Source organism: Arachis hypogaea, chromosome 5, assembly GCF_003086295.3.
Source record: "Arachis hypogaea cultivar Tifrunner chromosome 5, arahy.Tifrunner.gnm2.J5K5, whole genome shotgun sequence".
Classification (NCBI taxonomy): domain Eukaryota; kingdom Viridiplantae; phylum Streptophyta; class Magnoliopsida; order Fabales; family Fabaceae; genus Arachis; species Arachis hypogaea.
Window position 1 is genome coordinate 12,266,047 of NC_092040.1, and position 72,089 is coordinate 12,338,135.

General features: G+C 31.0%; 7 protein-coding genes across 8 annotated transcripts; 2 read left to right on the forward strand and 5 right to left on the reverse strand.

Annotated features, from left to right (window-relative positions):
- Window positions 1–11,021: 11,021 nt before the first annotated feature.
- LOC112803276 (uncharacterized) lies at window positions 11,022–12,107 on the reverse strand. Its single transcript, XM_025846781.1, has one exon. The coding sequence runs from the start codon at window positions 12,105–12,107 to the stop codon at window positions 11,022–11,024; it is 1,086 nt and encodes a 361-aa protein (XP_025702566.1).
- A 10,263-nt stretch (window positions 12,108–22,370) lies between these two features.
- On the reverse strand, window positions 22,371–23,690 carry LOC140184823 (serine/threonine-protein phosphatase 7 long form homolog). The gene is made up of 3 exons (XM_072238003.1): window positions 23,092–23,690; window positions 22,927–23,017; window positions 22,371–22,808 (listed from the first exon to the last, which is right to left on the reverse strand). The coding sequence occupies exons 1-3, from the start codon at window positions 23,688–23,690 to the stop codon at window positions 22,371–22,373; spliced, it is 1,128 nt and encodes a 375-aa protein (XP_072094104.1).
- An 11,470-nt stretch (window positions 23,691–35,160) lies between these two features.
- On the forward strand, window positions 35,161–40,413 carry LOC112800799 (zinc finger CCCH domain-containing protein 6). 2 transcript variants are annotated; one of them, XM_025843197.3, is made up of 5 exons: window positions 35,161–35,619; window positions 38,073–38,279; window positions 38,456–38,580; window positions 38,670–39,466; window positions 39,560–40,413. In XM_025843197.3, the coding sequence occupies exons 1-5, from the start codon at window positions 35,554–35,556 to the stop codon at window positions 39,943–39,945; spliced, it is 1,581 nt and encodes a 526-aa protein (XP_025698982.1). In that variant the 5' UTR covers window positions 35,161–35,553; the 3' UTR covers window positions 39,946–40,413. The 2 variants fall into 2 exon arrangements, with proteins under 2 accessions (XP_025698982.1, XP_025698980.1); XM_025843195.3 differs by having other exon boundaries at window positions 35,167–35,619; window positions 38,670–40,413.
- A 7,714-nt stretch (window positions 40,414–48,127) lies between these two features.
- Window positions 48,128–51,066, reverse strand: LOC112800800 (peptidyl-prolyl cis-trans isomerase Pin1). The gene is made up of 2 exons (XM_025843198.2): window positions 50,530–51,066; window positions 48,128–48,601 (listed from the first exon to the last, which is right to left on the reverse strand). Exons 1-2 carry the CDS (start codon window positions 50,786–50,788, stop codon window positions 48,477–48,479), a joined length of 384 nt encoding a protein of 127 aa, XP_025698983.1. The 5' UTR covers window positions 50,789–51,066; the 3' UTR covers window positions 48,128–48,476.
- Window positions 51,067–54,111: 3,045 nt separating this feature from the next.
- On the reverse strand, window positions 54,112–55,639 carry LOC112800802 (large ribosomal subunit protein uL2x). Its single transcript, XM_025843201.3, has 2 exons — window positions 54,949–55,639; window positions 54,112–54,585 (listed from the first exon to the last, which is right to left on the reverse strand). The coding sequence occupies exons 1-2, from the start codon at window positions 55,386–55,388 to the stop codon at window positions 54,240–54,242; spliced, it is 786 nt and encodes a 261-aa protein (XP_025698986.1). The 5' UTR covers window positions 55,389–55,639; the 3' UTR covers window positions 54,112–54,239.
- A 355-nt stretch (window positions 55,640–55,994) lies between these two features.
- On the forward strand, window positions 55,995–59,936 carry LOC112800801 (filament-like plant protein 5). The gene is made up of 6 exons (XM_025843199.3): window positions 55,995–56,235; window positions 56,744–56,883; window positions 56,986–57,163; window positions 57,271–58,825; window positions 58,980–59,040; window positions 59,312–59,936. The coding sequence occupies exons 2-6, from the start codon at window positions 56,758–56,760 to the stop codon at window positions 59,771–59,773; spliced, it is 2,382 nt and encodes a 793-aa protein (XP_025698984.1). The 5' UTR covers window positions 55,995–56,235; window positions 56,744–56,757; the 3' UTR covers window positions 59,774–59,936.
- Window positions 59,937–70,867: 10,931 nt separating this feature from the next.
- Window positions 70,868–71,553, reverse strand: LOC112800803 (protein SMALL AUXIN UP-REGULATED RNA 12). The gene has a single exon (XM_025843202.3). It carries the CDS (start codon window positions 71,412–71,414, stop codon window positions 71,097–71,099), a length of 318 nt encoding a protein of 105 aa, XP_025698987.1. The 5' UTR covers window positions 71,415–71,553; the 3' UTR covers window positions 70,868–71,096.
- Window positions 71,554–72,089: the final 536 nt, after the last annotated feature.

Below are 72,089 nucleotides of genomic sequence, written 5' to 3' on the forward strand. Positions count from 1 at the left end.
AAAAACTCAAGAAAGTCCCTTGAACTCAAACAATACCTATATCTTGAAGAGATTCAAAGATGTTGCTAGTGGGATCCAGCCACTTTGAATACTCGATCGGATTTTAAGCGTCATTCTTTGCCAATAAAGGAGGAAGTATAGGGAGTAAATAGAATATTTGTACAATGTGTATAATGGAGGTTTATGGATGTCTGATTCAGTATTAGAGATATAACCATTAGTGTTACTTCTTTTTAATAGCTTAAGCTTTTGGGATGAGTGGTATCATGACATGGTATTAGAGTTCTAGATCCGAAAGGTCAAGAGTTTGATCCTTGGTGAACCCCAAAATCAACTTAAACTTTTGGGATGAGTCGTTTTATAACATGAGATGTTTATTATTCCTAGTACTCAATGGTTATTTTGGATAGTATGTGTGATGTTCATTTTGTAACCCATATAGTACACATTGTATAAATATTCTATTGGCTCCATAGCAGGACTCCAATGCCATTTCTTCTCGAAATATCAAGTTGAAATGGACCTCCTATTTTTTGTTAAGTATTTAATGAATATGCAGAAACAATCCTTATCCTCTATTATTCAATGCCAGACTCTCTTTGGTCAGTCATAAACGCATCCTTCGAATCAATTTCACATACTATTTTCTTGATACCATATTCCTAAATCCTAAGCTAAGATCATCTCTTTTCGAATAAAAAATTTCGGATTTTTTGATATTCCATTGCGGGAGGTTGTTTGAGCAACCCTTCACTCAATTACTCCTTTCATCCCTAATCACACAACTAAACCCAACTACTTGAACCTTTTGAAAAATGCTAGTATCACTGTTTACCTTTAAAACCAAGCGAAGGAGAACCCCATGAACTCACATTGGTGGAGCAAAGTTGTCGTGGCTCAGAGAAGGATTGCTTAAGCTTGTTTTTCTATCTTCTAACTAAGACAACAACCTTAATCGACGACTAAGCTTCGTTAGGGTTAAAGATTTTTTGATTGTGTTGTCTCCAGATCCACCAAAGATTAGAAAAGAAGAATTCACTACAAGAAAATTGCTGGATACTGTCAAATTTATTGGTGGATTTGCCAAAAAAATTTACCAGTAATATGTTTACCGTTAAATTTAGCGGTAGAATAAATTTGACAGTATAAACCTCGCTGGTAATTATTTACTAGTGGATATTAACTTTTAATTGACAAAATTTTAGAACTTGGTACCATCAAATTTATCCCCCGATTAATTCGACAATAAACTTAAACTTTATTTTTTCTAAAAAAATTGTTTAAAAATTCAATAATTTTTAAACCAGCGAAATTCAAAATTTTATATTTTACATAATAATTTGTCTATAATTTTTTGTTGAAAGTTCACAAACAAGTTCACGTATCAAAGTTTAAGACTAAAGAAGAAAAATAATAATTACTTGTGTAAGAAAAAAGATAGCACTATAAACATATACTCTAAATCCAGAAAAGATGAATTTACTTATTATTTGATATGAAAAACAAGATACCTCATAGTGTTAAGTAAATTGCATAAGTAAAACTTTCTAGATAATAAAATGTTGAAAGAAAAAATTAATTATGCAAATGAAAAAATTAATATTATAAACATAATCAATACACAAACTATAAATATAATCAACACACAAGTTATAATTAAACAAAAGGTTAAGTACTTTTTTCGTCCTTAACATCTTGGGTGAAAATCAAAATCGTCTCCGGCCTATTTTTGTTATTAAAACCATCCTTAACGTTACAAAACGTTATAAAATCATCCTTTTGTCCATAAACAATATTTTTTAGACAATTTTGCCCTTAAACAAAAATTAAAAAACCCTCCCTACCCTCACCACTAACCTCTGAATCATCATCACCATTGCTACGCATCTCTTTCTCCCTTTCCTTATGGCCACCACCACTGCCACCATAACCATCACCATTGACATCATAACCATCACACCTTTCTCTCTATTACCAGTTCATCATCTTAAATCACTATCACCCACCCACTACCCCCAACCCTTTTCTTTCCACCTAAACCCTTTTTTGTGTGCAACAATTCAGCAATTTAACAGCAATCATCAATCGCAATAATTCAGCAATTTAATAGAAATCATCAACTGCAATCATCAACAAAATAAATTTAATAGAAATTTTAAATTAAAAAATAATTCAGCAATCATCAACTGCAATTTCAGATCCAAAATCAGTAACAACAGAAATTAAAAAATTAGAAAGAAAGAAATGATGTTTATGTTCTTCAAAAATAAAAAATATAAAAAAAGGAAGAACGAAACCCTTGCCAGCGATAGTAGAGACAGAGCAGGTGTACAACAATGATGGGAGAGCAACGAAATCCTTACCCAGCGACAACAGAGCGGTTGAAACTCTAAAAATGGTGGCGCATCAGAACATAGTGTGACGGGAGAGGAACCAGAGTCCAAGCCCTGCGACGGCAAAGAGAAATCCCGCGGATGCATAGAGAAGATAAGGGGAGCAGCAGAGGGTTGGCCTAGCAGCGACGGAGCGGCTGAACCCCGACAACGGCGGCGATGGAGAACACCAGCGACGGCGGCGCTACAAGCCCTAGTAGAGAGAGAGAGAGAGAGAGAGAGAGAGAGAGAGAGAGAGAGAGAGAGAGAGAGAGAGATGAAGAACGACAAGCCCATCGCGACAAGTCTTACAGCCACAACGTGACGGCGGCGGCCACCCTCTTCCCTACCGTCACCTCCCTCTTCTTCCTTTCCTTTTCTTTCTTCTCCCTCTTTTGTTCCTTTTCTTCATTTTGGTTTTTCTGTTTTAAATAGAAATGGTGGGGGTAATGGGTAGGCTACTGTGGGTACTGGATAGTGATAATAAGAAAGGGTTTTTATGTCATTTCAAAAATTATTATGGACAAAAGGATGATTTTATAACGTTTTGCAAAGTTGGGGATGAATTTAATAACAAAAAAAAGTCTGGGACAATTTTGATTTTCACCCAAGACGTTAAGGACGAAAAAAGTACTTAACCCTTAAATAAACAAATCAAATTTCATATATTCAAATGAGTAAATTGCAACAAACTTAGTAAAACTAACAACAATTAATTCAACAAAATTAATTCAAAAAATAATTAAATCAGACAACAATGAACTCAAAAAATTAATAACTATCAATAATAAGTGAATAATTAACTTAAAAAATTAACAAATTAAGATTAACTCAGAGAATTAACAACAATCAACACTAATTAACTTAGAAAACAATAAACTCAGATAACAATAAACTCAAAAAATTAACGATCATCCAAAATACCATCAACTCAGATCGAATCCTAAATTACACCATATCTAACCAAACATGATTTAATTTCTAATTATATTAAATTAATATAACAAACCTTAGTCACACACTTAATTAAAAAATTTATTCAATAATTTAATAAAATACCTAAAAAATCCTAAATAAATAAAAAATATGAAAAAATACAAAAACTATAGAAAAATTATCAATGATGGTGGCTACAGGATGTTAAAAGCGTGGTGGTGACAAGTGGCAGTAAAACCTACAGTGGTAGAGTTAGGATTTAGTAGTATAACAAACAACCAAAAAAATATATAGACAACAACCTTTCCTTTGGCGTGTTGGACCTTAGACACAGTGACAACGGTAAGCTGCCGACCTCCGACGGCAAGGGACATCAACAACGGCGGCACGACAGAGGCTTTTCATGGAGAATCCAGCAGCAGTGACGACGACGTGCTGATCTACAACGATAATGTGGCCTACTGGCGGCGATGGCAGATCTAGGCGGGAGTGTGTGTGTGTGTGTGTGTGTGTGTGTGTGTGTGTGTGTGTGTGTGTGTGTGTGTGTGTGTGTGTGTGTGTGTGAGAGAGAGAGAGAGAGAGAGAGAGAGAGAGAGAGAGAGAGAGAGAGAGAGAGAGAGAGAGAAGAGAGAGAGAGAGAGAGAGAGAGAGAGAGAGAGAGAGAGAGAGAGAGAGAGTTTGCAGAAGTGAGGGGAGGGGTTTTTGCGTTTAAATTTTATCCAAATTTATCGTCGGATTTACCAATAAAAAAAATCGACAGTAAAATGTTCGTCGTTGTCTAAACGTTGCATTTTACTATATCCAGTTATCGTCGGAATTTTCTGACGCTGAATTATTCGATAATAAAATTAAATTTTGTTGGGAATAAGTAGTATGACCACAATCCAATCAATCACGTGTCAAATAATTTGTTATTGTTATTATATTAAAATATTAATATAATAAGGTCCTTGATTAAATTTAGAGATTTATCATTGTGATAGTGATCATAATATTGAGAAATAAATCTTTTATAATTTAATCTAAATTATTCTTGGTCATAGGATTATTAAAAAGGATATTAATAATCCGGAAAGATCAATATATATATAATGGCCTTCATTGGATGAAGATTAATAGATCTCATTTATTAAATTATATATATAGATGGTCCATATAGAGATATGACCATTGAACTGACTCACTTTGAGAATTCCTAATGGTTATAATTACCGTATATTTGTCAATAGGATATTCTCAAGATGAATATAGTAATAGAGTTTCCTTTGACCTGCGACTGTCATAGTAATTAACAATGTATTTATTATACTTTGATTCCGGACACCTAATACCTTAGGGTGCTAGTTGAATGGATATTGGGTATAATTTAAATACTTGTAGAATTAATGATTAGTCAATAGGGAATCTATCAACTCTCGGTAAAGAGTTTGAGCTCTATGATTATAATGACTGAGATGAATAAAACCTTGGTCAAGGGGATTGAATGAATGAAGAAATGAGTTTCTTAAGTCATTCAGAGTTCATTATAATAATGGTAACAAGTTAGAGTTTGACATTAAACTATACTCTAAGGGTTAACCAAGAGCTGAAAAGATGGAAGGAATTATACTTTGTTCTTCTAAGGTTCTTAGTAAAAATATATTACGTCATACTATCGGGTCGTTGAGGAGTGTTGCTAGACGCCAACCTTGATTAGTAAATTTAGTACGACTAATTTACTACCCGCTTAGTATTGAACCTATGGGGTCACACACTAACGAGTATTCTAACCTTTGCTATAGAATTATTTAATTATTATTTTGATTTGATCAAATAAATAATTATATTAATTCAAATGGAATATTATTATATTCTTTGCTAGCACCAAAAATATAATAATAGTATGATAATTGAGAATATTAAATGAGATTTGAGAATAACTAGTTATTCTATTTCTGAATTTGGATGAGATCCTAACTGATTCTGTTTTCAAATTAAATTATGATATGATTCATAAAATTTGAATGATTCAGATTTGGAATTTCAAGATATGATTTAAATTTGAATTGAGAATCAAATTTAAAATCAGTAACAAATCTCATGCTATATATATGTATGCCAAGAGTAGAGGAAGGTGATGTAGACGCGAATAACAAGAGTTTTATTCCTTTATCTCTACACATATAAATGTATGTGAGCCTAATCTTGGAGAAGAATTTTATGACATGCAAAGAGTTGCAAGAGGTTTCTCAATTTAGATCAGATGTCCATTGGTCAAGGAGTTGACAGCAAAGCTTGGTCTCGGTGTGGATACGCATAGCGCCTTCGTACCATCAAAGGAGAAAGTGATTTTTACTAGCGTACACAGATATTTAGATCTGATCTAAAATATATATTATTTATTGGAATAAATTTTAAGAACAAAATAGATCTTTAGGATTATTTTCTTTTCTTCCGCTGCGTGTTATGAACATGGTAATCCTTCAAATTTCGTACTAATTGAATTTAGTTACAAAATTTTAAATTTGACAGTAATTTATTCGAGAGACGAATTTTTATTTTTAATCGTAAAAAAATCACTGCTAAATTCATTAATAACGTCTGTCACTAAATCTGTTAATAACATTTATCATTAAATCCAACAATATTTAACGCATTTCATATAGTAATTATTCTTTTCCATCGCTACAGACTTCATCACCGAAAACAAATCACCACTATATTGCAAAATTGAAGGGTCATGTTAGTGGAATTGATTAATAATAGAGATTTTATATAGTTGATAAGTGATAACGTGATTGTAATAAGATAGAAATTTATATACAATTATTTTTATGTAAAATTTGTTCTCATGCAATTGTAATTTTAATTATTATTTAATAATTTTTAATTATTAATTTTATATAAAAATAATTATATATAAATATTTAAAATTATATATAATTATATAATTTTATATGTCAGATATTATTTTTTATTATAATTAAAATTAAATATTTTTTAAATTAAAAAATTATTTTTTTTAATTTTTTTTTTATTTTTCTCATTTTTTCACTCACTTTATTTTTTTTATATATCATTATTAATTACTAATTATAAATGTGATAATTAAAATATACAACATAATATTCTCTAATAATTGTAATTAAAATTAAAATTAAAATTGAAATATAGCTATATTATTTTATTAATTTAATAAACAAAATGTATCACATAACATGTATTCTGTCGTTAAAATTCAAATGAAATATTTTCTTCCAAAATTAATAAATTTTATTTCTTTATTCTCTTATCTACATCTTTCTCGATCTTTATTTTTCTCTGCTCTTTCTATTCTATACATAATTTATAATTTATATTTTATATTACTAATTTGATAAACCAAAATATGTTACAAGATATTTTTTTAATACAATTAAAATAAAATATTTTCTTTCAAAATTAACAAATTCCATCTGCTTTCTTCTTTCTTTCTCTTTTCTTTCTTATGTTCTATCTCTCTCTATCTTTCAATTCTAGAAAAATAAAACTAATAAAATATAGGATAAAGTATATTTTTTGTCTCTAAAGATTGGAAAAAATTTTAAAAATATCCTTAAGTTTTATTTCGTTTCAATTTTGTCCCAAAAATTTTCGATTTGCATCAAATATACCCTCGACGGCTAAATTTTCAAAAAATTAAAGACCAATCTAATAATAATATATGAAAATTATGCTTGATTTGCTTGTGTTGAGGGGTTGTTTTTATGAAATTGTTGTTGAATCGGTTTTAAATTTTTTGAAAAATTAGCCGTCAAGGGTATATTTGATACAAATAGAAAACTTTTGGGACAAAATTGAAACAAAATAAAACTTAAAAATATTTTTAGAATTTTTGTCAAACTTCAAAGACAAAAAATACACTTTATACAATAATATAATTAAAAAATCAAGCAATATTATTCACAAAAAATTTCATTGTTATTATTATTATATACATATTTTTTAGTTTTTTATTTAATTTTAACTTTTCATTGCTTATCTTTTTAATTTATATTTTCACTTCTCGCCCTTTAAATATTTATTACATATCATTTCGAGAGAATACTAATATTGTAATTAATAATTAGAATCAAGATTCAATTATTTTTAAAAAATTAATTTTAAGTTTATTTTATAACTATTAATATAATTTTTTTAATACTAATATCTAATTATTTATATATAGAGAGAAAATATTATTTTTAAATAACAAACATAAAAGTTATTTATTTTTATCTGTACAACAGACTTAATACCTAATTAAAATGTAAAATTATACACATTAAATTCTTTTTAGTTTTAAATAATGAATATTAAAATTAATTATTAGTAAAAAATTAAACTCTTTCATATGAAAATAATAACTAAAAAATTTGTTGTTTGATTTTTTTATTTATGAAAACTTTGGTCTTCTTAGACGATGGATATCTTTGTCCTTTACGACCTTTTTATAAAAATAATTTGGTTCTATAAATATTTTCTACTATAATCTTTAATGTCAGGATAAAGTCAATATAATTTCAAAGATTTGTATTCTTGTAATATTATTACGGGACAAAAACACTAGTTAATAAATAATGAGAGACTAATTTAGAGTGAGCGAGAGCGCCCTGCTTCGAAAGGACATCATCTGGACATGAATAAGTGGGCTAATTTTTTTAGAAAAAAAAATATGTAATTCAGTATTATGGTTAATTGATATGTTTTTTTATATAACTTTAATTTTTTATTTTATTTTAAATAACAAATCAGGCTTTCATATTTAAAAAATTAAAGAGATCAAATTTTTATAGTGTGGAATCAATTTTTGGTGAGATAAATATTTTTTCATTCTCAAATAAATAGGAGAGTCCGATTAGTATATTTTAAATTTTTTTTAACACTAAAATAGAAATTTGATCCTTAGATTTATATTTTTTTAAAAAAATAAAAACTATAAATGTAACTCTTAGATGTGTGACATAAAAAAATTATAAATTATAAATTTCACCTTTTAATTTGTGACATCCAAAAAAAACACCAACTCTCTATACTATTAAAAAATACCACCAAAATTCAAACACTAAAAATAAAAATTGGAATAAGTGAAGTAAAAATCAATGACGCCCCCTCCCTCCTAAAATCCCATATTGTTGATAGGTGTCGGTGAGTCATTCATTTCACGGAGGCAAATTTTATTTATTCATGTATTTAAAGGTTCATCCATTTTTTTTTTTTTATTATTTGTTATAATACATTGTGATTATGAATTTGTTGGTTAATGACAGAACATAGATAAGTATAAACTTGAATCTTTTTTCGTCTAACTGATGGGATAGTTAACTAAAATATTAAATAAATTTATTATATTATTATTATGTGTAACAAAATTAAAATAAATATTTATAAAATAATTATTTATAAACATTATATAAATTTATTTATTTTTTTAACGGTATTTAATTTGAAGCAAAAATAAATATTATATTTAAAGTATTTTTTATCTTTATACATAATTTTAAATTTTATATTTAATTTATTAAATTATCTTTAATTTTATTATTTTTTAAAATTATTAATTTATACTTTATTATATTCCTGTTTTATTGATTTTAAACCTATTCTTCTTTGCGAGTATCAATTTTCTAAAAGTGCATTAAAGACCCTTTGATCAGAAAAAATTAAGAAAATCTGAAAAACAATAAATAAAGACTTCGAAAATAAACTAACTGAAATTGAAATAATTTGCATTGACTTTAAATAATATAAAACAGTAAAATGCCTTCGGTTGAATCAAAGGACTTTTGAAACATAAAATAAAAGTGCTGAAATGTAAAGTTCGAACAAGGAAAGTAAATGTTACTTGAAAGATAAACTTGCAAGAAAAGGTAAAGTTTGCAGAAAATGTAAATGAAAATTAGAAAATAAGTGAAAGAAATTCTATAGAAAATTGGCTCGAAGCAGACTCAAAAATTTACTGAGATGTGAGTGTGTATGAGTAATTTTTGAAGTAAAATTCTAACCCTTATGTCTTTGAACCTTTTTCTATTTATAGCCATCTTCAACCAATCAAATTGAAGTGTAACTCCCACGTTTATGAAAATTTGTGTAACTGTTTCCGCTTGATAATATAATGTCCAAAACAATCTTCAAATCTTGAGGTCTTTAATTTACTTTATTTTCTTTTTCTCTTCCTACATTTTCTTCACCTAATCGTAATTAATTATTACCAAGTACCATTATTATAATTTTTAATTTTGTCTATCAACTTGTTCTATTATCATCTATTTTGTTAATTTTTATGAGTTGTTAAAGTGTTATTAAAAAATTTATTTTTGTATCTTTTGAATATCTAGATGTATAATAATAATAATTTTTTTTGTATGTGTGTTAAATAATTTTATTGTTCTATTAGAAAAAATTAAAATATAATGTATTAAAAAATTTGGTTCAAATTATCAAAATTCAATGTTAGTAATCCTAAAAAATATATCCAAATGTATTATTTTTACTTAATAGTTAATATTATTTTTAGGGCAAAATGCCCATATAAGCTAATTGGATACACAATTCAGTCAAAAAGAAAAACGAGACATGAATAAATCAGAAAGACGTTTTTATGTAGTTTAAATTAGACATGAACATAGTAATTCGAATTGGTGCAATTTGAATAAGGCATGCATAAAAGCATCATAGTAATTCGAATCAATCTTATTAGAATTACACACACAAACAAATACATACTAGTTCGAATTGGACTGATTCGAACTAGTACCCAGTATATTGGCTCATAGTAATTCGAAGCATGCTGATTCGAATTATGGAATATTTGCCAAAAATATTAGAAAAAATACTATATAATATAAAAAAATATACTACAAAAAATATAAAAAAATTATAAATATTAGTTGAACGTGAATTCTATAGCATAAATCTAATCCGTGCAATTATTTTAATACACCAACAATTATATCCAGGGGCGGAGTTAGACTAACTATTTAGGGGGGCGATGTTTAATAATTTACTAAAAATATTTTATATTACTATTTCTATTGATAAAATAAAAAAAATTAAATATATAATCTCAATCAAAGTAAGACAATAATATATAAAAGTTACCACTTACAGTTTTGTATCATGAAAATGCTATTCGACCGTTTTTTCTATTTTCAAAATCATCTTAATTGAATTTGTGTCGAAAATAGCTGCTAATTCTTTTTCTATATAGATGACCAAATTGTATGCAAGAAATTTATCAGCCATCTTACTTCTGAGTCTTGTCTTAACAATTTTCATTGCTAAAAAAGCTCTTTCTGTTGTTGCTGTAGACACTGGTAGAGTCAAAACAAGACGCATTAATCTATCAACCATGTGATAAGTTCTTGATTTCCCAGTTTCTTGCAACTTCTTGCACAATTCAAAAAGTGTACCAATGCCTTTCAAATGATTTGGTATATCATGCTAATAATGTTGCAACTGAGATTTCAAAATATTAAGCTCATTAGAAGGAAAGTCAAGGAGATAAAACTTCTCTGCTAACTTGCTAATTTTTTTAATATTAAATTATTTGAAATTGTCCTTAGGATCCAAAGCACAACTCAAAGTTAAAAGCTCTATTGTTTGCTCATTAAATCTACTATTCAACTCTTGTATTTGAGAGTCAATTGTTGCCAAGAATACATCTATTCGATAATGATGCTCAACTGTCACACTTGGTTGACGAGATCGACCTCTTCAAAAAACATATTGTGCACTCATATTAGGGACTTCAATTTCATGCTTTTCACAAAAATCTTTAACATTTGCAAGAAAATTGCACCATCCACCATCTCTTAATTGTTGAAGAAGTAACTTTGATGTAGAAACAATAGGCATTGCATTAAGAATATCTTGAGATTGTTGTTGCAGTGCTTGGCAAAGAACATTAGTGATTCCCATAATCTCTTTCATCAAGTGCAAAGTGAAAACAAATTCAAATGACAATAATATTTTACTAACACCATAAGCCTCACCTCTTTGTGCATAAGTTGTCCCGTCTTCAATGATATTATTGAGAACAATGTTGGTAGCAGTAAACATTTTAACCAAACTGCAAATAGAATTAAAGTGAGAGCTCCATCGAGTATCCTCAACTCTTTGTACAGTGCTTATTTGATTCGTACCTTTGCCTGTTTCTAATTCATTTTGAACAACCAAGTTTGCATTTTCAATTGCTTGAACTTCTTGTAATTGATCATGTCTTTTTGAAGAAGCACTAACAATAGTGACAATAGAGTTTAATTGAGTAAAAAATTCATGAATTTGAAGTACCTCTCTTGAAGATGCCACCAATGCTAATTGTAACCTATGAGCAAAACAATGTACATAATATACTTGAGGAGAATATTTAAGAAACAAAGCTTGCAAACCATTCCACTCACCCCGCATGTTGCTAGCACCATCATACCCTTGACCCCTAATATTTTCAACTTGGAGATTATAATGAGAAAAGACAAAAATCAATTCTTTCTTTAAAGTTGTTGCACAAGTATCAGTGACATGCACAAGATCAAAGAATCTTTCTTTAACAAAATCATCTAGAGTAACAAATCTCAAAACAATGGCCATTTGCTCCTTTTTAGATTCATCTCTAGCTTCATTAACAATAATATAAAATTTGGCATCTCCCATCTCTTCTCTAATTGAATTTCTCACCTTAGTAGCAAGAATATGTAGAATTTCTTTTTGGACATCATTTGAAATATACTTAGCATTTTTTGGAACATTTTTCAAAACATTCTTTTTCACTCTTTCATTGTAAGATCCCAAAAATTTCAACATTTTCAAAAAGTTACCTCTGTTGCTTGAACTTTGGCTTTCATCATGTCCTCTGTATGTGTAACCTTGAAATGTCAACCATCTAATGCAATCTATAGATGCTCCTAGTCGAATTCGATTATTTTCAATCTCTTCTGATGTTTGCTTATGAAGAAGTCTGTCGATATGTTGTGATTGTTTCATCAAATCATCACATGATTTCAACACCTTATGATGGAATGAGTTGGGACCTTTACCAATGTGATTCAAAAGAGCACATTCTTTTCTACTATTTACTTTCTTCCAATTTCTGAATCCATTCTCAATAAAAGTATTTGAACCCGTATTGATTGAAGGTTCCTTAGCAAAAAAAAAAAGCATGGAAAACAATATATAGCATCATCTTCTATAGAATATTCTAATCAAGATGGAAACAATTTAAACCATGAAGCTTGAAAGCGACGATGACTTTTATCACCAGAAAATGGATAATTATCAAGAATTGGTTGATTTGGCCCAACTTTAATATAAGTCCGACGGATTTCATCTCTTTGATTTGGAGAAAACTTCCAAATCATTGGTCGCATTCCAGGATCTCTTTCCAAACGAAAAAACATATAGTTGATTTGGAAGAAGTTGAGGACGCTTTGAGCTATTCAATGGAGAACTTGAAGTAATGAAATTTGATGACCCCTCAAGTATTGGAGTAGTAATAGTAGAAGCATCTTCATTCTCTTGATCTTTTCTTTTAAAAAATGTATCAATGATTTTGAACTTACTCATAAATCAAATGGCCAAATAAATTCCTATAATTAAAAATATATTTAGCAAAAAGTGTAAATTACAATCTAGATCTTTATAAAATATAAAAATTATATTTCAATTCAAAATAAGATATTAAAATTCAGAACAATAATACTAATATTGTAGTATAAATAATATAACCTTGTAATTAAATAGTTAACTAATAAAAAAAACTAAATATACAAACTAAAATATAATAACAAAAACTTAATTAACAAATAATAATAAATTAAATAAATAACTAAATATATAAAAAATTAGACAAGACTAACAGAAAATAATAATAGAAAAGTCAATAGTTTAATAATTTTCTTAAAATAAAAAAAATAAAAATAGAACCTTTTTTGAGAAACAGAAGTGAATAATCACCTGTTGAATTATTATCTTTTTCTTAATCTACAAAAAAAAAACAAAAGTCAAAGAGGTAAAAGATAAGAAAATTAAAGAGATAAAAAAAAGAAGAATAGAAAAAGTCAAAAATTATTACCTGCAAAGTGAAAGTGAAAAGTATAGGAACAAAAGAGGGATTGAAAAAATATACGAACAAAACAAAGAGGAATGGGGTTGGGCGGCTGGCAAATAAAAAAAAGGGGTGGGAATTGGGAATTGGAAAATAGACTATTAGAAAAGGGGGTTGGGCAGTTGGCAAATAAAAAAAGGGTGGAACTGGAAATGGGCTATTGGAGTATTGGGCTATTTTTTTATGAATTAAGGGGGCTGAGAAAGTAAGGGAGGGGGCTGGGAAATAAAAACAGGAGGGGCTAGACTTTTTTTTTATAAATGAAAATTAAAATTTTGGGGGACCATTGCCCCCCTTTAATAGCATGTACCTTCGCCCCTCATTATATCTATATAGAACCAATGCTAAATCAAATTCAATTAGTTCAATAATACAAGTCTATGAAACAAAATTAGTGTTAATCGAAAAAATATTTTCGATAAAGGTAAGTTGGTTCGAAGTAATAAAGAGGTCAAAGACATATTTGAAAAGATACACGTGCAAGCATGGGTTGGAGGTAATCGACGCGGATTCGATTATATTTACTTTATTAAATCGAATAGGCCTAATCGAACAAGATATTCGAGACAGGTAATCGAACAAGATATTCGAATAAGTGGATCGAGCAGTTATGGTAGTGGAGAAGTTAAAGGCTTTCATCACGGAAGGAAATCATGGGTAACATTTATAGCCAAAAGGCGGGAACGGTTACCAAAGAGTATGCATTCAAGGCTATGATTTTGTAATTAATTGTAATTAATCGTCAGTTACCAAAAGTAGATTATAAATACTAGGAAGTTTTAGGGAATAAGGGTTGGAACTTTAACTCAGAAAATACTCAAGCACACTCACATCCCCAGAGAATTCCTGAATCTGTATTCGAGTTACTTTTTGTAGGGTTCCTTCCATATTTTTACTTCTTCAATTTATCTTCTTGTAAACTTTATTTTTCAAACAAGTTTATCTTTTAAGTATTTTTTACTTTCATTGTTTAATTTACATTTCTGCACTTTTAATCTTCATGTCAAAGCCCTTTGACTCAGTCCAAGGCAATTTCTGCTTTCTTTTAATTTCAACTCATCCTTTTTCAATTTCAGCACATTTTCTTTTTCGAAAACTCTATTTTTTGTTCCTTTTATTTATTTACAAATTTTAATTTATCTTTTATCCCAAAACACGTTTAATCGAAGACACTTTAATGTACTTTTAGAAAATTGGTACCTGCAAAGAGGAGTAGGTTTCGCTCCCAAACCACTAGATATCGAACCACCATCAATTTGCTAAAATCGACAAAACATAAAGTTTAAAAATTTTTATTATGTGATAGATTAGTAACGAGTACATTACAAATTTTTATACTAATCATTGTAACAATGTTTAATTTAATAATTATTATTAAAATTTTAGTTATACTCGTTACAAAATAAATAATTACAATATATAAATATAAAATGAATTGACCGAATTAAAATTAGGACAATCTAATAATATTGAAAGCTATTTAATTTAAAAACATAATTTAAAAAATAAATCCTTCGCATACTTACATAATTATGAATTTATAATATGATAAATGCTTTCCAAATATCTATTCGACTGCTACCAAATCATTTATTTAAATACTTTAATTTTTATCAAACCTAATATAATAAAATATGTTTAAACTTTATTATTATTATTATTATTTATATTCTCTTATTGTAAATAATTTTATAAAATATGAAAATTTGTTAGAAGATTTGATGAGTACTAAAAATTTGTAAGTCAATTTATGTAAATCGATTTAAGATACTTTTTATAATACTCATGAGATCTTTTAAGAAAGTTTTATAAAAAAATTTATTGTGATTATTTATTTTGTAACTAGTACAACTAAAATTTTAATAACAATTATTAAATTAAACATTGTAACGATGAATACTATAAAAGATTTGTAATGTACTTGTTACTAACCTATCACATAATAAAAATTTTTAAACTTTATAAAATGCAATTTTTTTTCATAGACTCGTATTATCGAACTAATTGAATTCGATTTAGCATTGGCTCTATATAGATATAATTATTGGTGTATTAAAATAATTACATGGATTAAATTTATGCTATAAAATTCACGTTCAACTAATATTTATATTTTTTGTAGTATATTTTTGTATATTATATAATATTTTTTCTAATATTTTTTACAAATATTCCATAATTCGAATGAGCATGCTTCGAATTACTATGAGCCAATATATCGGGTATTAGTTTGAATCAGTCCAATTCGAACTAGTATGTATTTGTTTGTGTGTAATTCGAATAAGATTGATTCGAATTTCTATGATACTTTCATGCATGTCTAGTTCGAATTGCACCCATTCGAATTATTATGGTCATGTCTAATTCGAGGTAGGGTGATTCGAATTATTATTCATTAGTCTAGTTTAAATATGTCTAATTCGAATTACATAAAAACGTCCTCCTGATTCATGTCTCGTTTTTTTTGTTGAATTGTGTAAATTGTGTATCCAATTGGCTTATATGCGCATTTTGTCCTTATTTTTACTTATAATTAATAGTTAAAGGAAAAGTATATAGAACCAAAAAGTTACCGGCCAAAAACTAAACAAAACCACATTAATTTATATTAATAATTAATTAATTTAAAATTTTTTAAATTCAAAATTTAAAAAATTTAAAATAAATAAACCTAATTAAAACCTATAAAAACCTTCATCTTCTCTCTCACATTAACCTACCCACCTCTAACAATCACACACACAGATCCTACGCCGGCTAACCCAATCAACACTCTAAATCAAAATCTCTTTGCCGTCAACTATGATGACCCTGCATCGTCTGCTTTAAACCACAGCATCTCCAAAGCCAGCAATTGGTTGAAGGCTAGATATATCAATCCTCTCCAATGACCAATCCTCTAACCCTTCCGTCCTCCAAACCCTCCATTCCCGCCGCCAACTCCTCATCCCCAAACTCTCCAGCGCAGCCGCCTCTGCCATCCACAACATTCTCACCCTCGGACCCGTCAACCATTCCTATCGCAATTCGGTCCTCAAGTCCATGGCTCGCACAGGTTGATCGTATGTCTCCAGCTCGTCGTTCTCGTGTGACCAGGGGAGAAGCAGTGCCGCGAACTCCATAGATCCATGCTGTTGGCGTTGCGTGAAGAACCAAGCTGCAGACCCTTAGGGTGCTCCGCTTGCAGCGATCCGAGTTCTCCTGACCCGGTTCACCTTGTTGCTGTCTCCCAAAAAGGTCCTGGCCCAGTAGCATTTCTTGGCCCAAAACGGTTACAATTCTTGTTGGCCCAAGTTTGCTTTATGCCTTGGTTTATTGTTTTACCCCTTATGGCTCCCCTTTGAAGCCCACGGTTCAACGTCTCAATCACCCAAGAGCAGAATCTTGGTGCGACTTTGGAGCTGTTTGGAGATGAGGGGGGCTTTCATCTTGGTCATCATTTTGTTCAAGTTCATCATCATCCTCCGGGAAGAATTGGAAGCTTGGAGGGTACTCGGCAAGGGTAGTGAGGAGGTCAGAGGCCATTGTTAAAGGAGTCCTTGAACAATTACAGAAATATAAGAAAAATATTCATTTAATATGAAAAAAATATCCTAATATTTAACAAAAGAAACATCAAGTTATATTTTAGTAAAAATAATTAAATATCTATAAAATTTAAAAAAATTATGAAATTCTTAGAAAATAGAGACATTCACATTTGTAATACAAAAAAATTCAAAAAATATATAAAAGAACATCCATTTAGTATGAAAAGAAACATTCTAATACTTAGCAGAAGAAACATCTATATATATTAACTCATAAAGATTTTGAATTCACCCAAAGGTATTTAGCTGGTTTTTGGCTAATACCCTTTTGGTTTTCTAGCATTGCTCATAATTAAATAATAGTTTGTGCCCCTCAGTTAGCTATTTGGAATTTTTTTGGAACTTTCTTAGTTTTTTATTTATCTTTTGACCAAAACCTATTTCCTAACCATCCATAAATGGCTCAATTTTATCGAAATGGAATCTATATGTGTGCTTTTCTTGGATATGGAAGCATGGGAGACTAGACGTATATGTGGGATAGCTTTTTGGCAATGTGCGGGAGAAGAACTCGGACCGTGCGTTTTCTTTAGTTATGAATTTAGCATATCAAATTGCACGGTCCGATTTGTATTCAGGATGAGAAATAAAATTTGGGTTTCTCTAAATCGGACCCTCCGTGTTACCTTAGGTTTGTTTTTTAATATGCAATGGTACTACAAGTCGCATGGTCCGAGTTCCATGCTTAGAATTTGAAAAGAACTCGGACCCTCCATTTTGAGTGAGGATGGAAAATTTTTTGAGGAACTTCGAGATGAATTCGCATGGTCCAATTTCATTTCTTAATATTTTTTTTGAATCATGTTAACCTAGTCGAATGGTACGAGTTCGTTAAAGTGGTCTATATAAAAGTGTGAAGTGAACTGGTAGCTTACTCGCTTCTTCTTCCCCAACTTGAATGGCTGCGTCTTCTGTTTCTTCTTTCTCATTTCTTTATTACTTGCTGTTTTAAACTTGAAAATCTAGTAGCTAAAGCTATCCTTTTTTTGTGTGATTGAGAGAAATGAGTGACAGAGTGTTACTAAAAGTGTATTATTTTGGTCAGATTTTACTACAAACGTCGGAAGGAGTAAAATTTATTTGTGAAAAATCGCTAGATGTTGTTATTCCTTTTATCATCTCATTTGAAGAGCTCAAATATGTGATCTGTGAAAAGATTGATTCTGAGAGGGCAAAAAAGATATCTTGTATTCTATACAGATATCCCATATAGGTATTTGGTGGATTCGTCCAGTTTCAAACTAAATATGTGACGGACGAAGTGAGCATGCAAGAGATGTTTTCAATGTATATTGAAAACCGGGCTCAGATCTCGTTCATCGAGTTGTATGTTGAGTTTGAACAATCTGAGGCCGACCGGAATATTCTACGAGAAGATTATAATAGTGACAGTGAAGAAGAGTTCGAAAGTAACTACGAGTTTGTTGGTCTAGATGGAGATGGAGATGAAGATCAAGGTGATGGAGCAACGGCTCCAGATGTGACAGAGGTGGCAAATGCACTCGCAAACGAAGTGCCGTTTGAGGAGCCATCATTCATGCAAGTTTTGGACTTGGAAGCCATGCATATTTCGGAGTTTTTGGGATATATGACTGCAGGTACGTAATACGTCGTATTAGTTTTTTTTAGTCAGTTATTGATTTAGTTATGAATAAATTAGTATTTATTTACCATTATTTAATCATGCATTGATGTCATAGTTCTCAGGATCGAACTGGTGGTCGAGCGGTTCAGGTGACTGAGTCACTGGTAAAACCGCTGGGTTAGTGGAAAAAACTGGTTGACCGGTCCTATGTAAATAAAAAATAAAAAATAACACGAATGTTAAATAACAAAGTTGAAAATGTATGTGTTTTATAACAATATTTTAAATCTTTCACTGTTATATATATAGTATAAGTACTTATTAGGTAATAATAAAATTCTCTCGAATATGATTAGTAAATATTACGTGAGTTTCTAATTATCATTCGCAGTTGATCGATCTCTTGTACGGTTCAAATCCAGTGAACTGGACCGGTTAGGTTCCGGTTCATGTGGTTTGACGGTCGAACCGGCCTGTCCGGTTCGGTTTTTACATCTTCTGCTGTTGTTCTTTTTTTAATTAGAGTGACATAATAACATGTTGTCAGATTTGTAATATGTGTGTATTTATTTGATTTTTCCTATGGTGGTTGTCAATTGCAGAGATTCCTATTGTTGTAGATGGTGAATTTGCCGTTGGTATGGAGTTCAGTTCTAGAGAAGCTGTTATTAAGGCGATAAAAGAGTATACCATACGACAAAGCATAGACTACCGGGTGTATGAGTCTGAGCCGTTGACATTTTATGCCAAGTGTACGTAGTACGGGTCAGGGTGTGATTGGCTTATCAGGGTTAGCATGATCAGCAGGAAGTACTGTTGTGTTATAAGGAGGTATAATGGTAGTCACACCTGTACCAGAGCCACCATTTCACAGGATCATTCGAAGCTGGATTCTATCACAATTGCAGAAGCGATAAAGCCATTGGTTGAGGCGGACCCCTCCTTAAAGGTAAAGTCAGTTATAGCAAAAGTGCAATCGAATTTCAACTACACCGTTAGTTATCGAAAAGCATGGTTGGCTAAGTAAAGGGCAGTAGAAAAAAATATTTGGAGGTTGGGAAGCATCATTTGAAGCGTTGCCTATATAGTTTGAGGCTATGTGTTATAAGGAGCCATCAGCTGTTGTCCATTTTGAGACTATGCCTGCATATCAAGGCGATGACTTGGTGGGTGATATTCGAGTACTGCATCGAGTATTTTGGAGTTATTACCCCTATATTAGGGCATTCAGACATTGTAAGCCAGTAGTCCAGGTGGATGGGACTCACTTGTACGGAAAGTATAAGGGTTGTCTGCTAGTGACAATTTCACAAGATGGCAACAACAATATCGTCCCAATTGCGTTTGCTATTGTGGAGGGAGAGACTTCTGATGCATGACACTTTTTCCTTAGTAACCTTCGTCAGCATGTTGTCACTCGGGATGGTGTGGGTCTAATATCCGACCGACATGAATCCATCAATGCAGCTGTAGAACGCAGTAATGGAGCTTGGTCACCTCCTAGAGCTTTTCATATGTGTTGCATCAGGCATATAGAGTCAAATTTTCTGCGAAAATTCAAGGCACCGTACCTCCAAAAATTGGTCGTCAACATTAGTAACCATTTACTAAATTTAAGTAAGTTATTAACAGATGTAACCTTCAACATTTGTTTTGACAGCTATTATTTTTCTTTTTTTATGTTGCTATCCTCCAGGATATTCGAGGACGGTGCGGGAGTACGAAGTGCGTTACCAGCGATTACAGGAACGGGGCGAAGCGTATACAAACTGGTTAAACCGAATTGCTCGCAAACAGTACGCATTGGCATTTGATGGTGGATACCGATGGGGTCACATGACGATGAATCTTGTGGAATGCATCAATTCAGTGTTGAAGGGTGCACGCAATCTTCCCATTACTGTTCTTGTGAAGGCAACATTCTATAGGCTAAACGAGTTGTTCACCCGAAAAAGAGCGGAGGAAGAAGCGCGGATTAATGCTGGCCATGTTTCTCTGATGTCATGACCTCGAAGTTGCATGCAAACCAACTTGCATCAGGAAACATTCAGGTCAGTTGCTTTGACCGGTAGAATGAGGTCTTTGAGGTGCGTGAGATGCCAAGCGGACTGGAGTTTGTAGTCGATCTACGTGGCCTTCGATGTGACTGTGGTGAGTTCTAGGTGGACCGGATCCCTTGCAGACATGTGTTTGCATGTTGTGCCAACCAGCGACTGGATTGAAAACTGTATGTGCATGATGTGTATAAGATGGACCAAGTTTGGCCGGTGTACCGATCAAGGTTTAGGCCACTAGGTAATCCTACGACATGGCTTGCTTACAACGGACCTTGGTTTGTACCGAATCTGTACCTGAGACGCGTCACGAAAGGTCACCCCAGGATGACCCGTTTCTTGAATGAGATGGACACGCAAATGTTACGTCGTCCTAGGCGATGTAGGCTATGTGGAGCTGAGGGACATAGTCGTAGCAGATGCCGTCAGTCAGCAGGTGCAAATGCCGACGGAAATGCTCAATAGATTCACAGTCTCAGATGATATGATATGTGTAGCATTATATAGTATGGCATAAGTTGTCCATGTGATTTAAATTGACCTGATATATCTAACATTGTATAATATCACTCAAAATCTCGTATTTATGTAACATTGTATGACGTTTTTATTTTGCTTTTATGTTAAAATAGTTATTATTTTTAAGTTTTAATAATTTATTAAGTACTTTATATGTATTATATTAATATCTTCTACAAGTATTTATTAAAATATAATACTGATAGCTATTACATAATTATAAAAAAATATTTAAGTGACTTTATAACTAAGTTTAAAATAATTTAGCTACACAAGAATTATTTGGTAAAAGACCGGTCTTTAATCTTATGCGGTTCAAATTTTAGACCGGATCGGTAGATGGTCGTTTTTACCGATTCTCTAGTTAAACAGGCCGGTCCGGTCCGATTTTAACAACACTAAATATAAGATACTTGTAGCATGTTAAAATATGATCTCAATTGTCCAATTGAGGTATATTGACATAATATCTGTTATAATAAGATACTCAGATTTTATGAAACATTAATACATAGTCCACATCAATAATACCTGAATAAGGTCATTAATGCATAAATACTCTAAACATACAATAGAAATCTTAGCATTTTCCAGCTCATTAATACGTAATGTCCAACAGATACAAAGTACTCTAAACATAGTTGACATGATTAATACTTAAATAAATACATTACACCACAACTACTTTCTGATTGCCCACTTTACATCCTTCACAAATTTTTGATTGTCCACTAGATACGCATCGGTCTCTTGCTCGAGTGTGTTAGCATTTTCTTCAATGAGTTCCATGGAAACAGGGTAAGGATTTTGACTATTAAAAATTCCGCGTCTACCATCACTCCTACTAGAGTCAACAAATACGAATCCTCCAAAAGCCACCGATGAGGTATGGCCCGGATACCTCGCATCCAACGAATATCTCCCTGGCATGAACTCATTTTGATGGCCAAATTGTGACTGTCCTGCATCTCCAGCCATAAACCCAAGCAACTGGCTAAAAGAACTGCCTTCGCCTGGTTCAAACTGTGACATACCCCAATATTGTTGATGCTGTGAAAATGATGGGTTGAAATGTGTCTGCGGTACATACTGGCCTGAAAATTGAGGTTGTTCTTGTGGAAGTGGATTTGGAGGTGGTATCTCAGGCGAATGTAGCTCCTGTTCTTCATTGTCATCATCCATATCCTGACTACCCTCATCGATATCCTGATTCCCCTAATCCAAATCCTGATTACCCTCATCATTCTCTTCGCCCACAAGATTCGACAATATCAAGCGGTTCCCAAATTTTCCTCGGTACCAATGCATGTAAGTATCCAACGGATGCTGTGAAGGCATGGGAAGCTCAGAAAGAATGTGGCGATACCTGTTTTTCCAATGCATCACCCAACTGTAATGAGTCGGTGCCATGGCCCAGTTAAGATTCTTAGGATCAGTGAGGACTTCTCCATGCGCCTTGTCCAGATTCCGCTCCTCATGAGGTACTCCCTGAATGAATCCGAATTGTCGCCTATACCTATCGGTAGCATGCCACTCAATACATTCAAATGACACCAAAGGTACTGTAGCGCTCCAAACAACCGAGTGCATATAGATTTCAGCAGGAATTATGTTCGGATCCATGCGATCCACAGCATACGCAACCCACACAAACTGAAAAAAATAAAGGAAACTCATGATTACAACCCACATAACAATCACATTGACAATGGTTCATAAGATTTACGCAGGCATTAAACAGGAAACTAATACTACTTTAATGAAAACTCACCTCGCCTTCCTGAAATTCATCAAAGGCCTTCCTAAAATCAGCTAGCTTCATATATCTATATCGTCGGTCACCACGCTCCCAATTTCGCCACCTAATACGATACATTTAATGTTGACAACTAAGTTATAAATATCAATATAGGGGTACATTTAATTATAATATTACATGTTTGCTAGCGGAAAACTGCGGGGCTCCCTAGGAACCGGCGATAGATATGGCAGTCGGATCCAAGCCCAACCGAGCAGAAGTGTTAGTGGGCCATCTATTTCCTTACAGTCAACTCGAGATGCCCAGCATAATGCCCTGTAGAGGTGTGCTAGGCATGCAGATCCCCAACTGTATTGTATAATACTACCAAATTCACGAAGCAATGGTAGAAACTTCCAGTGCACACCTGCGCCTGATTTATCCCCAAACAAGATCGTCCCGATAAGCAACATAATGTGGCACTTGACATACCTCTGTATACCAATTTCACCAGTCAAGTGTAAATTTTCTTTAAGATCCCGCAGCCAAGTCAGTTTTATGCAACTGCCTCTACAGTCCGACTTACGCAGTGCAACTCCGAATTGATGCAAACACTCCGCCTCCAAGGCTTCGAAACTACTCATTGTCATCCCTGTAACTGGAAGTCCGTCAGTTGGAAGACCAAGAATTAGAGCCACGTCTTCAAGAGTGACGGCACATTCACCAATAGAAAGGTGAAACGTATGTGTGTTGGGTGCCACCGCTCGATTAGAGCATTCACCAGTGCCTTTTGACATTGGACTACCCCAATCTGTGATGCATGATAAAAGCCGGTAAGTCGTAGATACTCCTCCACCCTATCGTTGTACCGATCCGGAGGAACTGGATGGTCACATGTCAACATTCTTAACTTCTACAAAGAACATAACAAAGAATTAGTCAACTTCTTAACACTTACTAACTTACTACTAAAATAAAATAATTTTTTTTTACCACACCAACTACTAATAATGATAATTAATACATAAATACCTAATCAAATCTCTCTACAATAACACATTTATCTTGAATAATATCTAATATTAATTAGTCATATACTATTATTTAAACATATTTTTCTCAATTATAAAAAATAATAATAATAAACACTCTATGCCTAAATTCTTTTTCGAACATCATTCATAACAACTAACTAACTTCCTAACAATGAAAATTACAATTAAAAAATCTAAAGTTATTCCCAAAATAAGACTAATAGTTTCTCACAACAACAATAAGATTTACCTCCATTCATTACAATTATAATTAATAATTTTAATAAGATTTAAAAAAATTAACCCTATTTTCAATCATAATTATAATTAAAATTGAGCGGTTGGGCTCTCTTTTTTAGTTTGGTTATATTTATATTAAATAATAATTATAATACAAAATTTTAAAAAATCACAAAAAAAAATTACGTGCTCTATTAAAAAATACCTAATAAAGTTTACATTTTAAAATGTATCAATTAACAAAATAATAATAATTAATTTACTAACAATAATATTTACAATTAAAAATTAATTAAAAAATTCTAAAAAAATTAAAAAATACATATAAATGCTGAAAAATAGTAATAATTATTTTATTCTATCTATATTTCTAATTTGTACTTCTAATAACAACAAGTAAACATTTTACAATAATAATTTTAAATAAAAAAATTTAAAAATGTAAAAAAAAACTTACATAATCGGGATGATTGAGATAATGCATAACATGAAGTTCAGGTCGATCAACATTCTTAGTTTTATTTTTTTTGGCATTCTTTTATTTCTTCAACCATGCACAGCTGAGAGGAGAAAGAAGAACAATGGGAGCTTCAGCTTGAAAATGAAAGCTGAGAGAGTGATATTTTCGGATGGTGAGAGGGGTGAATGCATGAGCGAGTGTTTAGTTTCAGGACACCGTTTGGGGAGCTACTGCAACGCGACGCGTGTCCTTCCCCTTTGAAATCGGACTGTGCGTCTGCTGAGAGGGAAATCGGACGATCCGTGTAGCCTGTTGAAACTCGGAGGGTCCGAGTTGTTACATGCCTGACACCAAAAGCTAGTGAAGCCCCTCCCTCCCCCATAATGGTGTCCAACTCCATTCCAGCTACAACATTAAAAATAAAAAACGTCCATAAATTAGTGGTTACTTTCTATTTTCTAATTATTTATTCTCCATAAAACAATCAAAATAAAAGCAACTTAATCACTTCACTGATGTGATAGTCCCGTTATCACATTTATCCTCAGCTTCACGTGTCACCTTGTAGCCATGACACTACATAAAAGCACGTGATACTTACAACTAACATAAACACCATAGAATCTTCCAGTTTATACATAAAGTAACCTCTCTCTCTCTCTAAAACTTTTCCTCTTTTACACATGATTTTTCGTGTCGGTGACTCAGTAAGTATAAGTGGACAAAGAAAATAAGGAAACTTGAATACAGAATAAGTTAAAAAAAAATCGGTTGTATTTGTAGTTTTGTTGGTTTTTTAACTTTTCTATGTATGACCTCAAAATTATTTTTCTGTATTAGTGAAATCACATTAATTAAGTATAGTAGGCAATTGTTAAATATGTATTAAACAAAAGATGAAAATTTTTTAAACATGAAAAATTAAACAATTTAATAAAAAAAAGAAAAAGGGAGTGAAATAGTATTATATTATAAAAATTCAATAAATATCGAAAAGAAAAATTGAGGGATCAAAGACAAAGTAATGTTTTAAACTCCTCACTTTATCTCTCTTATCTCCTATATTTTTACCTTTCTTGAATACAAGTTCACATTGTGCTTTTTTATTTCTTTTTTTATGTTTTCAACTTCTAGGTATTACATATATACAAAGTAATGACAATAATATATATTTCCCCAAACATACATTTACAGTAAATTACATATATTAATCAATATCTATTTATAAGTTATATTCTTTTTTTTGGAGAATATATATAATTGCACTGCAATTACGTACTCATCATTAATCTATCGTGATACTAAATTATATTTAAGGGTTTGTTGTTTGTTAATATGATTTTTTTTTTTTATCAGTAAAAAATCATAGAATGTAAGTGCTCTAAAAACATGGAATTGGGTTGAGCTTGGATACAATTGGGCTGAAATTCAGTGAGCCCTGGGAAACAAAAACATCCTCACCAAAAACAAATACATACAAATAGATAAATTTTTGTTTTTTTTTTTTTTGTCAATTTTTGTTATTATTTTGTTTAAAAAAATATATTAATAGTCTTAATCCTGTCATTTCACTGAATTATTTTTATCCTATGTAAGAAAAAATGTATTAACAACTTTAAACTTGTTCTTCTGAAATGAAGTCTTCATCCATTATTATCCATTAAATATCATAAAACATAAAAACTATCAATATACATTTTTTTAAAAATAATAAGAATTAAACTATAAAAGGATGTGTTACTTAGGCAAAGAGAGAAGGGAAAAGAAAAGCAATTAGCCATGGATGAGTGACACTGTTGCATACCGTATTAGTCATAGGTGGTAGGCACAGGCACAGCTTTTAAAATATCAAAATAAAAAATAGGAATAATTTCAATTTTCAAAGGGAAAAAGGCAACACAAAAATAACTTGCTGTATCAGCGGCCGTGCTGTCACACACTCACTTATATTCGCTGCCACGACTACATGGGCCCACTCTATTTACGTTTTCCATTTTTTACGCACAACCCTTTGTCCCTTTCCTTTAGAAATTTTAAATATAAAAAATAAAAATTAAAATTAAACAATATTTATCTTTAAATTTAAAAACTTATTAACATTTATATTTTGTTAAAAAATTCAATAAATAAATATTATTTTCAGTCAAAATTGAAATTAAGTAATCCACAAAATGAAATTATAAACTAAATATATAAATAGGAATTCTTTTGAAACGTATCGTCAAATACATATACATAAAAAATATTGAATACATAAAAATTACTGCATTTAAGTTATTAAAAATCAAAAGAAATTATTTTTTTAAGAAAATTATCATTTATATATTGAATTCTTACAGATCTGAATTTATGTCTAATAAAACCCATATTTTTATTTACTTTAGTAAATTTCCAATAAATAAATTAAATATATAAAATTTAGCTCGTTAATACAAAAACTAAAACTAATTTTTAATATTTTATCATATTATCTTTTATAGGATAAATTATATTTTTTATTTCTAAAATTTGTTAAAAATTTAAAAAAATCTAAAATTTTATTTTATTTTATTTTTATCTTAAAAATTTTTTATTTATATCAAATATATTTCTAATGAATAATTTTCATTAATAATGTATAGTAATTATGTTTGATTTATTTATGTTTAAGATTATTTTTGTAAAATTATTGTTAAATTAATTTTATAAATTAAAAAAATAGTCATTAAAAAGATTATTTTTGTAAAATTATTATTGAATTAATTTTATAATTTTTTTAAAAAATTTGTTATTAAAAATAAATTTGATATAAATCTAAAATTTTTAGAATAAAATTAAAATGAAAGAAAAATTAAAAATATTTAAAAATTTTTATTAAATTTTTTTAAAAATATATATTTTATTTTTTTATATCATATATCTTGTTTTGATTCTACCAAACTATTCGAGGAAAAGCTACATTTTTTTTTTTTGGATGTGGCCTTGGCCGGCCAAACAACCCGGCCCAAGCGCCAAAGACTGAGACACCCACAACCCGCAACCCGCACCCGCAACCCACCCATCCCCTCGTCCGACCCTGACACTACCTAACCCTCGAAGCATCTGCCATGGCTTCTCCCTCTTTCACCGCATGGAGACGATGATGCATGTTGGCGAATCAGAACTCCTTCTCTCCCGACGCCTCTGAGGGATGAGTTTGTTTGTGTTAGATGCTGAATTGAAACTTTGCTGCTCCACAGTCCTTTATGTTCTTCCCCTGTCTTCCTTGCAAGACCCATTTCAGGCGTTGCATCTCCTTCCTCTCGACTCCCTCGGGTCTGTCTTGCCACCACCGCTGAGTCTTCGAGATAACCTTCGCTCCCTCCTGCCTGGCACACCACACTGTATTTCTCTAGCTGTGCGACAATGTCTCCTCTTCGAGCTAGGGTTGCTGTTTTGGAGACTGACTCGTGGATGTCCCTCGGTAGTTGAAGCAAAGCTTTGGTGTGCTGATGTTCCCTAGCTATCTCTGGTAGCTTATCCCGGATGTCCGGTTCTACTCCTGCAGGTATGTCTTCTTCCCTTTGCATTTGCTGGTAGGTGGTTGACACATAATCAATGTTAACTAGATGCTGTAAACCTTGATCTTGTCTGTATTGATGATTCTGAATTGTTGCGAGAGTGGCTTCTGATCTGATTATGTTCCTCACTTGAATAGGTGGGTTCGTTGTCCAGTCTCTCCCTAGATTATTCTCCGCTGCCAATGCTGCCAGTTGGTGAGCTAGTTTGTTGCCATCCCTTGGAGTCCAGGTAGCTCCCACATCTGGGGCCTCTTCCAGCAGATGGAGAATGTCTCGAATGATTGCATCAGCTTCAACTATGGGTGTTCTTGCCTTGATTGCCTGAACTAGAGGTAAGCAATCTGTTTCGATTAAGCAATTTGGAATCTGAATATTCTTGATGAGTATTAGTGCTTGTCTATATGCCTGAGCTTCCGCACTTAATGGTGATGTTGTCTTGACTGTTGCTGTTATCCCAGTGATGACTTTTCCTTGCCAGTCCCTTACTACCGCTGCTAGAGCTGCTGTACCTGTGTCCCTATGGAAAGCTGCATCCGTATTCACCTTCAATCTATCCTTAGGCGGTGGTCTCCAGGTAATTCTCTTTCTTGCTCCGCCTTTACTTGTATCTTGAATGTTTGCTATACTGGACTCCTGAATTGCCTTGTGATATTCTGATGTTAATAATTCTGATTGGAGTATTACCTTCTGTGGGTTGATTTTTGTATGCTGAAATATATACTGGTTTCTTGCTTTCCAAATACACCAACACAGACATCCTAGATTGCTTAAGATTTTCTCTTGTTCAGTTCCTGTTTCTGCCTTTATTCTTCTGATCTTGTCCAATATCCATTCTCCAAAAGATCTTACCTTATAGGCCGTAGGAACGATTTGGATATTAGATCCGAACCACACTGCTCTAGTCCACGGGCACAAAAGAATCGCATGTTCAATTGTCTCCTCCTCTCTCTGGCATATGCTGCATGTGGGCGCCGCTGTAATTCTCTTCTGATGCAGATTCTTGTTTACTGGCAAAATTCCATGTACTGCCCTCCATAGGAACATTCTAAGCTTTTGAGGCACCTGTAATTTCCAAATAACTTTCCAAACCTCCCTCCAGTGTTGACTGGTTGATGGCTTGCAGACTCTTCCTTCCCCCTTCAAATCCTTCTCCTCCTTTGCAACATGATAACCGGTTTTCACTGTGTACTGTCCATCCATTCTGTACTTCCAAACAAAGTGATCCTTCTTATTGATCAAGCTAATAGGAGTCTTGGTTATTTGTTCTGCCACGCTTCCATGAAATGATTCATAAATCTTCCTCCTGTCCCAACCCTCCCCATCTATAATTAGCTCACTGACTTTTCCAGTATCACCTGCTCCATCTCTTCTCAATTTTCCTATCCTTGCTACCCAATTGTCTTCCCAAATATCCACCTCCGTACCATTCCCTATACTCCAACTTCCTTTCCTTCTAAGAAAATCCCTTCCTTCTAGCAAGCTCCTCCATATCCATGAAGCGCTCCTTCCTTCTCTCGCCTCCCATAGGGTGCAATTCGGGTAATAGATGGCCTTTAGGATCCGAACCCAAATAGCATCTTCCTCTTTTAACATCCTCCAAGTTTGTTTTGCCAATTGTGCTATATTGTGGCATTCTAAATCCTTGAATCCCATCCCTCCGCTATTTTTGCTCCTTGTCAATTTAACCCAACTCTGCCAATGAATGCTTCTCTCCTTGCCATTGCAATTCCACCAAAATCTGGCCACTGCTGCTTCAACTCTTTTGCAAAATGACTTAGGAAATTTAATGATATTCATAGCATAGACCGGGATCGCTTGAATTACCGCTTTTATCAAGATCTCCTTTCCTGCTTGATTTAAAAGCTTCTCTTTCCATCCTTGCATCTTATCCAACATCTTCTCCTGTATCCACTCCAAAGCCTTATTCTTGGATCTCCCCCATCTTGCTGGTAGTCCTAGGTATCTTCCCGGATCCTCCCAAGATGCCATTCCCGTGATCTCCTCAATGTTCACCCTCCTCTGTATTGATACCTGCCTTCCAAATATCAGCCCTGATTTGTCCTTGTTAATTCTCTGACCAGAAGCCTCTGTATATTTATTAATGATTTGAATAATCTGATAGATCTCCTCTTCCTGTGCCCCTGCAAAAATAATACAATCATCAGCGAAAAGCAGGTGGGTAATAACCGGTGCTGTTGGAGCAAGTCTAATTCCGGATATAAGGTTTTCCTCCCTCGCCTTATCCATTAGAATTGTAAAGCATTCAGCCGCCAAAATAAATAAATAGGGCGATAGCGGATCCCCCTGTCTGAGTCCTCTCTTTGGGATGATCTTGGCCGAGAGCTTGCCATTTATTTTAAATCTGTAACTTGCGCTTTTCACACAGCTCATTATCAACCGGACCCAATCGCTGTTAAAACCAAACTTTTCCATTACCCTTTGTATAAAATTCCATTCCAGCCTGTCATATGCCTTGTTCATGTCTAATTTGATGGCTATGTCATTGCTATCTTGATTTCCTTTTTTATTTAGCTTATGAAAAGCTTCCTGCACAATTATTATATTATCCTGTATAAGCCTTCCCTTTACAAAAGCACATTGGACTGGGGATATGATGGCATCTAATACTCTTCTTAACCTCCCCACTAAGATTCTGGTCACTATCTTGTACATGAAGTTGCAACAGCTTATGGGTCTGAGCTGATTCAGGCTTTCCGGTTGGTTTGTCTTAGGAATCAAGACAATAGTCGTTTCTCCCAGGTCCTCCGGTAAGCTGCCTTCCTTAAAAATCTGTTTGACCAAGTCACACACTTCTTTGCTCAAAATCTCCCAATGTTGTTGAAAGAATAAACCATTTAGTCCATCTGGGCCTGGAGCTTTTAAGCCTCCCATGCTAAACACCGCTTCCTTTATTTCCTCATCATTGATGCTTGCCATTAACTCCTCATTCATTTCTCCCGTGACTCTCTTAGGAATATCTGATACACACTCCTCTAGGTTCCTATTTTCTTCTGTCGTAAACAGCTTGGTGAAATGCCCTTCTACCAGTCTCATGATATTTGTTTCCCCTTGTACCCACTGTCCTTTATCATCCTTTAATTTCTCAATTCTATTCCTTAGTCTTCTCTGAATAGTTGTCGCATGAAAGAAGGCTGTGTTTTTATCTCCCCACTTTAACCATTTCAGCCTAGATCTCTGCCCCCAATACTTCTCTTCTTGTTTCCAGAGCTCCGCTATTTGCTTCCTTAATTCTCTCTCCTTTTTTTGCTCCTCTTCTGTCATACTCGCCTCCTGTATTTGCTGTAGCTCTGTTTTCTTCCTTTCTATTTCTTTATCTGCTCTTTTGAACTTCCTCTTGCTCCATTCCACTAACTCCCTGATGCATCTATTCCTCTTTTCTTTAAATTTATTCCAACAGTTTCGACCACCATCTTCCCTTTGCCAGCTCCTCTTGATCACTTCTTTACATTCCTCATGTTCTGTCCAATAAGCCTCGAACCTGAAGTCCTTTTTTACCCGGATTCTTTGCTGTGTTTCCAAAATTAAAGCACAGTGATCCGAAGTAACAGCTGGAGATGCTCTCAATATGACATTCTGATATAATTGCAACCACTTCCAATTTACTAATACTCTATCTAGTCTCTCCCTAGTGATGAAATTATTCCTTGGATTGCTAAACCATGTGTACTTACTACCTTTAAGATCAATATCTATTAACCCATTATCATCTACGAACCTTCTAAAAGTTTCTAAATAAGTTCTAGGTTGTGGATGAATGCCTACCTTCTCCTCTTGGTATAAAATATCGTTGAAGTCCCCCAAATAAGCTTGAGGTACTTCCTTATCAATGTTGCTTACCGTAAGCTCCTGCCATAGCTTCCTTCTCTTTTGAAACACTGGATTTCCGTACACAAAAATACCCTGCCAATTCAAATCATGGTTAATATTAATATTTGTTTTAATGTAATTATCACACCATTCATAAATATTAATATTTATATTAGATTTTCACATCAGACTTAGACCACCGGACAAGCCCCGGGGTTCCACACAAAACATATAGTCAAAATTAAGCTTTCTTCTAATCCTATCCATTTTTTCCTTACTAGCTCTAGTTTCCATTAAAAACACTACTAGCGGCTTTACTTTTTTACATATGTCATACAACTCAGAAATTGTCGGGGCAGCCGCTATTCCCCGACAATTCCAACTTATAATGCTCATGGTTGAGGTTGGGGCGTGTTAAGGCCCGCCTCCTCAGCCATATGTATTCCTCTATTCTGCCTGGGCACATGTATAGCTAACTCTAACTCCCCCATTTCCACAGCTGTGTTGACATTCTTCATTTTCTTGTGCTCATTGCCCTCTTGTTCCTCCTTTCTATCATTGTATGTGAGCATCGGCACTTGGCTGTTCTCTCGCTTCCTTTTCAAAGTCAGGTTCACTTCCAATTTCTTGGCTAACTTTGCTTCCCACTCAGCTTGTTCCTCTGCAGCTTTTTCTTCATCCTCATCACTTGCTAATTCCACAAAGTATACATTTTCACCTACCTTACCATGTTGACTAACCAGATCCAGCTCTCTGTTCATTGTCTCCTTGAGTGGCTTGCTCAGTTCTTTATCTTGCATACCTCTTCTCCCCACTTCCTGGTTACTTCTGCTGTCCATTCTTCCTATATTCACCTGCTCATCTTTCATCCTTGCCAACATAAGCCTTTTTAGTTCCTGGCCCATGGTTTCTTTTTCTCTTATATTCTCCTGGCCCATTTTCCATTTCTCCGTCTTGTAGCTATTCACTTCTATTTCTTCTGTTGGATCTTTGTTCAGCCCACTCCTTTCAATATTCGCTGCTTTTTGAGGATTTGTGTATTGGATGGGCCTGATATCCATCATCAGTCCATTTTCGCTTGTCTTTTGTGCCTCCTCCCCATTGGATCCCTTGTGGGCCTTTATGTTGCTGGCCCATTCAACCTTTCTTTCTCTTATATCCATAATAAGATTTTTAAATTTCATCACTGCCCCTAGGTCACTCAGTATATCTCTGTCATCCCGAAAATCGGGGATTTTCTGAGCTTCCTCTACCTGCTCCTCGTCTTCTGCCATTTCTTTCTCTATCCCAATTTGGTTCTCCCTTACGCTTTCTTCCCTGAATTTCCGCTGCTGAGCCTGCTCAGACCTTATCCTGCTTTCTTCAGAGCTTTGCTCATCACTCTCCTGTCTGGGGTTCCTTTGCTCACGCGCCTGATCATCCTCTGTATCGTTACCTTCCTGCTGTTTTGAAGTTCCTCCTCTCCTGTTTGATCCTATTCTAACTTGGGTAATTCCCAAACCTGGAGAATATTTCTTCTTGGATGGATCCCAACAGGCCATTGCTGTTGGATTCTTACAGGATTTTTTCTCATGCCCCAATATACCACAATTGAAGCAATAGCTATCTGGCAGCCTTTCATACTTGAAGAACACCCACAGTGGCGGTATTTCCTCTCTGTCTAGCCAGAAACCTGTTGGTAAGGCTTTGGTGATGTTGATGCTAACCCTTATCCTCAAATATGATCTCCTAAGAACACCATCTACTTTTGGATCTTCTACCTCGGCCAGAACCCCTAGCATCTCTCCAATAACGATGCCTGTCTCCTTTTCCATTAGGTCATGTGGGATACCATGCACTTGAATCCAGAATTCCATGAAATCGTGATCCACTTCAAACACCGATTCTCCCTCCCTCCATAATCTGAGGTTGACCATATTTCCCTTGACATTCCAAGGGCCGTTCTGCATAATCTGCAACCCTTTCTTCCTTTCCTTGAAACTGAATAACAGCTTCTTTGATCCAATATCAGTGATAGCCACATCTTGCGGGTTTCCCCATATTCCCAGTAGCGCATTTTTGTAGGCTTTGATATTTATCTCCTTGTCACTTATCACCTTCCCTACTATGTTGAGGCAGTCCCTCTTGTATCCTAACTCACCAGGTTTGTTGAGCTTAATGACCTTTCCTTCAATGCTGTTCATGTTGTGAAATCTAAATAGGATGATTTTCTATTTCAGGTTATCTGCTTTTTTGTGAGGATATGACTAGGTGAATTAAGAGAAGACAGCTCCCTGTTGGAGATGAAAAGAAAGTTCACCGAAGACTCTCCTAATGAGAGAAGAGAAGCTCTCCTAATGAGAGAATGATCAATCTCAAAGGTGGAGCGAGTTGAATCCCTAGTTTGTGCTTTTAATTGTAAGTTTTTACTTGAGGAAAAGCTACATTTAAAATCATAAATTAAAACAGAAACTGACTGGATCAACCACTTCGAAATTCCATTTCAATTTTAAAAATAATTAAAATAACTACTTTAGGTGCATGTACTACGGGGATTAAGTACACCGACTTAAATATGCACGAAATAAAATAAAGCAAATATAATCTTAATTTAAAAATTTTCGAAACATATAAAAGAATAACCATATATATATAATAAAATCAAATACTAATTTATATATATAAACCATTAACTATTATTTATATATCTGTTGTTTCACACTGTGTTTAAACAGAGTTATATAGTTTAACACTTAACAAATCGCGTTATATAATAAATAAATATTGAGTAGTTTTGAACTTTAGATTTTTTTTTCAGTATTTAACTATTTACTATTTTTTAAGAGGAGCGCTAAGAAATTAATAAATTTTAAGATTTGTAGTCATCAATTAGTTATTACTTAATTTTTAAATTTTTTTATTTTTTAATTTTACAGGATTAATTTATCATTAATTTAAATTTTATTTAAAATTTTATGGTTATGATCAACAGTAATTAACCATGAAATCACCCAAATTAATTTTTAGAACTTTAGATTTAAGTCATTTAACTAATCAAAATCAGTTTGTTTGTTTTGAGTTTTGACTAAAATTTGATTTGGAATGATAAATTAAACCAAATTACAGGTAGGTGATTTTTTGAAAAAAGATTTTATATCTTTATGTAGAAATAAATAATTCACACGGTGACCAAACGTCACGTAACAGAATATAAACAAAACCGAGCCTAAATGTCGCATGCTTCTAGGGTTTTCAGTTTCCTTCCCCAGACACCCCCCACCCCTTCCTCTTCCCCTTCCCTCTCCCATTTCTTTATCAACTGTGCTTAGCGCAGAGAGAGAAAACGAGAACCACAACAATCACATCATAAACAGAAAAAAAAAAATCAAAGGAGAAAATCGCTCTTTTTTATTGTTTTTTAACTAGTGTTTTTATTCTCGGTCCTTCTTTGTTCTTCAGATTTGCTTCATCTGATTTAGGAATTTTTCTCGAACACCTTTTCTCCGATTCGATCTGTTTTTTCGTTCTCGAATTTTGGTTTGTGAGAGTTAAAGAGCTGCAAAAATCTCTGAGATTAAATATGAAGCGGGCAAGGAAATCGAAATCGAACAGGGTTTCGTGGGCTCCTGCGTCTAATTTGTGTCAGGTATAACCCCATAGCATTCCTTCATTAATCACTCTTTTAAGAAAGTTTTTATGCTTTCGATTGGTTCTTTTTTGTTTTCCCTCTCTCTCTCTGGTCGCTTATTGATCCTTTTCCTTCAGGGTTCTACGCCAATTCGATCTCTCTCGAATCCTTGTTTATTTATTCTCTCTTAAATTTTAATTTTATTTTCGTAATTGAAGTCTGTAATTTTAATTGACAAAAATAAAATCTGGAAATTTAGTTCATATAAGAAAAATAAATCTGGAAAATTAGTTGATATAAGAAAATATGTGAATTTGGTACAATGAACTTTGTAAAATTGAAAAAAAAAATAAAAGATAATGAGTATATTCATATTGTTGTTAGGTTTATTTAATTTTTCAAACTAAATAAGACTTATACCAATAATCATCAATCAACGTAGAATATTATTATCTTAATGGTCGAAATTTGAAAATTGTCCAATAATAATAATAATAATAATAATAATAATAGAACAAGATGGATCTTAAGATAATTGGTGTGTCGGTGGCAATTTTGTAATCTGCTAAACCTTTGATACATTGAATCGTATCAAGTGCCAGAGTTGGTGGGGCATGCGAGTTTCTATCCGAAGATCTTTATGCGATGCTTTTTTAATGATTATGAATTAAGAAATTAATTAATAAATATGAATAATAATTGATAGATAAGAAGCGTATACAATGTTACATTCATATGAGAAAAGAGGATGGCAACAAAATAAATAAATAATAAAAGAAGGAAAAGGAAATATGCATGTCATATGATTATACAAATCACTTGACTATGAAAATTCACCAGTTATTTTTATGGTAAAAAATTATATCTAAAAATTTATATATAATATAAAGTTAATATCTAAAAATCGTATAATTTTAGGTGGGCACCATCATTGATATATTAATATGACATAAGCTTATTACAGTTTTAGAATAATGAGTATTTCTGAAGTTAATTTGGAAAGTGCTCGGATATTGTACAAAGGATAGAGACTGGAATATAGGACTGTAACATAGATTCGCCTAATGAATTGAAATCAATCCAGCTTTTTATGCATTGGTTGCCAATCCATTAAGATTACCTATAAAAAACTCTTGCATTACCACATAAGTGAAAATGAGATTGAGGATTCATTAAATATTTTCGGTAATAATAAATGATGGACAATTTGCTTTTGTAATTCATTTATTTTTTACAGATTTTTCTAAAAGTTACCAAATTTCCAGACTGTATTGTTTGTTTCCCTGAGTTTTTTTTATCTCACCAATTAAAGCTTGACATGTGAAAAAAAAATGAAGTTCTAATTTACAATAATTTATTTTTAAAAAATAAATATATAACAAATATATTAAAAATTTAAATTTAATAATTTTTTGCTAAAAATTTCTCTAATAATATTAACAAGATTTTGTTAACAAAATTCTTTTTAAAAAATGATATGTAAAGTGATCTCTATATCATCAGGCCACAAACAACAGAAAGGGATTGACAAAAAGGACAAAGGATAACGGTTATACGAAATATGAAGAACAAATAAGTGTTGTAAATAGATTCCATGCTTTTCAAATAGGAACACTGCTAGGACATGTTTGTGAAGTTGCATCATAACAAAAGCTTTTTTCTCAACCATTATGCTAGTGAATCTCGGCATGCAAAAAACTATGTGATTCCTGAACTTCTTGTTGAACTAATTGTCTACTTGTTTTGTATGATTATCTTGTCTCAAGTGGTGGTGCTCCTGATAAATAGTTTTCAGCTTGCATAGTTCATTAATGATGATTTCTAAAACATAGGGAGATATAGCAAGCCTAATTATCCTTAATGAGAAAGAAAAAGCATTGTTTCGGCAAAACTGCTGGTTTCAATTAAGCTAAATTTATATGATTGATATAAGTTTAAGGGTTTATATGCAGTAATATTACAAATTTGGTGGTGAAGTTTATGACTGTGTGGTCTTGGTTAAGTAAATTCTATAACCTCATACTAAATTAGCAAACAAATAAGCCTCTCTCACATGGAACATATTGAGATTGTTCAGGGAGAAATCAAGTAAACTGTTGCAAGTATTTCGGAAAAAAAGTTATAGAAGATTGGCATATGAAATTTTAAGCTTCTGATGCTATTGGCATAACAAGCAAAGAATGAAACTTGCTAGGACATGTATTTTTCTTTTTTAATGAATAGAAAACACGTTTGTTCAAAATGTAGCTGCTGGTGTTTGACACCATCTTTCAGAAGAATAAAAAATAGCATAAAAATCCTGAATTCATTGTAGTTTAAGATGATGTAGGCTACTAAAGCATTCTTGTTATTTCTCTGTTTTCTTGTTGGTTGACTTTAAGGAATATATTGGATGACTGATAAATCCATTTCAGCTTATTTGTGAAGTCTGTTTCTCCTCTTGGACTCTGACACTAGTGTTTACCTGACAGATCAAATTGTTTCTGTCTGACGACTGTCCTTCAAAAGTTGGACTGAAATCTCAAGATCATCTTCAAGCAAAGACATCTTCAATGTTGCCTTCAAGTACTAATGAACATATGGACTTACCTCCTGGATTTGAAGACAATCACTTCTTAAACCAGCCAAAGGTTGAACTCTCTCGCATCTCTCCGATTAAATGGGAGCGCCCTCCTCTGGTAATACTCATCAGCTCTTGATTAATCACACCATGTTGGATCTTTATTATTTCTCTATTGAAAGTTTGAATTATGCTTTGCAACTGTTCCACCCTGTTGCAATATATGTTAAGAGCTCTGGCTTGATTGTTTAAATATCTTTTGATCACAATTTGACTTGTTTCCTTTCTATTCAGTTTGCTTTCAGACATGATTGGCGTGTTGCTGCTGGTGAAGAAAGTAAGGAGAAAATGGATCAAAAGCTAAGAGAAATGAAAGTGCTTGAAGCAGTTTATCCTCGCATTTCTGCCATACCTCCCAGGTAATAAACAGACTGTCACATGTTACAAAGTCCTAGTATTAATTGATTTCCTGTTTTACTAATTTCAGTTTTTTTATTTGGTTGTGTAGCCCTTCTGTTTCTCATGATGTAGACAAGGAAGGTTATGATGATAACCACACTCCTCTCATCCCTATCATTCCCATTGAGGAGGAGGATTCGATGGATATTAATCCTGAAGTGTCAGACGCAAAACTCGCAGATACCCCCACTAAGTTGCTGTCACAAAACTTGCAGCAATATATAGCAGCTGCAACACCTATTAATTCACAATGCAACACCTCTGCTGCTGTTCCCTTATCTGCAGGTGGAAACTCCATGCTGGCAATTTCTCCTGGTTCGGAACCAGATTTAGCTGCAGCCTCAGCTCTGGTAGCAGCAGCCATTTTGAAGAGTAATGAGCAAGGAAACCCAATTGATATGGATCTACTTGTTAAAATATTTAATGACCCAATAATGATAGAGAAATTGGTTAACCAACGGGGAACTGCAACCGCCACCATAACTACCTCTTCAACTACTGGGTTGAAATCTGCTGCTTCTGGGACTACACCCACAAGCACAGTTGGTTTAGTTCCTTCTTCTGCTCCAAAGCAAGCAACTTCCTTAGCCTCCATGTTGATACCTACACTTAATAAGCCAGCAATTCCCCCAGTTCCATTATCTAGTCCTTCCTCTGGTAATTTAGCAACTAGCTCAATTACCCTGCCTCCACAACCAACTACACAATCACCTTCACCTCCACCTCCATCCACTTCTACATTTAATAAGCACAGGTCTGTCAACAATAATGTTCACCATGTAACGAATGGAGCACTTCCCTCTTTAGAACCCCAGCCTCCTCCTCAAGATACAACTCTGTTATCTGGTATAAAGCGCACGTCATCATTACCTTGTGTGAATTCATCCAGTGAATTGAGCACAGTGTCTTTGAATTCAACTGCTGTGAATTTGCATGCAGGTGCAAACCAGGTGCGATCAACGGCTGCCACAGTGGCTTATCAAACAAGTAGCACCGGTTCTTCTTTTGCAGTGAAGGATGCCAACTATTATAAGAACCTTATTAGGCAACATGGTGCAGATAAGCAAGATGGTCAAGAATCACTAATAGGTATCCGTCATAATAATTTCCAAGACTTTAAAATGGTACATAACCTTAAACAAAGGGAAGTGATATTCAAAAACCAGAAACCTTGCATATACTTTAACAGCTCAAGGGGTTGCCGAAATGGTGCAAATTGCCCCTATCAGCATGATATCTCAGCTCAGTGGGGAGCTGGTAATGACCTAGTGGCACAAAATGCAAAAAGAATGAAACTAGGTACAGAAGTTAATGGGAGGATATAATCTAAAGCAGCTTTTCAAATGATTAATAAACACAAAATGAAAAAAAAAAAAAAACCCTTTTTCTTGTTTCACCATGTACAGTGAACTTGCACAGACAAAAGGGGGACGGGGGAAGAGTGGAAATTGGGTTATAGTTAGGTTTTATCAGTTTTTGACATTTTTATCTTTTCAATTTCTTTTTTTAAATTTCCTTTGGTGATAGGTTTCTAGAGTTATTTTGGGGAATTCTTCTACATGAACAATGAGAACTTGGACCTTGGGTTGGTAGTTTTTTGTTTGACCGGGTCAGAGGTTTGGGTTTGACAAATTGGTGGTTTCTTTTGTCTTTTGCATTACATTTGCTATGATGGTAAACCCGTTGACTATGTTTCGTGAACGGTAGCCATCTGCCAAGTGCCAACCCAGAACTGATAATGAGATGTAGTTAAACAATTTAAAACTATTAAAATTATAAGTAATTATGGGAAATATGAAAATTCTTAAAGAGTACTAATCTCTTGCATTGAACAAGACTAAATAATTTGATGCCGAAAAATGATATGTATTTTAACAGATAATTAAGAATTTTGGAGATTTTGAATCCTTAATCTTGTATCAATTGAAGAATCTATCCATATAAAATGAACGAGAATAAGAGTTTAATTTTAACTTATAAACCTAAAGGGGATTAATATCAAAATTCGTCCTATCATAATATTTTTTGAGATATAACTGATTTATAATAAAATTTATTAAAAATTTATTTATTCATTTATATTAAAAGCTTTAGTAATAAGAAATTGTTAAAAAGTTAAAATATTTAATCTAAAATTTATTAGGTACTAACTTAGCTATTTACTCTCAAAATGATCGGTGAATAAAGAAAAAAAAAACAACTGAACTAGTCTATGAATCCGGTAACTACTTTTTAACAAGGAGATGGTAAATGAAAAGTTGAAAACATCATTCGATGAAAATGACATCATGTTACACTAGTGTACCAATAGGCAAATAGCACCTATTATATGATTTATTTATTTATCTATTAAATGTTTAAAAATAATAAAAATTGAATTAGTCAATATGACAAATAGCTTATAATTTAGGTTTGCTTTGATAAAATTTTATCTTTTTTAGTAGTTTATCATAGATGTTTTTTGAAAGAGAGTTTTTCAGGACTTATGTTTGGTAAAATTAAATTAAAATTAATTTTTAATAATAATAATAATTGTATTTAGTACAATAGTTTTTTAAATTTTGAAAAGACTATAATGGATATAAACATAAAAAAAAATAAATATTAATTAATAAAATTATATTAAATTTTTTAATTTTAATAAGTGTAAGTAAAGTTTAAAATTTTTTTGTTAAGTGTTTTCAAAATATTTCCAACTTTTTAAATTACAAACACATTATTTTTTTATTTTATCAAAGACGAAATGAAGTGTTTATATTTTTAAAAAACACAAATATTTTTTCAAAAAGTTTTATGAATTCAAGCTTTAATTAAAAAAATTAGGGTTCAATTTTTGAAAAAAATAAAGAGTAAAATATTATTTTTGTTCATAATACCGGAAACAAGTGTTGGAGTTGTCATTAATATTTAAATCGTCCTATTTATATACTTAATGTTTTAAAATCGACTCAATGTTTTCTTGTCGTTAATTCTGTTATAATTTTACTAACCGAGTTGTACACACAAACGTTTTTGTTCACCTTGTCAAGATAACATTTAGCCAATTTTCAAATGCTAGGTATACAAATAACGAATTAAACATTAGAAAAAACTTTAAAATTTAGTCTAAATGTTAAATACAAAAATGATATTTTATTCTTTTAAAAATTCATTATAGGACTAACTAATAATATTTGATTGTATTAGAAATATAATGAATTTGATATTTAAAAAGACTTTTTAGTTCATTTTAAAAATAACAAAGTAACTTTTTAGAATTTATTTAAAAATACTAAAATACCCTCTTATAATTAAAACTTTTAATTGTATTAATAAAAATTATATATTTTAATTTTTTTTAAATAGTTAAAGTGCCTTTTTAGGATTAAATTTTTTTAATTGTAACAGATAAGAATTTTGAATTTGATTTTATAAAAACTGAAGTACCTTTTTAATTAATGGTGGTTTCTTTCATATCCTAACTAATTAAGGGTTAAAATTATCTTTCTTTGTTAGCATCATTCAAGATTAAACATGTGAAAATTTAATGTCATATCATTAATAAGTAAATAAATTATATTTAAACCCAATCATTTATATCTTTTTATACTTTCATCCCCAGATATTAATTAAATTTAAAAGTATATTTTAACTTGTCCTTTTAATCAACTAGCTATAAAAAAAGATTAAAATATCTTTTTGAGTAATATTACAAAAGACTAAAGCATCTTTTTTAATATATTCTTGTATAGAAACATTTTAATTTTAAGGAGTTAGGTGTTATCTTAACCTAAAAGCATATTTTATTCTTTTTTAAAATTGACTACAAAAAGATATTTTAATAATTTTAAAATTAATTAAAAGATATTTTAGTTTTTATGAAATCAAATTTAAAATTTTATTCTGATACAATTAAAAACTTTAATCCTAAAAGAATATTTTAGTCTTTTTAAAAAAATTAAATTATCTTATTTTTATTAGTAAAGTTAAAAACTTTAATTATAAGAGGTATTTTAATATTTTTAAAATAAATCCTAATAGAATACTTTGTTATTTTAAAATGAACTAAAAAGGTATTTTAGTTTTTTTTTAATGAAACCCATTCTACTTTTAATGCAATCAAACACTATTAATTAGTCCTATAAAAATATTTTATTATTTTAGTCCTTTTTAAAAGAATAAAAAATATTTTTTTATCTTTAACATTTTAAATAAGTCTCATGATTCTAATATTTAAATCATTTTATTTGTGTGCCTAATATTTCAAAATCGATTCAATATTGTTGGAGAAAATCGTCCACACGTGCAACTTCCTTAGTAAAATTTTAATAGAGTTGACAACAATATAAGATAACATTGAGTTATTTTAAAACGCTAGATCAATAATAGGATAATTTAAATGTTAAGAATAAGCATTAAAGATAAAAATAATATTGTATTCTAATTTTTAATAAAAAAAATATTTTTTTATAAATTATATATGACGAAGGATTTTTAGAAAATAAAGTTGTGCTTCTTTCCATATTTCCGTTATATATAGTATATATTATACAGTATAGATGTATTTGTAAAAAGAAATACTTGTATATTTTGATTAGTGATTAATATATAGGTATAACTTTTAAGTAATTATTGTGCTCTTAAATAATTCTTTATTGATATAATTTCTTTTATAAAATCTACATTGGCTCATGGACTTACATTTTAGAAATCATATTTATAAAATTTTATTCTAGCTTCAAGATTTCTTAGGTAATTTTTAGAAAAATAAAAGTTTTACTCTATTTTATTCATGTTATAATATTTTTAGATTTTAATTTTGATGGATGTTAGTGTAAAACTCTTTTATATGTGTATCCAATTATATAATGTCATGTTAATAAAAATAATTATTTTTTATATTCATCATATGAACGGTTATCCAAGAGAATAGTTATGATTGCATGACTGTGTAAAACATTTTACAATGTCAGTACATCAAAATTAAACTCTTATGTTTATTATTTAAAGTTGATATAAAATATGAAAGAAAGTCACTTAAATAAAGACGTTTAAAACGTTTTTTTTAAGATGTTTTTTAATAATTAAAATCTAATATGTATAACTGATTAAATTGTGTTATTTTTGTTAAAATTAGATTAGACAAATTAATTTAACTAAAATATCGATGAACTAAATTTTGAACCGATCTAAATTAATATTTTTTTTATAGAAAATAATTATAATATCTCTATAGTGTGGCTCCTAATATGAAAATAATGTATACAAGCATGCAACAAAATTCAAAATTCATAACAGAAAACTCTAAACGAGTCTATTTTGGCGATAGTGGCTTCTAACATCAGGCTTTGCACCACACCACGTGAGAGAGAAGCGGGCAATGCCCCAAAATTAATAATTTGTATATATAAATCTCTAATTTTTTAGTTTGGCTTCTTCTTAATTTTTAATTTTTTTCTCTTCTTAACTTATATTTTTCATGTTGGTCCTCTCAAACAAATTTTTAACTCCCCCCACAGTGTCTATTGCGTGCAACGTTGTAGAATCCAAAGCAAACGTTATTATTGTCTCTGTGGAATCCATGAAATGAAAGCTTTGGAACACCGATTTTTACGATAGCACATCAACCACATCTAGATCTCCAGAAGGTAGCAGTGCCAACATTGTTCATAATGTTGCCATGCATGCGTCAGGAGTCGGATTTACCAGGCGGCATCAAGCTCTGGTGCACTTATGAAAGCCGTTGGATGAGAAAGAAAACAAGCCAAGTGATTGATCAATCATGTCACTGATTTTTTTCGCCACTGAAAGAAAATTATCCGTCGTTCTTCACAGTTCGAAATACAACTCAATGCGCATGACAAAATAAGTCGGATTTCGTATTACGCTTTAAGCACAATTTTGCTACTAATGAATACTTCCATCTTTAACCAACAATATATATTTTACAGAGAGGTTTAATTAGGTGATGTCTTTGGTGGCTCAACAAACAATGGCTAAGCATGGCTAAAAGGAAAATGCAATGTTTTATTTTTTCTTGTGGGCCTTTGTAGTGATCGAACAAAAACTGAAAATTAATTACCTAAAAGTGACAAACCAAAAAATTTATGCATCATGAACAAAAGAGAAACAAAAATTCTTATAAATTCCTGCTTAAAGAACAATAAAATATCTAAAAAAATAATAAGTTGGGTTAGTCTAGTAAATTAGCTTACTAATTTGCTTAAAGTAGTGTTGATGATTTGAATTTCAACTTGTACAGTAATCTATTAACCAGCAACGAATTCTTAAATAAAGTTTAGTACTGTAACGAATTAGTCATTGACCCGTCAAACTAGGGAGTACCGTGAAAAACAAAAAAATGTCTAAAAAACCAATAAGAAACAATAATAATAATAATAATAGAGAGACATGATGATGAATTTATTTTATTTAAATATTTTATATTTGTAAAATATATATTATGAAAAATTATAAATAAAAAATACAAAAAAGTGTGATTTTATATTAAAAAATTAATTAATATAATTACATACTAATTAATTATGCATTTTTATTTATTTAAGAATAACTTTATCTATTCATAATAAATTTAAATGTTATTAAGATTTATTTTTATATTATTATATTATTTAGATAATTTTTTAAAAATAAATAGATTAGATTATACTAAAAGAGATATACTTTCATTATTTTTGTTATCAATTATTTTAACATATTTTTTTTGGTTTGTTTTATAATTTTGTCTTCTTTCAATATTTTTCCAACATAAGTACCGCTATTGGTTTTGGATAATTGTTTTAAAATAAAGACATGAAATTATATCACAAAGCGGTTTTGTTAAAAAATTAATTAAGAGAAAGCCAATTTGAACTATCTAGTTAAAAAATAGATTAGTTACAAAAAAAACCTCCAGTATTCTAATTTTTAAAATTTTAAAATTAAAAATAAAAGAAGATTGATTTAGTTGGTTTACGATGGAGTTGGTTTCTAGACTTTTTACTTTTTCTATCTCAAATATGTAATATATACTTAATTTATTCCTTTTTAATTAATCATTTTAGTTTTATATTCTTTTAGGGGAGGAGAGGGAGTGGAGGACTACTCAAGAAGGGCCGAATTATGGAAAACAGAAAAAGAGGACATAAATACAATAAAAAATATTAATCATCTAATATGTGTTACACTAAATAAAATACATAATATTTATAAAATATTAAATTTATCAATATTTATTTAAATAAATAAATATTTATTATTTTTAGTTTCAAAATATTTTACATCTTTAAATTATTTGTGCAATAGATGAGTAGAAAATTTTTTTTTTTTTTTTGATTTGATTATGAGTTTACATTATATACAAATTAAATATTGGTACATCATTTGATGGTGAAGGAGCATTTCTAGAGACTTCCAAAATTACTACATCCTAACCCATTTTTATTATTTTTGGTTAGTGAAAACTTATATGTATTATCATATAAAATTATTAGTTAAGAATTGTTAGATAATTTTGATATATTTAAAATTTTGAATAAATTATTATCTAATAACTTTTAACTATCAATTTTACATGAAAATAATTGTATGTGAATAATTTTTTTTTTAGTTTTAGGTAATACTTCGAAAAAAATTAAACTATGTAAAAGGAACAAATTGAGTATATACTACACATTTAAGATATTAATGTCTTTGTTTTTAAAATAATTTTTCAAGACCAATAACTATATCTACGTTGAGGAAAAAAAATTAAAAGTGGACAAATTATAAAACAAAACAAAAAGAAAAAAGCTAAAATAATTGATGACAAAAAGCAATGAAGGTATACTTTTTTAATATACTCTAATCTCCTTATTTTTAAATAATTATAATATAATAATATAAAAGATAAATCTTAGTAACATTTAAATTTATTATGAATAGATAAAACTACTCTTAAATGAATGAAAATGCGTAATTAATGAGTATATTTTAAAAATATAATATTTTAAAAAAATAAATTTATCATCTTATATCTCTTTTTTTTTGTGAACCATCTCTTTGTTTTATTATCATAATTTTTTTTTTGGACCTAGATTTTTTATTGTTCTTTAAATGAGAAGTAACATGGAGCGTTTTTGGTCTAATCATTACAAAGTCCAAAAAACAAAAACAATTCTTTGCATTGCATTTCTTTTTTTACCATCAATAATCTATCTCACTTACTAGACTTAATATTTTTCTTAAATGTATGATCAATAAAATTTTTTTTATGTGTCATCTATTAGATAACTGGTCAATCTTTTGACCATATTTAAACTATCTATTGTTGAACCAGCAGAGACTTCACGGTTTAAGTTACTTCAAAATAGCAAGCGTTGATATTCCATGCATAATGCATTCAGCAGTTTTAACTTCATTACGTGCACGTGCGCCCGCGCGGAGGTTAACAAAAAGGAAGAAAAAAAATACTCTATGCAACTAATTGTGATGATTACGGTTACAGATATGGCTAAAAATCATAGTTATCAAAATTGAATTAATTATCGAATCAATTAGGTTATTAAATTATTAGATTATTGGTTTAATCGGTGAGTTACTAGTTAAACTGATTAATTCAATCCTATATAAATAAAAAATAAAAAATAAAAAAAATTAAAATTAAAATTTAAAATACATATTTTTATTAATATTTTAAAAATATTTAATTATTCTAAAATAATATAAAATATAAACAATAAATATTTTGTTAATTTTATTCTATTATAAATATTTTTATTTTGTTTTATATTAAAATAACTATTATTTTAAAATTTTAATAATTTATTAATTAGTTTATATATATTATCCTATTATGTACTACAAATATTTATTAAAAAATATTAATAAATATTATATAATTAAAAAAATAAGTGAATTTATAATTATTGTTAAATAAAAATATCATTAGTTTTGAAATAGGTGAGTTTATAACTAAAATTAAAATTAATTAAATAGAAATAAATTATTTGTGATAGCTCAGTGTCCATGAAGGACATCTTTTTTCCTGAAGGCGGAGGTTCGAACCCCATCGGTGCCCATCTCATTCGATTTTCTGGTCCGGTATGATTTTAATAACTACCTAAAAATACTTATTCTTTCACCTAAGAATAATTAGGACACTTACTAAGAAAGTAATAAAAAAAATAGAATAATACAATACATTTAATTTTTTTGTTAACCAATCTAACTAAATTAATCTAACAAAATAAAAATTAATTATAACTATTATTTTAAATTTTATTGTTTAAATTAGTTAAATTTAATTCATAAAAAAAACTTAAAATTTGTAGTATTATTTTAAAAAATATCATTCAAAATCTAAAAATTTTATAAATATATTACATTTGTTAAGAAATTAGAAAATACATATTTGACTGCATATTCATTTGTTACGTGTGGTAACAGTACTTTTACTTCTGTCAAATTGAACATTTTCTGAAGAAATAAAAATAAAAACCTAATAAACTCAGCAAAAAGTTGGTGTGAAAAGAAAAAAACCAAGAATAATTTAACCTAATATTCAAATCCATTCAATCATGCTGAAATTGCAATGGGAATTTTTGTTATAGTATATTATACTTGTACATAATAGATATAGTTCCCGGGCTCTAGCCGTGGAAAAGAGAGTGCAAATGTCATATGTCAGCATTCAACCATTCAAAGTTACGCATACAACTTCCAATTATAGAGAAAACAATAAAGCATCAATCATCCAAGGTCACGGTTATGCCATGTCTAAAATATTCGGTTAAGAAAAATCCAGATGAACAATACTCGCACCAATCTAAAAAAAGATGTAATCTGTTCTCTCCAAGCAGGAGGAGCAACACAAAATTACTCCATGGTCCTGCAGTAATCAACCTGTTCTCATGATTATGTGAACTCCACTGTCAGTATCCACTATGTCGCTTATCTCACCAACTTTCAGAGCGTAAGTTGCTTCTTCAAAAGGCTTCTGCATCTGGCCACGGCCAAAAGGACCTGCTTCCAAGAAATCGATTGATTCTCTCAGATTTGCAAAATTAGATACAAATGCAAATATTGACAGAAGGATCCAAGTCTAAAACATGAAAATAAAAGATGGTCAGGGATGGGGATATGCAATCATGAAAAATTGAAAACAGGTAACAATAACTACCGCATAATACATGCTTGACAAATTTACGCAATTCAAAGATTATTCAATCACAGGCTTTGTAAATTGAATTCTAGCAATATATGTTTTATCGACAGTTAGTCATAATTAACAGCCAAAGAACTACTGCACTGTTGTCATATATAAACTCTTTTAGTCTGTGTTCTGTACAATGACAAGAAATCATATCATGATCACACTTTGTAGAGATTAGAGAACAATAACAACTTAGCTTTGTTCCATTAGGTAGGTTCGATATGCCCCATGTAGAGAGAAGATAGAACATATTACTTTGACAGGTGAAAATCAGACTGATTTTATTCTAAATTCAACACATAAAAGAGTTAAAAAAAGAAGAATTCTCCATTTATGAAAGTCGCTGGAGAGAGACACAAAGGTGAGCTTCTGTATGCGTGTGAATGAAAAACTTTAGAAGTTTAAGTCTGAGGTTCCGTTAAAACATCAACAATCAAACAAGTAAACCATGCCTCTTGCACAGTACTTCAAATTAGTTACAATCAGCTACGAAATTCAAAATAGTTAGACCAATGGCATGACATTTTGAGCTGACTTTAAGGTTTCTCAGTAGTAACCACTAACCACACATGGCAAAAAATTCATACAATGGAATGCCAGAGCCCGCTGTATGCAAGAGTACTCGAAATAAAACGCTCAAGATCAGAAGGGATTCAATTCTCACAGGGGAAGGCTTCGGGTACCACTGGATGCTAAAGACCCCGCAAATCAAGAGCAAGCATTAAGGCAAAAATTAAGGGAGCAAAATAGGAGCATCCACGGTTCATAGAACATTAAATAAGGTAATAAAACAGCTAAGACTAGAAAACTCCCCCCCAAGGGAAAGAGGCTTTACAGCCGGAAATCTTTGGTAAGATTATTTGTTAAAAGAAATTTTTGGACTAGAACTAGAAAAAAAAAGTCATAACTACTACAAAGAAGAAATTCATATTGCAATCTCGTTGAACGTGCTCTGCTCCCCGAATAAGAAGAGACTGAGAAAAAACTATTTTCCGAGATCAGGAAATCGGTGCTTTCAGAACTCAAGTAAGCAAGCGATTTGCCTCATTCCTCTCAACCTTAGCCTGGGAAAGCTGTGCTCTACCATTTAGCGTCTTCAGCGTGTGGAACTTTCCTATCTCTTATGTAATTTTCCAACCTTCACTAGAATGGTAACATATGAATTGAGACTAATGCGACGGGTGTCAGTTACCAAAAATGACTCGACCACTAACTCAGTCCGCGGGACATTTCTAACACAAGGCCGAAGATGGAATCGAAGAATATTTGCAACCATTCTCGAACCATCACATGGATTCCAAGCCAACTGCCCATGATATAGTAAGAACGGAATGGAAGGGGCAAAAACATGAGCGATTCTATACGCAGACGTGAAAGCTCTATTGATAGAAGCATTCATTCTAGTCTATATCTTTATTTTGAGAGGAACGATTCCCTCGTCTGAGACCACACATTCTTATGGTATCCAATTATCCATCCATCTTAGAGCTAATCCCTAATATGATTACGATAAACAATCTCACTTCGTAAACTCAATTATACTTACTTATTATCGTGATAAGTTGATAACAAATAACAAATTGCAGGGTGAACAAGGACAATTTATAATGATACCTAATTACTCAAGCAAGATCTAAACATAATAGGAAATGTTAACAACGCTTTTCATTTCCTCTACTAAATAAATAGATATTTTCCCGGTTAAATTTGGAATTATATGAAGAAGAGAGGGACTGACCGAGATCGCCGCCGCGCTTGGCAGAGCTGCAATCGGAGAAGCGAGAGGCGATGTCCTCAAACTTGGCTTTGCCAGAAACGATGTCGTCACGGAAGGCCTTTAGCTGAGAGACGGCGCTGTCTCTGGTGGTGTTTTTGATGACCTGGCCTTCTGGATCCTTCCACGACGCCTTGCGCCTCGAACCTTGGTGCTTCACCAGTATGTGCGATGCCCTAACCTCACCTCCATCACCACCGTGCCTGTTGCTAGACGACGACATCTTCTTCGCCTTCTTCAGATGCTGCTTATGCTTCTCCTTCTGCTCCGCCGGCACCACCGGAGACTTCTTCCTCTTCCGATCGGACTCTATCTTCGCCGGAATTCCAGAGAGAGTGAGAAGAGATGTGTGAGTGAAAGGGCTCCGAATCAGAATCGCGAGTGCGGAAGCTTCAGCTATTTATAGAGTGGTTGGTTGGGGCTTCACGAAAAGGAAAGTAGTGAGGAAGAGATAATGTGTTCCCCAATCGAAGATGCCTGTTCATTGTGAGCATCTGTGACGTTCGTTACAACTCCATCGTGCGGTCCACATCTATTGATCCAATGGATCTAGAGATTTTTAACTTTTTTTACCAAAATATGTCTGCCTCTAAACTCTTAAAAGTATTAAGATAGCAAGAATGTTATTTACTTTCTAAAATTAATCACTAAAATCAATCACTAATATTTATATATTTTAACTCAGTATATATTTTATATTTTAATATATATTTAATAGTTTTATTTTAATATTTATATATTTTTTCTTATCATTCTTACTTCAACAACATTTTAACCTTATATTATATTATTTGATTTGTAATAAAAATAATAACAAAAATAATTAGTCTCAAAACTTTTAAAAGATAAATATTATAAAGGTAAAATTGATATTTTAAAATGCTAAAAAATAATTTATAAATTGTAATTGATTTTATATAATTTAAAGAAAAATTAATTTTTTGAAAAGAAAAATAAAATTTTAGATAAAAAAAATTAATTTTCTAAATAAAAATAGGTTTTTATGTGCAAAAATTAATTTTTTTCCATTTAAAAATGGATTCTTTTTTTAAAACTGATTTTGTATTTAAAATTAATTTGGCTTATTAACCTAAATGAAATTTTTTATTAATCAAACTCAGATTTTTTTTAGTTAATATTAACCATATGTATTCCTACATATTAATAATAAATTTAAAAAAATAATTATATTTATAAATTTTATTTTAATATAAATATTATTATATAATTTTTTATTAAAATTTTTGACTGCTTCAAATATTTTTTTCAAGTTCCCACTGTCTGTACTCTTACGTACTCTCATTATTTACTAAATTAATTTATACTAAAAAATTTGGAATCACATGGCTATTTTAGTCATTTTATATAATATTTTAGTCTTGTCCATGTGTATCCAAACATAATACTAGACATTATATTAGTGTCCTATCCATCGTATCCAAACACGATACACAAAACATAATTTTTAATGTCTCTGTCCTATTGTCTTTGTCTCAGTGTCCTATTCTGTCGTGTCTCTACAAACAAACGCTACCTAAATTATTTTACACTCAAAATACGTTAAAATTAAATTTTATTTAATTCTAATGACTGATCTTGATGTATTTCAATATATATTTTATATTTTTTTGTAAAATTATTTTTAATTTAAAGCGAGCAAGTTGAATTTTAAATAATGATATTATTATTTTATTTTTGATAATGTCATTTCACGCATTATTTTTCTGTATTAGATATTTGTATAAATTATAAAAATAATAATATTATTATGAAAATATGAATGGCAATGTTATCGATTAGAAGAAAAAGAATAATTTACATTTTACTAAAAGAGAAAGAATGAAAATACATTTTTGAATAAAATACATAACACTCTAAAAAATAAATTTACTATGTTATCAGTTGAATATTTAAGTAGATGATTAAGGAAAAACACTAGCCATATTAAAGATAATTTCATTTAGTATTATTGTGCAAATATATTATAAATATTGTCGATTTACAAGTTAATATTCAATTTGACAATTAAAATTTGAGATTGAATTCGAATTGTTCCCTAAAATTTACAATAATAACTTGTCTTAGTTTCTGAACTAATTCTAATGATATGTTGATTTTGTACATTAATTTGTTAAGATTTGGACTCCTCTCCTAACATTCTCAAGAAAATAACAATAACAAGTTCAATTTGAAAATTTTGGAACTCTGGAACAGGTTCTAAAATTTCTAATAGGTCTCGATCACATAGAACCTGAGCGAAAAATCTAAATCACAACAAATTAATGTATCAAATCAATACGTCGTTAACAAAAATCAGCTTAAAGACTAATACAAATTACAACTACAAATTTCAGAAGTCAAATTGAGTATTAACTCGTCAATTTACATAACTAAATCAATTCTCCACACTTGGTACGGTTTACTTTTCTAGTTTAGTACGAAAAATATGAATTTGGATTTTTTAAATTTTGAATTTTTATTGTAGAGGATAAAGTGTGATCTCTCACTTTTGAATGGTTTCTTTTTTATATTTTCTCTTAGTCTCAACTATGAAATAAATGATAAAAAATCATACTTTACTCTTTAAAGTGAAATTCAAAATTTAGAAGATATAAATTCTGAAAAATATAGGGTTAGCAGTAAGATATTTAAATATGTTGAACTTTTTTAATAAATAAAAAAATGTAGATTGAAGAATATTCACTAATTCGGTTATTGGTTCATAGTTGCTCAATATTTTTTATTCAAAACTTGTTGTACGAGTTCTGCAGCACACTTGCAACAATTAAACACCAATGGTCTTTATCATTAACAATTGATTACATGGGAGGATGACTACACTTACAAGTGACAATGGATAGGATAAAATTTGGATTAATTCTAACTCTAAGTTGAGATTTTTATTTAAATTTAACTTTACCCCTACTAGTTTTTAACCTGTAAATTACTAAAAAAATACAATATTATTATATAACTTAATGATAATTTAAAATAAAATTAGTTTTTATGTAAAAATAAAATTAATTATCAATTAATAACTAAAGATCTTTCGTCTTTAATAAGAAGTCTTTGGTTTAACATATTGACACCCATAACTAGACTAGCACATACTATTGGGCATCCCCTTTTTTTCGCAAATGCTAGAGACGAAAACCAATTTAATGTGTTTGATTATTTTTTCTGGAAGCAAAAGAGTCAAGTGAGAACAAATTTCTTCTCCAGACCGACTACAATTCCTATCATATTGGGTAGCCTTTTCACTTTAATCCCAACTGATATGTTTCTAAACACAATAATGCATTTAATAAGGGTAAAACTCAGAATATCCCTAAACTTTAAGCAAGTCCATGCCATAATATACATGCTTGTATTAGGTTGGATATTAAAAATAACCAATCTCTAACATATCAAGTAAGCAAAGCAGCCAACAATTTAACATGTGGATATCAAGTGACATGTAATTTAAGATTTAACATCCAACTGAAATCGCATGGTAAAAACTAAAAACAACAAACACGAATGAATATCTCTCAAACAAAAATAAAATAATGTCAATCAAAAGCTTCATATTTATGGGGGAAATGGTTCTCAAAATAGCGCCCAAACAGTTCAACATAAACTATGAAAGAAACAAAATTGGAAACTTGCAATCAAAGAAAGTCCTAAAAATATCTTCAAGTGGTCTTATCAGCCTTAGCAGCAGTTGCGGCAGCTTGACCCCTAAGACGACCGGTCCTCCTTGCAGCAATGAGACCAACCTTTTGGCCGGGTGGAGCATCACGCCTAACAGTACTGGCATGACCAATGTGTTGATGGTTACCTCCTCCATGGGGATGCTCAACTGGATTCATAGCAACACCACGAACCTTGGGCCAGCAGTTCCTCTTGACCCTGAATTTGTGGTAAGCATTACCAGCCTTGAGGAGTGGCTTCTCAGTTCTTCCACCACCCGCAACTTGTCCAATCATGGCCCTGCATCCACTTGGCACAATCTTCTTTGAACCAGATGGGAGCTTGATCCTACAAACAAAAATGAAAAACACATATAACTACTTCTAATGGACCATGATTTAACTCAGCCTCCAATTAACAAGTCGAATAGTCGATTAATGCTACAACTCAGATACACCAAAATCCATTTCTACCATTCAAATAACTATGCTAAAAAGCAAAGGTAACACAACAAATAAATATGTTAGCATCATCAGGGTTTAACTTAGAAATTTTAACATTTATACAAGCATTTCCAAAGTAAACAAACAATCACTGGTTTTGAGATATAGCTAAAAACAAATTATAAAATGATCTTATAGTTAATACCTAGAACCAGAAAAATAACGTAGAATCACAATTATATATCGAATGGTGGTTGAGAACGAATACCTAGAAGTGTCGTTATCGGGGTTGTGGCTGATAACAATGGCGTAATCACCAGATGCCCTAGCGAAGACACCGCGGTCACCAACGTGGTGCTCAACGTTGCAAATGACAGCTCCTTCAGGGATGGATCTGAGTGGCAAAACATTTCCGACCACGAGTGTGGCCTTCTTCCCGCAGTAGATGAACTGACCGGTGTAGATACCTTCAGCGGCCACGAACAGTTCCGTCTGCTTCTTGTACCTGAAAGGGTGGCGGAAAGTGACCTTGGCGAGTGGGGCACCGCGGCCGGGGTCGTGGATGATGTCTGTCACCACACCCTTGAGGTAACCGTTGCGCTCGCCGAAGTCGAGGCTGCGGAACCTGGCGGCGCCCTTGCGGTGATGGGTGTGGGACTTGAAGACGGACCCGGCACCCTTACGCTGTGCTCGGATGACTCTACCCATGACGGAGAATCTCTCTCCTCTCTCTCTCACTCTCTATATCTGCGGCTAAGGAAGGTGGCAGTGAAGGTAAATTAGGGTTTCTTGTGTGGTTTTTGTACTTGACCTAGTAGGCCTTTTGCCTTTTAACTATAAAGTCCAAAACTGTTAAATGGGTTGGTGTAGCCCAATAGGTTTATTGAAATGTTATTGGGCTAGACTCAAGCCCAAAAATTAAAGTAAGCCTAATCATATGCGTAAATAATACATTACATATCTGTTGTTGTTGTTGGAGAATTGGAAATATCTACTTGACTGGAAAGTCCAAAAAGAAGTTAAACATTATTGTTTGCCCTCATTAAATTTGTTTCTTTTTGTTTCCTTTTGGTCCTGCCGTTAATTTGTTTTAGGTTTTCAACTTTGTTCGCATGTAACAGCCAGCTACAAGGACGGGGAATTGGGATCATACATGCAATGCTCCAATTCCAATTCCACTGTTTCAAGCCGCATAAACGACACCAATGAACGAAGGAAAAGAAACAAAACGACAAAGTGAAATAAGGGGAAAAAATAAAAACAAAAGAATATTTTGTACCATTGAAATACGAAATTGCTTTTTGTTTGTAATGTAGTGGAGCTTTTTGTTTGTAATATAGTGGAGCTTTGTTGTTTAGTTAGTTTTGAAAATTTGTTTTTGTAGTGAGGTGGAGCCGCAGGAGCGTTTCAAACAGGGACCATTTCACGCTCCTCTTCTCTTTTTCACACTTTGAAGAAGCAAAAATCAGCCAGCCATTAAAATCCGACCCCCCCCCCCCCTCCATAACATTACTCAAGCTACACTCTCTCTTCTACTCTATTAAATTCTTCCGTAGTAAGTCCTACTATTACATTCTTATTCTCTATTCATTTCTCCTTGCCATGTTTTCAATAAGTTGGAACGAAATTTTATTTTATGAAATTTTTATATTACAAGATTTTTGAGTAATTTTTATATCATTTGAAGCATCAGTTTGGTTATCTCTCATGTGATCTAACCATAGAATCAGTCGCTGATACATTTATCACATGCATTTATCAAATTAGGTCTTTTTTTCTTTTTTTTTTTTCTAATAGGAGTTGCCATGACCATTATGGCACTCTGCCATTCTACTGTGACCTCGTTGACGTTAACTATGAAAAAATGGTTAGATAAATTTAGTTATTGTAAAAGATTTATAATCTGTAGTAGTGACAAGAATTTATATTATACAGTTTAACTATTGCTACTTTCTTTGGTTTGATTAGATTTTATGATAGTAAAATGTGAAATAGGTAATGACTTAAGTTCATTCATGCATACAATATGCGTTAGCACTCAATTTGAGCATGTTGTGAGTCAGGTTGGAAATCTGAGATGGACCGGCGGGGCTGGCTCTGGAAGAAAAAATCATCTGACAAATCTAAAATTGCTGAGAAGCCAGGTTCTGAAGCAGAACCTGTTAGTTTTACATTGTCTTCTGTGGCAAATCTTGAAGATGAGGTCATTCACTTTTATTTCATAAGTAGACACTAGCTAATTGGCTTATCATCCATAATATGAACATGTTTTTACAGTGTTTGTCCCCTTTTTTTTTTAAAGCAGGACAGTGGCAAGAATAAGAACTATGTTCAAATATCAATGGAGTCATACACACATATGTGTGCATTGGAGGATCAAGTAAAGGCTTTGGAAGACAAGCTAACAACAGCTTATTCAGAATTAAATAGCAAAGATAATTTAGTTAAACAGCATGCAACAGTTGCCGAGGAAGCGGTCTCAGGTAATAATTTTTAATAAATATAAAATTTTCAGCTTTAGCGGTTGAAACGACTAAAAACCATTCATTTTATAATAAAAAGGATTTATTCAACATTCTATGCATTTTAGGGTGGGAAAAAGCTGATGCTGAAGTAGCTTCATTAAGATGTCAACTTGAATCTGTCACTATCTCAAAGCTTGCTGTTGAGGATAGAGCATCTCACTTGGATGGTGCTCTAAAAGAATGCATGAAGGAGATAAGAACTGTTAAGGAAGATAGTGAGCATAAACTGCAAGACTTGATCCTTATGAAATCCCAGCAGTGGGAAAAAGTTAAGTCAGAGTTTGAAGTGAAAATAGATAAATTGGAGCAAGGACTTCGTCGTGAGGCTAGTGAAAATGCTGCTCTTCTTAGATCCCTGCAAGACAGTTCGAATAAAATAGCGAGACTGAAAGAAGAAAAATCTGAAGCTGAGGCTGAAGTAGAGTTTCTAAAGAAGAATGTTCAGTCATGTGAAAAGGAAATAGCTTCACTGAAGTATGAGTTACATGTGATTTCCAAGGAGCTGGATATCCGAAACGAAGAGAAGAATATGATTATGAGATCAGCAGAAGTGGCAAGCAAAAAACATGCAGAGGATGTTAGGAACATTGCCAAGATAGAAACTGAATGCCAAAGACTCCGTGGTCTGCTGCGAAGGAAGTTACCTGGACTGGCCGCATTGGCTCAAATGAAGGTAGAAGTGGGGATTCCGCAACAAGTTATCAGCACACCCTACCATAGGAAAACTTGTTTAAAAGCTGATGGCATGCAAGAATCTGAGTTTCTTGCCAAAAAGTTGGAGGCATTGGAAGAAGAAACAAAGACATTGAAAGAAGCTTTGGCCACAAGTAATGCTGAATTGCAGGCTTCAAGAAACTTATATGCCAAAACAGTTGGCAGACTAAAGACCTTAGAAGCAGAGATACGGTTTTTTCATTTAGAAAACGTTGCTGAAAAATCAAATTTGGCAATCAATTTTGGAAACTCATCAAATAGAATTTCCAACAAAATACCAAGCCTCGCTTCTATCTCCGATGACGGGCATGAGGAGCCAGAAAGTCCTGTCGAGTCAAGTGCAGCCTCAACTTGTGACCTTTCTGAAATCAAGAGAGTTACAAGTGTTGGTAAATTTGAGAAAGAAAAGGGTGAAACTATCATAGAACTGATGAATGACTTTCTGGAAGTGGAGAAAATGGCATGTTTATCGGACAATAGCAATGTAACTCTTGGCATCACTAGCAAAGTTAGTGACTCTGATGGAACAGATAAACAATCAGATAAAGCTTCTAAAGTTGAAGAGACTGATTATATTCCAGAGAAAAATGACAAGGCATCCAAACATGCTGAACACATGCAAGATCTCAAGGAAACAAAGCTGATGTTCCAGGAAAAGGAGCAGCTTCTTGCTGAACTGAAAGAACAATTGGCTTCATCTCATAAATCATACAACTTGACTGAGATTCAGCTGAAGTGTATGACAGAATCCTATAAGTCACTTCAAATGCATGCAGAATATTTAGAAGCTCAAAATAAGATTCTGCAAGAAAATATAGAGGAGCTAAAGAATGACCTTGTGGAGCAAAAGAAATGTAATGATGATGCCTTGGTGAGGCACAGAGCCATTGAAGAGAAAATGCAAAGGTTAATTCTGATCCCTTGAACCTTAATCCAGTAAAAAATTACATGCAATCTAATGAGTAATGTAATACAGTAATTCCCCTGTAAGTTTAGCATGTAGTTTCTATTGTGTGTAAACTATCTTGAGTTGAACTTCCATCGTCTTTTTCACATGAAGGGACAAGTGCTTAGTTTGTGGATCCAATTTGGGAGCAGATAATGGCATGACTACTGGGAAGGTATGTACATGTCAAAGTACCTGCAGTCAAAGTCAATATGCATTCTTTTCTACATCAATAAATAGTAATACTCATACTCTCCTAACTTGAAGTTTGATTGCAACTTGCAGCACATTTTTGAAATATTATGATTGATTTGCTTTTTATCTCAAATATTCACATTACTCAACATTAAACAATGTGGACATGACGTGTCCTTATTCTCAGAAACACCGTTGCTTTGATGCTACCAATTCCTTTGAATTTATCTTTGATATGTTCATGGCATCAGGATATGGAGCTAGCAGCAGCAGAGAAAAAGCTGGCAGAATGTCAAGAGACTTTGTATACTCTTGGTAGGCACCTGCAAGCTCTGTGCCCTCAGATTGAGATACCTATATATCATCTCGGTAAAAGGCTTCAAACGAATGACATGTTGGTTAAACCAAGTCCCGGCTGGTCGAATTCTAATGTGTCCAGTAACTCGAATGAAATTGAACAGGCTGAGGCATCTAGATGTAGTGTTCCTTCCGAGATTCAAGAAGTGAATGTCGAGTTTTCATCGCCTAACTGTCGTTCCACACCGTGTCTTTCAGACACTGAAGGCTGCTTTTCTGTGAACTCTTCAATAGGGTCAAGCAAGCCCGGTTATATGCTTACCGAATCGAATTCCTCTTGTTCTGCCTCTGCTACAGGGAAGCATGCACATGGATTCAGACACTTCTCTTCTTTAAAAGGGAAGAATGCTCACTAGCATTGTTTGTTACTTCCTAAATCCTAGGTATTAATCAGAGGGAGCTCCCCGATGATGTTGTATATAGTAAAAGGTTTTGGAGATTGATGTTTCTGTCTTTAGTTCAATTATATTTGAATTTAGATAAATCTTAATTTTCACTCTAGCACTTATATTCCTTGAACCACTTTTGTGTTTTAAGCTAGGCAAGTTATTTGGATTAATATTGAAAGTTACTAGCAATATATAGGTATAAATAAATTACTATTTATCGTATAAAGTATACAACAATGGAAGCTGATATAACATAAAGGTTTATTAGGAACGTGTAGTTAAATAAATTCAGTGCTGCCATTGTCTTGTAGAATCAGTTGTTGGTGAATGCAACTGATAAAACAAAAACAGTTTTTGAATATGTAATAAAAAACAAAAAGTTGAAACTAACTCATAAGGAAAGCTATATGTATTAAGGAAGTAAATCGTAAAAAGGTTATCTTTCTTTTTAGTTACTACTGATGATGAGGAACAAGAATGTGACTAATTACATTAAAGAAAGGTCAAGCCAAACAAGTTTTCATTATTGATTCATATGAACCATTTATTCTTTCTTTTATCAATTATTATATTGTATCCTTTTTGAACTGGAATTATATATTGCTTTGACTGAAGAATAAAGCTTCAAATAGATATTTTTATTGCCAGAAGTTGAACAGCTTTGTAAATTGCTGATGGCTTATTCCAAAATTACCATAAACCAAACACTTGTGGTGTTTATTAGGTAAGCTTAAATAATAAAGAGTTATATTATTTATGTTCAATTGTTCATTCTTTTTTATATATTGAATAAGTTCACTTTTCTTTCACATACCCACCCTATCTAATAAAAAAGAGCAAGTGGACTCTGTGAATAAAAAAAAAATGAACAAAACAATCATTTCTCTCAATATAAAATTTGAAAATGTCAACTACTTGAAAAAAAAGAAAAGGGAAAAGCCTCAAGGATATTTTTGTGGTGGATCACAAATGAAAAAAACTACTGAAAAAAACATCTCACGTGCATTATAAAATCTGGAACCATGGTCTGAACTCTGAACTCGATCTCAATAAGCATATTGGAGAATGAAGTACCTGAAATCCATGGTTGGATGGAAGGAAAAGCAACCAAAGAAGATGAAGAGACAACATGTCATTACTTTGTCTACATTGAATAGTGCAAATAGGTACCAAGGTTGAACATTTAGTTTCAGTTTCGGGAGACATACACTTGATATATCTATTTTATAATTGCTTAAAATAGTGAAACTTTTAAAATACTTTTGTGTTTGGTATAGAGTTTAGGCCATGTTGGTGTATGGTTCAAATTAAATAATAGTGCATAGTGCCTAGTGCATGAACCTAACATGTCTGGCCTACTATTTCTTCAGCAACCGAACAGAGTGGTTTTCAGATTTTGAAAACAAACTCCAAAAGCAAGTTTTCTTTGAGTGTCTGCTCTGTGTCTTTGATTATATCTTATCTATCTACATATCTAGTCAACATATGGAATTTATTATAAACTATTATTCCTTTTTCTTTATGTAGTTAGAATAATTATGGCTTGAAACCTTTTTGATAGATCAAGACTAATATGGCTCAGCATTTTGAATTTATGATTGTCTATACTTTTCTTTGGCTATAATGATCAACGATACTTTGAACATAGAGAATAGCTACAGCTAAGGAGTTTATTGATAAATTAAAGTTGACAAGTAAAGTACATATGTTATATTTGAAAGACTATACAAGTAAAAATTAGATTGATCACCCTAATAATTAAAATTATTTATGTATTTATACTCTATGGTCTAAAACTTTTGTTATAATATAGTATTCAATTACATGATAATTAAGTGATTTAGGATGATTTGATATTTGCTTGTCTTTATTAATTCTTTTTTATAAAGTATAGACATTTTGCTGAATTATTGTGTCTGTGTATTGAACACATTTTAAACATAACACTCATCGATTTTGTTTAATATACGTGTCTGCTGTGTCCAACTGTCTTGGTAAAAAATAAAAAATTATTCTCGAAATGAGTTTAGAAATAAGATATATTATTATTTATTAAAACAAAAAATATTTTAAATACTTTATATAATTAAAAAAGATATTAAAATAGTTAAAAATTTATTTTAAATTTTAATATTAATAAAATATCAAAATATTATTATAATATATTTAAAAAATATTTTTTTATTTAATATATATACTGTATTTTCATATTTTATAAAATTTTAAAATTAATATGTCCATATATCTTATTTTGTATCGTGTTTCATATCCGTATTAATGTCAGTATATTTCTTCTAAATAAAATTTTAAGTGTGTGATAAGATGCATGTCTCAAATTACAAAGCTAAAGAAACTTTGCATGATGGGCTTATTAATTAATTAATATATAAATTTATTCATGTGCTTTTATCCAAATATTTTAAGAGAGATGATTATTTACGAGGCAATTATATAACAAGTATGCCAAAGCTCCCTTCTCGCCAATCTGCATTCACATTAAAATTAATCTAAACCATAATATTCAATACAATAATTAGTCCTTGGACCATGCGTTTCTCATATTAATTTATAAGAGTAATGCTAAAGAGTTAATTTTTTTAGCCAAGGTCAACTAATTTTTTAAAATTATTTTAATTTGTTTTGAGTTTTAAATTTTAAATCATATATTTTTAAATAATTAAAAACTTTGAAAAAAAATATTAATTAATTAGAAATTATTTTTTATAATTTTTTTCTATCTAAAGCATTTTTTTATTTTTTTTGGCCAATTATCCCCTTCTCTCCCCCGACCAATTGTAGCGTTTAGCCAATAATAGGTTCTAGGCTATATAATGACGATAGGATCATGTTCATTATTATTAGATGATATAAGGATGGGACTTGGGAGCATATTAGAGAGTGAAAAATGTTAGAATTTATTAATTTTAGTTAGGAAAAGTATATAGGACTAAAAAGCTATCAATTAAAAATTAAATAAAATTATATTAATTTATATTAATAATTAATTTTAAATTTTTTAAATTTAAAATTTTAAAAAATTAAAATTAATTAAATAAACCTAATTAAAATTTATAAAATTCTTTCTTTTTTCTCTCACATTAACCTAATTAAAATCTATAAAAGTTTTTCTCGTCGCTACATTTTTTGTCGTCGTCATCGTTACCACCATAGTCACAGCAACAAATCGTGATATCGGTTTTATCACCTACATTATCACCAATGCACAACCAACACATTAATTCTTCATGTTTTTCTTCTTATTCTTCTTCGCTTTGTTCTTCAGCATGTACAACACCAGAGAGAGATTTTGTTAAAGAAAAAGAAGATACTCATGGTAATGCTGTTACTGAATCATCTTTACTTTCGCTACTTTTATTGCCACCCAATAGAGCTCTAGAGAAAAAAATCCTAATTACAAAATTGGACTCATCTTCTTCATCACCACAAAGGGTTTTGGAAACATACGAATCTGCATCATCAAGGAATTCTAATGTCTCCAATGGAAGTAGAAAGTCTTCCTCATCATCAGCATCAGCAAGGGTTTCTAATGGTTCCAATGGAAGTAGAAAATCTTTGTCACGATCAACATCGTTAGATAGGATTTTGAAGTAGAAAGTCTTCCTCATTCATTCTCATCAATCCAATCCATTCTCACATGTATTGTGTGTGTTTTTCTTAATATAATACAATATGGATCTTGATGATGATGTAGGTATATTTGTACGGAGGTCGGGTTACATCTTGGAAGAATAAATTTGGAGAAGAATTGCTATTTGTCAATATTAATTATAAAAAAATATTTATTTAATATGAAAAAAATATCCTAATACTTAACAAAAGAAACATCTAATTATATTTTATTAAAAATAATTAAATATCTATAAAATTTAAAAAAAATATGAAAAAAGAAACATCCAATTATATTTTAGCAAAAATAATTAAATATCTATAAATTTAAAAAAAATATGAAATTCTTAAAGAAATAGGACATTCACATTTGCAATACAAAAAAATTCGAAAAATATATAAAAGAACATCCATTTAGTATGAAAAAGAAACATTACTTAGTAGAAGAAACATCTATATATATTAACTCGTAGAAATTTTGGATTCACCCAAAGGTATTTGGCTGATTTTTTGCTAATACTCTTTTGGTTTTCTAGCATTGCTCTTTTAGTTATTAATTTAATTTTTTATTTTATTAATTTAATAACATATTTTAATTTATATTTTAATATTAATAATTAATTAATAATTAGAAATAATAAATACTGATAACTCTATTATATTTTCTTAGATAATAATGTAGTAAATAAACAAAGATTAAAAAAACATAAAAATTAGTTAAGTATTTGCTGAAGAAATAGAAGTTAGTTCTCAATTTATTGATTACTTTTTATTTTTTCTAAATTTTTATGGGCTACCAATGTAAGTTAAGTTACTATTCTCTTTCTTCTTGGAGCCATGGTGCCATATTATTTGCGATCATACGTAAAAAATCGGATTTTTTTTAATATTGAATTGAAATTGGTGTAATCCACTAAAATGGCCAAAAAAATTGTGTTTAATGTTACTGTCACTTTTTCATCCACACTACTATTATTGCACAAAACGTCAATGACGTTTTTATGCATGGCTAATACATGGCGGCTGACGGACTCTCTCTTTTCAATGTGAAATTTTTTTATCTTAACAAATAGCAACCATCTTCTCTTTTTCATTTTTTCTTCCTTTCTTGGGTTTCACAAAAGGATACTCTTTTATCATTGTCATTCTTACCCCAACAAAAATAAACAAATCCATAAAAAATAAGCAAAACGGTAACGTCATACTCATCCATTCCCACAACTAAACCAAAATTATTTAGGTAAATACTTATATGTGTTGGTTATTATTTTTTTTTTAACTGAAAACGTGAAAAATTTTTAATTAATAAAATATATATTAAAAATAAATTAAATAATATATATTTTATATAATTAATTTAATAATTGATTTTTAGCATGCAGCTAATATTTTTCATTCCTATTCTGGCTCTAGCCATGGTCTTATTAGCTTGAACTATGTCCCCACTGATCATAACAACTTGCACTGAAAAAATACAGAATATTCAAGTAGTTAATGATTTATTAGAAGATTATGAAAAGCCCACCATATCCAACAAAAAACATAGGAAACCCAATGCTATGATTGGAAGAGTAGTTTCAGGGCTTATTATTCTACATCAGTACTTTTCCATGCATGTGAACTTTAGTGGTTAACTTGTCAATATTTTCCTTCCTGTAAAGAGATTCTTTTCATTTTTTTTTTGTCTTCTTTCTTTCACTCAATTACCATTTTCAGTTATACAATAATTATATATTAATCAATGCCTAATCCCTTGTCCTTGTATATATATTAAGGAGACATCTAAACGACATTATATATAGTGGTGTTGACTGCTGATTACTGATTAGCAACCTAATTTAATTTGATGAAGTCCTTAATAACTATTCATTCAAGTTGAAGAAATGTGGTGGAAAACAGTTCCAATCAGACTAAGAATGTTGGACGCATGTGACTATCACAAATTAAACCGTTTTTTCTCTTGATATTGTATAGCAGTGTGTGAAAAATACACATATTGAATAGAAGTATTTAACAGAAAATTAAAAATTGACGATACATTATATTTTTATGGATAATAAAAAATATTTTTTCTACAATACGTTTTTTATAAATTATACTTTTATGAATAAAAAAATATTTTCTTCTACAATACGCTTTTGACAAATTGTTTGTGTCATAGACGTCTTTATAGATTTGTTAAACACTAAATAAACTAATTTTTAAGTGATTTACCAATACTAAAATAATATATAAAAAAATAGTGGATACGCAATAAAAATTTTATAATTATTTTTATGTAAAAATATTTTATTTTCATCATTAATAATAGATTATAGAATTTAATTTTAATATGTTATAAAAGTGTTACTTTTATTTAAAATGTGACTAAATAAATAAATTACACTTTTTTTTTGTTTACCCAAACGGTATCCCCCAACCCGACAGGTTAAGGACTAATCCGTCGCGGATCTGAGCTCCATTTAAAGGTCTACCGCTGGCCAATGTGTTGTTGCATGCACAAAGCGGGGTTCAAACTCCCGACACTTGTTTAAGCGGACAAGTGAGCTGACCACTCGACCAACTCAAGTTGGTTAATAAATTACACTTTTAACACAAAATTTTATGAGAAGATAGTTTTACTATCATGATGCCAAAAAAATTAGCCCAAATTAAATCCTCTCAACTTTTTTGTAGCCTACCAATAATATCAAAGCAAGAAATATTAAAAAAAAAAGTTGAGCACCTAACTATCTAGCTCTTGGAAAGCCATGAAATTGCCTATTTTAACATCTTCAATTTTTAATTAAACTCTTACGTTCAAATTATTATATTTAACATCCACACTACTACACACATGAAATACCGACGGCTACATCAACAGCCACTACAGATTATCGATGGTCTAACCGTTGATAAAATAATGAAGACGCTGCTAAACTTGAAATAGTTTTTTTTTTTTTTTTTTTTTTGAGGTATAAGATTACTGACGACATGGCCGTTTATATATAATCTTTAGCACCACCTTGACGCATTTTTCGCACAATAAAATTAGGGCAAATGAACCGACGCAAGTTGGCACAGATGGATGAGCGTCTGTGTCCCTTAATCATCTCTCCCGGATTCGATACTCACTGGAGGATGGGAATGGAGCTTGCTTGTTTGGGAGGGTCGCCCACTTTGTGTGCCTCTGCAGTACCCGAGGGATTAGTCATTGGGCTTCCGGCCTGATGGATACCCTGGTGCAAACCAAAAAAAAAAAATTAGGGCAAATGACATATTTAAATAAATTCAATGAATCTCTTACCCAAATGTGCAAAACAGAAATATGTTACGTGGTTGTGCAAATTCTAATATTATATAAACCGTGGGAGCCAACCACGGTTTACAATTTGAACATAAACCGTGGCTGGCAGGGACGGTTTCTGGAAGAAACAAAATGAGCATAAACCGTGGCTACCAACCAACCGTGAGTAGCTACCACGGTTTATATGGATATTGGCTTTGAACGTAAAACCCTGTAGGCTCCCACGGTTTACGTTTATAATACTATGTGTGTGTTTGGATTTCAGTTTGCAAAAGTGAGTTTGCATAAAATTGATTTTACAAAATTGATTTTGATGAAAATTAAGTTTGTGTTAACGTGATTTATGTTTGGCAATATTTGTATCAAAATTGATTATAGCAAAATAAATGTTGTTTGGATTATACTACTCAAAATCACTTTTAGATGAAAAATTACTAAAAGAGACATCAATTTATTTTTTTATATACATGCAAAAACAGAATCTAACAAAAATAATATAAAAAATATTTATTATATAAATAAATAAATATAATAAAAAAATATGAAAGAGAGTACTATAAATTTTATAATGTTAAAAAAAAATATTCTATACTTTTTCTAATATTACCCGTACTCTTTAATTTAGTATTATTTTGAACTATAAATTTTTATTATTTATGGCTCTATTGTTACTTATAATTAATTTTTTATTTATTTTATCCTTTTTTATAGGATCATAGTTTATATTATACAAAATTTGGATAATAAACGTAGTATATATTAATTACAATTACAAATTTTACAAAGTCAAAATAAAAAATAAAAAATTAATCTAAAACAAAGATAGAGCACATCAAAAAATAGAAAAAAAATCATACAGATAAAAAAATAATAAAAATTTCATAAAATCAACCACATATATCATATGAACAAAAAATACAATAAAAACTAAATAAAATACATATGAATAAAATAAATAAAAAATTTTTATACATAATATAAATACAATGTAGTAAAAGATAGAAAAAAAAAAATTCATATGAACAAAAAATAATAAAAAATCATAAAAATTAATAAAATATCTGAAAAATTATAGCACTATAAAAAATAAAAAAAATTAACAATATTTGTCATATGAATAAAAAAATACAATAAAATAAATAAAAAACCATATAAATAAAGTCAAACAAAAATAAAAAATTCATAAAAAAATATACATATAAAAAATAGTATAGAAAATGATAAAAAAAACTCATATAAAAACATAACATCATAAATCATAACACTAAAAATTAAAATATGAAAATGAGTACTAAAAATAATAAAAAATTAAAATATTCAATTTACTAGTGATTGAAACAAATCTGAATGATTTTAATGGAAAAAAAATGAAAGAAAGAACTATGAAAAAGTAGAAAGAACTACACAGTGAAACTTATAGTTATTGGTATCCTTCTTATAGAAGAAAATAAAGGGTAAGGTTGGTAAAAAAGAAAAAATTTTCTCACTTAATTTTCTAAAGGTAATCAACAACCATGAACGTGAAACGCAGAAGCTACAAATTTTAGCTTCTTCTCAACGTGGGTTTAGAGGCAGAATCGTTTCTGCGTTTAAAAAGAAAAAAATTGCCAAACATAAAAGTGAAACTTTCAAGAAACTCAAATGCACTTTTTTCTTCACCAACGTGTTTGCCAAACACACCCTATATATTACATAATCCGTGCTCATTTTCAGCGGATTATGTATATATAGTATTATAAACGTAAACCGTAGGAGCCTACAGGGTTTTACGTTCAAAGCCAATATCCATATAAACCGTGGTAGCTACCCACGGTTTATGCCTTAAATTTTCCCTTGGTAATCCGTGGTTGGTAGCCACAGTTTATGCTCATTTTGTTTCTTTCAGAAACCGTCCCTGCCAGCCACGGTTTATGTTCAAATTGTAAACCGTGGTTGGCTCCCACGGTTTATATAATATTAGAATTTGCACAATTACGTAACATATTTCTGTTTTGCACATTTGGGTAAGGAATTCATTGATTTTATTTAAATATGTCATTTGCCCATAAAATTATCCACGTAAATGACTTGCCGTTGATAAGCATTTAACATTTAACATTTTATTTTATTTATATAATTAATATTTTTTTGGGTGACTATATAATTAATAATTAATTTACCTACTTCGTCTCTGACAAAAAAATTAAAATTATTTTTATAATAACGATAATAATGTTTAACGAAAAAAATTATTTACGTGTCAATAATATATTATCAACGGGTTAGTCTTATGCCATCTGTAATAAAATTTTAAATTAATGTATGAATCTAAAAATAAAAAATTAATTTATAAAAAAATATATTATATGACCAATATTTTATGACCAATATTTTTTTATATTTAAATCAATATTAATCAACTCTTTGTTCTTTATCATAAAAGTGTTCGTTTATGAGCTTTACACTAAAAGCTATGTGGGTAAGAGCATTTCTAATGCTTGATTTACTTTTATTTTATTTTAGGTTCTATAAAATACTATATAAATATTTATAGGATTATATATATATATATATATATATATATATATATATCATAAAATTTAATTTAAAATTTAATGTAAAATTTATCACTTTAATATTTTATTTTATTTTAATTTAGACTTAAATTATTTTTAGTTATTTCAAATAATTTTAATTAAATTATAAAAATTTAAATAAAATTAAAATTAAAATTACAAAATTAATAACTATATACCATATTTAAAAGATATTATATATTAAAAAAATTTACAATGAAGAATTATAATTTTGTAAATATAAAAATTGAAAATTTTGTATATTTAAATTGAAAAAAAATTAAAATTTTGTAAATAATTGAGAAAATAACTTTTGTTAAATTGATTTGGATTATTTCTTTACTAAACTAATAAGATAATAAAAAAATAGAGTGATAAAATAGAGGTGTATAATTGAATACATCTAATTTATTTGAATATATTTTGATTAGATTTTTGTTATACTGTTATAATAAATAATATTATAATGTTCATTTAATAAAGATATAATAGATTATACAAGTGGTGGTACTATTTCACTCATTTATTTTTAAAATGATCTGTTTATTAATATCAATATCATTTCAAAAATAATATCCAATACAAATTTTAATGTTAAATCATTTCAATTATTATAAAAATAAAAAATAATACTCAAAATTAATCCCATTGAAATTGCTTTAATGTACATAATCAGTTGTTATCTCTTAATCAAGGAAGAGACAAAAGGTTTAAGGGTTTAACTGGCCATGGGGACCACCCATTTGATGGACACTGAGGCCCCATTTGCATGTGCACCAAATGGAAAATTTCAGTAAGCTAAGATTAAAAGCATGCGTTTGTGATCATTTCTTGATTAGAAAAGGTATCTATAATTTAAATTGTGATCAATTATATATAGTTTGTAATTAGATATGGCTGAATAGACACCTAATTAATATGAGGGCCAACGTGAAGTAGCACTAGAATTCAAAGGTAATTAATCAAAATCAAATTGTCTTTCATTGCTTTAATTTGCAAGTATAATCAAGACACTATAACTTCCTTAATTATAGCCTGAGATGAGAAATTTAAACACACAGTGTTTTGACTTTTGAGTCACGTATTACCTTGTAAGAATAGATAATAATATAATTGGAATGAGAGAAGCAAAAACTCAAAGTCTATCCATGCAAGTAAAACATGATGACAAACTTACCCTTCAGTGCTTGTGCTATTTGAAGTGCTTATTATTCTTTTGAAAATAGACCTATACTTTTTCTTTTAGAGAGGGAAACAGCGAGGGAGAGAGAGAATCTAGCTTACCCTGGATCCATTATTCCAAAGGGACGTGACACGGACAAATTAAAATATATATGCACTATATATTATTTTATTTTCACAAACTTTATAAGAAATAATATTTGGACAATGCTATAATAATTAAGTTTTAATGCAATTCATATGCTAAGAAAATGCAATATGACTCATCCTTTAATAATAACTTTCACTTTTTCTACTTACATGATAATAATCAAGACCAAGAATAACATAACAGAAACAGACTTAACAGTATCAACTTCTCTCCCTGTTATGATAATAAATTATTAACCAAAAATATTGATTAAATGAGTATCTGGAAACAGCAACTTCAAATTATATTGGTGAGTTCTATGGCAACATTACAATGCTTCATTTAAATCATTGCTCATCAATAATAATGATACAAAAGGCGGCATTGCCATGCCATAATAATGAACCATGGACATCAATCTATATACAATTACAACACCAAATATGACCCGAAAATGTTAAAATAAGTAACAAGTAATTATTACTCTTAGTCCTTAATTAAGTCCTCTTGTTAATATCTGATAATTGAGGTTAAGGACTCAAAAGCAACTTCATCACAGGGAATGGTGAGTCCCATGTCATGATTGAAACCAAACTCCTCTTCAGCTCTTTGGAGAAGAATTTGAAACCGTGGATGAGCAAGCCATGATATTGGAACAATGTACCTGCTTCTGTTCTCACCAACATACACTGCAAAATGACCTTTTGGTACATCATCAGGGAGACCCTCTTCATTATTATTATGCTTCATTCCAAAACTTGAACACCTCTTCAGAATCTGCTTCAGAACAACCGCTTGTGCAACCTTATTGGATTTTCTGTTTGACATTCTCTTGCTTCTTCAAACACCCTTAACTAGACATACAAGAGAGAAGTGTGTGGGTGGAATTTATTTGGGTACAATCAATTGGTATTTATGCTCACATAGGAATAGGATCAACAATAATATATCGCTTCGGACACTTATTATTAGGCTCAAAATAAAACTGCAAGTATAGTATTAGAATCCTGTTTCGAGTCAATAGAGTATTTGTACAATGTGTATTAAAATATTTATTTGGCTTAATATGAGTTAAAAATGAACATCCAAGATAAAATACTACTAATTTCTCAAACACAATATATCTATATTATCCAGAATAACCATCCAAGTATCAGAAATAATAAACATCTGATTTCCTACTCAATCGAACATCCTTAAACCCCCATTATATACATTATACAAATACTCTATTGGCTTCCTATACTTTCTCATAATATTAAGTTATTAACTTTTTTTTTATAGAGTTTTTAAAACATAAGAGACTATGCTTATTATAAATACTATACACTGAAAAAGTTAATTAGAGTTAGAGTCTTATATAATTTTAACCATTCAAGTCCTTTCTTCTCTTAGTTAAAAAAAGAAAAAGTCTAAAATTCTATCGTTATTAACTTCAAATTTTTTTTTAACATAAAACAAAATGAAAAAATATCTATACAAGAATTCTGGCAAACAAACAAA

Bases quoted from the DNA above. Each gene is read 5' to 3' on its own strand.
- LOC112803276 (XM_025846781.1), bottom strand. From the start codon at position 12,107: ATGTTGAAATTTTTGGGATCTTACAATGAAAGAGTGAAAAAGAATGTT.
- LOC112800799 (XM_025843195.3), top strand. From the start codon at position 35,554: ATGAAGCGGGCAAGGAAATCGAAATCGAACAGGGTTTCGTGGGCTCCT. The intron at 35,620-38,072 runs GTATAACCCCAT...TTTACCTGACAG, and splicing joins CTGCGTCTAATTTGTGTCAG to ATCAAATTGTTTCTGTCTGA. The intron at 38,581-38,669 runs GTAATAAACAGA...TTGGTTGTGTAG, and splicing joins ATTTCTGCCATACCTCCCAG to CCCTTCTGTTTCTCATGATG.
- LOC112800803 (XM_025843202.3), bottom strand. From the start codon at position 71,414: ATGTCAAACAGAAAATCCAATAAGGTTGCACAAGCGGTTGTTCTGAAG.
- LOC112800801 (XM_025843199.3), top strand. From the start codon at position 56,758: ATGGACCGGCGGGGCTGGCTCTGGAAGAAAAAATCATCTGACAAATCT. The intron at 56,884-56,985 runs GTCATTCACTTT...TTTTTAAAGCAG, and splicing joins TGGCAAATCTTGAAGATGAG to GACAGTGGCAAGAATAAGAA. The intron at 59,041-59,311 runs GTATGTACATGT...TCATGGCATCAG, and splicing joins ATGGCATGACTACTGGGAAG to GATATGGAGCTAGCAGCAGC.
- LOC112800800 (XM_025843198.2), bottom strand. From the start codon at position 50,788: ATGTCGTCGTCTAGCAACAGGCACGGTGGTGATGGAGGTGAGGTTAGG. The intron at 48,602-50,529 runs GTCAGTCCCTCT...TCTTGGAAGCAG, and splicing joins CAAGCGCGGCGGCGATCTCG to GTCCTTTTGGCCGTGGCCAG.
- LOC140184823 (XM_072238003.1), bottom strand. From the start codon at position 23,690: ATGTCAAAAGGCACTGGTGAATGCTCTAATCGAGCGGTGGCACCCAAC. The intron at 23,018-23,091 runs GTAATATTATAA...GTATCGTATTAG, and splicing joins AGTTTTCCGCTAGCAAACAT to GTGGCGAAATTGGGAGCGTG. The intron at 22,809-22,926 runs GTGAGTTTTCAT...TATTTTTTTCAG, and splicing joins ATGAATTTCAGGAAGGCGAG to TTTGTGTGGGTTGCGTATGC.
- LOC112800802 (XM_025843201.3), bottom strand. From the start codon at position 55,388: ATGGGTAGAGTCATCCGAGCACAGCGTAAGGGTGCCGGGTCCGTCTTC. The intron at 54,586-54,948 runs GTATTCGTTCTC...TTTTGTTTGTAG, and splicing joins CCCGATAACGACACTTCTAG to GATCAAGCTCCCATCTGGTT.